The sequence below is a fragment of the Arachis hypogaea genome, chromosome 20 (assembly GCF_003086295.3).
Source record: "Arachis hypogaea cultivar Tifrunner chromosome 20, arahy.Tifrunner.gnm2.J5K5, whole genome shotgun sequence".
Taxonomy (NCBI): Eukaryota; Viridiplantae; Streptophyta; class Magnoliopsida; order Fabales; family Fabaceae; genus Arachis; species Arachis hypogaea.
The window spans coordinates 99,678,347-99,749,001 of NC_092055.1; the positions used below are offsets into that span (position 1 = coordinate 99,678,347).

The window sequence follows — 70,655 nt, forward strand, 5'->3', positions numbered from 1 at the left end:
AAAGCATGGTTAGAGGAGAATTGAGTGAATCAACCCTATACACTTGAGCAACTAGAGCGGATACACATCTGGTGAAGGTTCGATTGCTCAATTACATATTTTCACCGGTTATCATCCCTTTTCTTGCAAGTTTTAGAATCTTTTCAATAACTCAATTCAATTGTGGATTTGATTGATATGATTGCTTTAGCCCTTGTATTCATATATGTATTCTTGGGAAATGATTTATTTTGACTAAGTAATTGCATTCATGTAGATAGGTTGCATTTAGATAGAATGCATTTAGATAGTTTATTAGCATTGAATAAATGTTGATACCCTTTGTCTCTCTCTTGGTTTAGAAAGAGGACATGCTTAGTTTAAGTATGGGGAGGTTTGATAAACCTCAATTTTGTGGTTTATCTTGTGTTGAATTTAGGAGATTTTATCAATTTATCTCACATTTATTCAATGAAATAGCATGGTTTCATGAATTTCTCCTAATTGTGCTTAATTGTTAAAAACATGTATTTTGGGCCTTTAAATTGCTAAATTTAATTCACTTTAATTCCATTCGATGCCTTGATATATTTGTTCAGTGATTTCAGGTTCATAAGACAAGGATTAGGTGAAAGAAGTTAAGAGAAAAGCATACAAAGTGAAGAATTCATGAAGAAATGAGCATTTGGAGGACTCATGGCCACATGCATGCGTCACCCACGCGTACGCGTGAGGAGGGAATTTGCAAGGTGACGCGCACGTGTCGACCACGCGCACGCGTGACGTTGGTCACGTGACCTCATTAAAGGCAATATGCTGGGGGCGATTTCTGAGGCTATTTGATGCAGAATTCAAGAGAAAACAAGGGGGAGCAATTAGATTAGCTTAGGATCATGCTTTAGGTAGTTTTCTAGAGAGAGAAACTCCCTCTTCTCTCTAGAATTATGGTAGAATTAGGTTAATTTCTGTTAGATCTAGGGTTTAATTCTTGTTTTCTTTGCAATTTCTTGTCCCTACACCTTTATTTTCTTCGTTTACATTGTTAATTTCTCTTTTGAGCTACTCTTCTATGTTGATGAATTCTTGTTAATTTCTATTTTATTTAATGTAATTTGATGTTTCTTTGTTTATTGTTGCTTGACTGAGTTGTTAGTGTTATTTTCTTGCATTGGGTAGTTATAGAATTTACTATTTCTTGCAATTTACCATGTTTTTATTTTATGCCTTCCAAGTATTTGACGAAATGCTTGATTGAATTTTAGAGTAGTTTTTGAGCATTCTTACCTTGGAAAGAGAAATTGGGCAACCTTGAGTCATTAATACCCAATTTAGATTGGTAATCTAGAGTGATTAGTTAGTCTTGTATCCATTAACATTACCTATGGATTGGGATTAACTAGTCCAATTTGACTTTCTCTCAATGTGAAGATAACATTATACCTTCTTCCGATGTTGGAGATGACGAAATAGGATTAGCTCTTGTTAACTATTGTGTTACGATTAATGACTAGGATAGAAAGCATTGATTCTCAATCCTTGCCATGAATGCCTCTTTTTGGCATTTGTTATCTTTAGTTGTTTGCTTTAATTTCTTTCCATTTAATTTCTAGTCTCTTTATCCGCAAACCCCCTTGAACCTCATAACCAATAACATGCATACCTCACTGCAATTCCTTTGAAAGACGACCCGAGATCTAATACTCTCAGTTATTATTATTAGTTTGCACTCGTGACAAATAAAATTAAACTTTTATTGAGTGTTATTTGTCAGTTTGGAACTATACTTGCAACGAAGTTTTTTTTTCTTACCGAAAAGAAATTCCTAACTGATGATTTTCCTCTTTCAAGTTTAACATGTTTGGCTTGAAATTCTAAATTAGTTGCAATTTTAGCTCTTAATGAATAAATTGGAACAAGACATAGACAACTCTCTTTTTCCTATTTTTAAAATGCTAACTAATATAAGTATAGCTATAGGTAGCTATAAATACGTTTCAAGAGCTAGCAAGTTGACAACTAATTTCTAATATATGTGTTTTAGTTGATATGCATTCTTTGATTTTGAATGGGTACTAGGAAGGTATTTTGGAGGCTCTGATCATTGCTAAAATAAATTATTCAATGTACATGTTGTGTTGGTTCCAACAGTATACAACTAGTAGGAGGATATGAATTAACTTTAGTTTTAATTTGTTGAATGCTTGGTGTATGTGTTTTGATGCAACATTATCGAAGATTATTGATGGTTCAGTTCTGATGCTTAGCTTCTTTCATGCTTTTAAAATTTTACTGTTGTAATATTTTTTATTGATTTATTACTTATTTAAATATTGTTATGTATTTGTGTTATTTAGGTTGAGTTGTTGATTTTGCTATAGATAACTTTGTCTCTATGGAAGTTGATGGTGGGAATGTAACACAAAATCCTGAAAATGAAGAAAGATTTGAAACTGCATAAGATATTAAAAAAAAGGACAAAGGAAACAACATCTTATGTGTGGAGATATTTCACAAAACTTGGAGTTGGTACTGATGGTATAGATCCTGCTCAATATGATGGATGCAAACAGAAGTTTAAGACTGGTGGTAAACAATATTGGACATCGTCACTTAAACGTCATTTGGACAGGTGCGTGAAAATAGACTTTGAGGATATTGGTCAATCTTTGATAGAAATGCAAAATAAAATGGGGGGCTCTCAAGATAGATAATTATGTATCGCGTGAGATGTTTGCTACCTTTGTGATTGATTGTGATGTTTCCTTTTCTATTGTTAATAATAAGAAATTTAGGAATTGGGTAAAATATATCAGTCTAACTCTAGGCCTGACTACTAGAAATACTCTTAAGGAGAATGTGCTGAAAATTTACTCAAGGAAAAAAGAAAAGCTTAAAAGTACTTTAGTAGCCATTCCTAATAGAGTTTGTTTGACTTCTGATTTATGGACATCCATCACTATAGAGGATTATTTATGATTAATTGCTCACTTTGTTGATTTAAACTAGAAATTGCAAAGTAAAATTTTGAGTTTTTGTCATATGCCCCCTCTTCATACTGGATTTGAATTGTCTTCCAAGATTTTTGAGCTTTTAAATGAGTAGAGAATTGAAAAGAAGATTATGACTCTTACATTAGATAACGCATCTGCTAATGATACATGCCAAGATCATTTGAAAAGTACTTTAAATATGCATAATTGGTTGTTGTGTGATGGGGAGTTCTTTCATATTTGTTGTTCTGCTCATATCTTGAATCTCATTGTGCAAGATGGATTAAAAATTGCTCATGATGCATTTGATAAGATTAGGGAAAGTGTGAAATATGTAAGGGGATTGGAAAGTAGAATGATAAGGTTTAAAGAATGTGTTTCAGCGATTCAGTGTTTGCTTTTTACAAGTGGATTGCATCTAGATGTTACTACTCGATGGAGTTCTACATACATTATGCTCGAAAGTGATATCAAGTATCGGAAGGCCTTTGAGTATTTGAAGGCAACCGATCATGCTTATAGGCATTGTCCTTCGGTTGATGAATGGGGGAGAGCTAAAAGGATATGTGAATTTTTATACCTCTTTTATGAAACTACTAATTTGATTTCTAGCACATCTTACCCTACTTCGAATTTGTATTTTCTACAAGTCTATCATATTCAATGTATTTTGATGAGAATTTTGAGAAGTGAAGATAAGCTTCTAACGAGCATGGGAGAAAAGATGATGAACAAATTTAAGAAGTATTGGAAAAAGTATAGTATCATTCTTGCATTTGGTGCTATTCTTGATCATAGGCTTAAGATTGTTACTTTAGAGCTTATGTATGAAGAGATTGATGTTGAGACTGTGAAGGGAAGGTGGAACATGTGAAAAAAAAATTATACAAGATTTTTAAAAAATATGACAAGAATTTTCTTTCAACTGTTGAAGCACAAGGACCAAGTATTCAATCTTCATCCATGGCCCATACCCGTGAAAGTGCAAGCAAGAAGCGACTTGCAATTGTTGGTGTAAGTAACGTTTAACATATTTTAATTCTTTTATATTATTAATTGTCATTTTTTATCCTAACAATATGTGATTATTTCTATTTTTCTAGAAATTGATGAAATGTAACCATCAAACTGAGGTCTCTAGTGGAAAGAATCCACTTGATACGTACTTGGAGGAGCCACTTTTGTCAAAGGATTATTTGGAAGATTTAGATCTTTTGGAATGGCAGAAATTATATGAGAATCGTTATCCAAAGTTATCAATCATGGCATGTGACTTATTGAGTATTCCAATTACTACGGTTGCATTGGAATCTACCTTTAGTATTGGAGCTCATGTCATTAACAAATATAGAAGTCGTATGTTGCCAGAAAATGTTAAGGCTATGATTTGTACTCGTAATTGGAATAAAGGCTTTGTTGATGGTAATTACTAATTAGATTGTTAGTTACTAATTTAATATTTATATAATATTTAAGTATTTATATCTTGTTCTAAATTTGAATATTTTTCTAATTGCAGGTAAAGGTGAAGATGAAGATGTGATTCCTTAAAGTGCTAGGCGAGGCGGTGTTTCAACTTCCAAATCATACTCAAATTTTATTAATTTGGAAGTTGATGATTGATTTATGGATTTTTTTTGGGTGTCTTGTTGATTTATGGATTATGTTGTGTGTTTTGTTTTAAGTATAGTAGGATTATTTGAAATGGATTTATATGTGGATTATGTATTTGTTTTATTATTGTTATGCACTTATATTTGAGACTTGAAACTTATTAATTGTTAAGTTATTGTTATTTGTTAATTTCACATAAAAAAATTAATATGGTAAATTATAAATTTTTTATGGATTAATAATTAATTTAAGATATTACTTTATATATTAAAAAACTAATTCGATAAAATACTTTTATTATAAAATAAAATAACTGTTATTATGTTAAATTGAATTTCATCATAAAAGAAAAAATTTTGTTAAAAAATATTAAAAAAAAGAGGCAGCCCGGCCCGCCAACCTGCCAGTTTGCCCTTTATTAGTTTGGCGGGGCGGGGCAGGCCAGCCCGCTTTGCCACTCATAGATTCAGCTTCACCAATTGGTCAAATTGGCAACCGCCATGTCAGCTTAGCCTTCGTCTTGCTCGCTTACTGCCATCTTCAGCTCCGCCCGCTTTACCAGTGTGTCGCCCCTCTCTTTAGAAATTTTCTTGCCATCGGCGACAGCGCCGCATCGATTGCATCAAGCGCCGAGGTCCGGGACCCTTGCAGATTGAGGATCATTACTTTGAGTAGGCACGAAGCTGCAACCCTTGGATTGAGCACGATTGCTGATCTGCTTCAGCTAGGGCTTCGTTTGCGAGAGAATTAAAGCTGGAAGATTGGTTCTTCTTGGTGATTCGGGCTTTAGCGAGGAGCTGAGCGCTGCGGATGAAGTAGCGCTTGGTTTGGACAGAGCATTCCCTTGGGAGGCAAAGCCAGGTGAGGAGCCTCTTTGTCAAAGTCACGCAGCGAGAAGAAGAGTCAAGTTTAGTTTGTTTGGTCATCATTGTGTAGACTGTAACACCCTACCACACAGAACTTTACGCTTAAGTCATAAAATAGAGGTGGTATGGTACTATGACCTCTAGAATAAAATATACATATGTATAATAATTGAAAGAATATAATATACAAGGAGTCTTGAAGGATAGGTAAAGCAAAATCGTAAAATAAGAGAGTAGAAGGTTAAGGATACAAAATAATCAAGCTCCAAACTCAGCCTGCGAAGCTAAGGCTGGCCGGAGAATATTTACATACATACATATAAAGGTCCGAGTCCCAAAATACACAAAAGAAATCCTAGTTCTCCATAAAACCTCTATGAGGTGCAAAAGTAGAATATACACATAAGGAGAGTTCTATACATATAGACATGTCTAAGCAGAACAAAACATAATATCCCAAAAGACTCACTTTGCTGCAAGAACTTCAGACGCCTAGTGAGGTGCCTCTCGACCTGCATCTGAAAAACACAAATATTCGTATGAAATGAGAATCGGAGGTTCTTAGCATGGTAATGGTGCCGCATACATAAGATATAAGGTCCCGGGAAAGCCAGAGGCAATCCTAGAACTCTGACACTTAGATTATAAAACTTAAAGATTTAAAACGGAAAACCATAAACAGGGTGGTTCTCTAAGGTTTTTAACTTAACCAAAACCTAACTAAAACCCTCAATCCTCTGCCTTTCCTCCAATCCTCCAACTCCGGTAGAACCACACAGACAAACAAACAGACAATAGCAAAACACAATTAGAGTATAAGTAATGCAAGTAGCAAATGTATCTATTAGATATACTAATTCACAAAGGCAATCCCAATTAATGCACAAACAAGCAAAGAAAACATATGCATATGATGTATGCCTGTCCTATGGCTGATGAGTCTCATCCGGTTATCAAGCCAACCTGACATGTCCGGCTGTTAAACCCTGGACAGTCCCTCATACGCGCAGCTTCAAGAGTCTATGCATAGCTTTTTCTCATTCATAAAATAAATTCTGCTTATTGGGGGAACCTTCCAGGGGATTTATAAGTGCCCGGTCACCCTTGCGACGTACGGTCAACAGAGTATCGAGTCTCAACTTGGAGCACGTGGTGGCAAGCCACTACTCTTTACTCAGGGAAACTCGTATCTCAGATAAAAGAAGTGCATAAGCCTCATTCTCATTCATATTCATTCATAATCATTTCATAATCATTCATTATAGCCATAAATATCACATATACGTCATATCTTTGCACTTCTCATATATAAGTCATCACATTTCAAGCTTACTTCACCTCTAAGTTACTTCACCTCCCTAGTTCAAGCCCCTTCGTTACTACTATAACTCAATTCTATGGTCCTAGGGGGTAACAATAGAGGCTCAGAGGTTCCAAACCATATTTTAAATCATAAAATATAAGTTGCTAAAAACAGGGTGTGTGCATACGCACACTTGTACAAATTTGTGCACACTTGTACAAATTTTTAAAGGTGTGCGTACGCTCCAGGGTGTGCGGACACACTCAACAGCAAGCATGTCCATGTATGTGCGTACGCACCATAGTGTGCGTACGCACGTTTTTTGAAAACCACAAGGTGTTCATGCGCACACCGCTCATGCATACGCACGAGCCAAAACACAGCTCCTGTTCGGTGCATGCGCACATAAGTGTGCGTACGTACAAAAACCAAAAGTTCTAGTTTTTGCTGTAACTTAAGAAAATTCAATTTTTGCACAAAATTTATACTGTTTTAAATCTTGTAAAACTATCTTTGATTTGAAATAAATTTCATTCCTATCCAAAATTTGAGGCTCTAGTTATGGACCGCCGAAGTTCATTAAAAATCAAGTTTTTCATCTAAAACACCAAACCTCTATTTTTACCACATTTTCAACTCAAATAAAAAATCTCAAATTTTCAAACCAACCTCAAACAAACTAAATTTAATCCCAATTCTTCTCAATCATTCCATTACTCATTAACATACATATGCCTCAATTTCAACTCCAAGAATTCAAAAATCAACATAGTCTCAAACTTACCCATTAACATAGCATCATTATTCATTCAACACATTACCTAATCAACCATCCACCACATTCATATCATCCAACATCACTCTCATTTATCCACATACAACTCGACACACATGACATTAACCAAAACTACCAAACATGCAACAAACATATAATTAAACTTATCTTAACCCGTCTAGCCTAAGTTTCACGACATATTATATTTTTTATACGAGAAACCAAAATCATCCCTTACCCAATTTCCTCGTATAACCCAAAGACAACTCAATTAGGCAAGGTCCAAGTCTCCACTATCAAAATTCAGCATCCAAAGCTCCTATTCAAGCTTCCAATCTTTTCAATTGTGTTCCAAATCCACTTATAAACTACCTAACACATTTTATCATATCCATACATATAAACTCAATTTTCAATCACAATTAATTATATGATTCACTAGGGTTTAAGGATTCTGACCTTGTATGTGCCTTAATCAAACAAAAGCCCGCTAATTCCTCAAGTTAAATTGACTCTAAAACATCAAAATTGACCAAAATCCCAACACCTAAAACATAAAATTTTTGAAATTGGGGGAGGAGGAATTGAAAATGAAAACATGACTTCCTTACCTAATCAAATACCGAGCTTTGTAAAGCTCGACGCTGCGAACGCGTTGCCACAAACGGTGCGGCGATCAGAGTTCGGAGTGAAAAGTGATGTGGAATCAAAGATTCGAGTGAGGGTTTGTAATTGGAGAGTGTTCTTTCCCCTTTTTAGCTGAGCTTCAGCATGTTTGCATGAGGAGGGAGAGAGAATGAGCTGAAGCTCATTAAGTTAAGTGGGTTGGTTGGACCTATGGGTCCGGCTTGGGTCTGCTTTGAACGGTTTGGTCTGTTCGATTTAATTTTGGATCAAATTTTTTAAAATTAGTGTCAAAATTTTTATTTTAATTAGTTCTATCTGATTAAATTATAAAATTTATATTTCTAATTTTTTTTATTAAAATTTAATTTAGTGACTAATTATTCGTTAATTTTACGAGGTTTACATAAACCAAACGTTTTTAACCCTCAAACGACATCGTATTACGTAAAAATTGGGCACAGATCTAAAACGACACCATTTTGATTATCTGACTTGGCAACTTAACATGCCACGTTAGCATTCCGTTAATGAAAATCACTCTAAGGACAAACATGAGTTACGATTTAATATTTAGGGTCTCAATTGGGTAAATTGAAATTTTTAGATCGAAATTGAGGCCAAATTAAAATTTTAGGGGCCAAAATAAGTATTTACTCAACAAAATTCCATTACACTCTCTTATAAATTTCTAGTGCATTTCTATATATTCATCTTAATTTCACAATAAAGACATTGAATTTTGATTTTTTTTTTTTTTTGCAAAGATGGTTTAAAAAAAGAGAAATGTTCATTCTTAAGTTTTGATAGTTTTAAAAACTAAGTAGATATTTTTTGTGTTTTTTTTTTTGTGAATGGTTGATATTTTTTTTGAAATAAAAAATGGTTTAATTACTCTATTGGTCCTTATAGTTTTGCGAAATTTTTAATTAGGTCTCTATACTTTTTTTTTTCTTTTGATTGAGTCCTTGCACTAATTTTTTTTAGTTGGGTCCCTACACTTTTTTTCTTTTATTTGGATTATTTTTTTTAGTTGGGTCCTATAAAATTAAGCCAATTATTATTAAGAGGGACCTAATTGAAAAAAATTTAGTGCAGGAACCCAATTAAAAAAATATATATAAAAACCTAATTAAAATTTTTATGAAACTATAAGAACCAACAGAATAATTAAATCTAAAAAAATCTATATATAAAATTTTGCTCCAAATTTTTTGCAGGTAACTTCTAAACAATTATCTAAATATAAAATAACAAATATTTATTTACAAAAATTTAATATATATTAAATATTATACAAATACTAAAATATTAAAAATTAAAAATTTTAAAATAATAATAAACTGGCAATTTATATTTCTTTATTAATTTTTAATTTTTGATACTTAAATTTAGATTTATATATTATATAATATCATATTATCAAAAATTTTATTTACTATAATAATATTATAAATTTCCTTGTACGTATATAATAATAATAGTTAGAATTCCGATTTAATTCTTAATATTTTGATATTATAATTTTAGATAAATTAATCAATTTTATAAAATTTATATATAAAAAAATCTATATATAAAATTTTGTGAACGGTTGAATTTTTTTTATGTTTTTATTTTGTGAACGGGTGAATTTTTTTTAAATAAAAAAATCTATATATAAAATTTTGCTCCAAGTTTTTGCATGTAACTTCTTAATAATTATCTAAACATAAAATAACAAATATTTATTTACAAGATATTTAATATATATTAAATATAACACAAATATTTAAATATTAAATAATTAAAAATTTTATTTATTATAATAATATTATAAATTTCCTTGTATATATATTATAATAATTAAAATTTTGATTTAACTCATAAAATATTTTGATATTATAATTTTAGATAAATTAATCAATTTTATAAAATTTATACTAAATTTAATAATTTTACAATTTAAATCTTATTACAATTTTAAAATTTTAAGTATTTAATTTATTTTTTTATTTTCCGTTAAAATTTGGATTTTGTTTAACTTCGTCTGCACGGCTAAAATACCCTGGTTGAAAACATAAAGGAGAGATTGAAGGGGTTTAACAAGGGCTTTATAAGTCCACCCAGATGAACACTACGAAGTGATTGCTGTTCCACAGAGAAATCGGAAGCTTGAAAATGGCGACGACCATTTGGAGAACCAATTCAGCAAGAAACGCAGTTCGCTATTTCACTCAGCTGAGCCGCCAGTCCCAACTCACTCATTGCACAGCTTCTTCCCCTTCTCTTCCCTCTCGATTCTCCTCCCTCCGCCACTTCCGATCTAGTCGCGATCCTATCTCTAGGTTATTTCATGTCTCTTCTCACCTCATTCATTCATTTCCACTGAATTTTTTTGTTTATAGATTTTATGAAAATTTAATTGATTGATTGTGCAGGAATTATGAGATCATTCCTCCGATGAACTGGGGGATTCGCGTTGTGCCGGAGAAGAAAGCCTTTGTGATAGAGAGATTTGGAAAGTACGTTAAGACACTTCCCTCTGGAATTCATTTCTTGATCCCCTTCGTTGACCGCATTGCTTATGTGCATTCCCTCAAAGAGGAGGCTATTAACATTCCTGACCAATCTGCTATCACTAAAGATAATGTCACTATCCTCATTGATGGTGTTCTCTACATCAAGGTCTTCATTGTTCTTTGTTTTCTTGCATCTCTATTTCATTTATTGGTCAATGGCAAATAACGGTGTTGATAATTATCTATTTAAATTTTGTGTTTATTTAGTATTTGAATTTCTGGGTGTAGATTGTGGATCCTAAGCTAGCTTCTTATGGAGTAGAGAATCCCATTTATGCTGTCATTCAGCTGGCACAAACGACGATGCGTAGTGAGCTTGGTAAGATTACCCTTGACAAGACATTCGAGGAAAGGGACACGCTGAATAAGAAGATTGTGGTAAGTAATTTGAGTATACTTTTCTGTTATATTTTTCCTTTTTTATTCTTACTTAAGGAAGCATCCTAGCTAATTGAATTTCAAGTTGTATGGTGTTGGTGTAAATCTTGGATAAGAGGAGCATGGTGCCTCTTTACATGGAAATGTTGGACTTCCTGGAACTGCAGCTGATGTTCTATTTATCATATAGTAATTTTAAAGTCTTATTTGAATTTAGTTATACATGAGGGACAAGTGCGGAAGCATAATGTTCACCAAGTTTGTGACTGTTTTGTTATTAGTCCCTATCCTGCAATGAAATAAACTTGTTTCAATATCCAATTCGGAACCACTATAAAGTTGAGCGTATCATTGGTTTGACTCAAGTACGTTTATTTTGAGAGGCTATTACTATTATAATGGTGACTGTAAATACATGCTAAGTATAAATAAGGCTTATGTTAGAAATATCTTGTCACTGTGTATCATGTATGCTCTTCTACTAAATACCTTATCAATGTGTCAGTGTGTCATGCTGCAAAATTAATTGATTGGAGCATTCTAGCATATTTAATAGCTGAATATCTCTCTCTCTTTGCCCCAATGATTGTTTCTTGAACTGTAGTGGATTTGGAAAGGCACAGTAATATGTTTCAAACATATCTGCAGTAGGGAAATTGAAAATATCCTTCCACAAACATAGATCCTAAGGCTTGCAGTTGCTGGAAATAAAATATCTCGTCATGCATTTACGCTGTATTCTGATTTCGGGCTAGGACTTAGGAAGTAATTTGATTATTTGATTATGGATTTATAAGCTAGGTTTATTTTCAAAGTGAAAGCAAGCTTATTTTGTTAATGGAATTTGAATATCTTCTTTCAAATCCTGAACATAGTTTCTAAATTTCCTTTGTCCCTTGGTTTCATTTAACAATGATGAGAGAGAATAGACATGAAATAATGGCTATAGGCTTTTCCATCCATAGTTGTTAGACTAGTGTTTTCTTTGTGATAAAGAAAGAAACAGGATTTTCAAATTCTTCTCGATGAATAGAAAGAACAACTCTTTTCACATCTGTATTCAAATAACGAAGATTGATTATATGGAAAAAATTGTTGCAGGAGGCCATTAGTGTGGCTGCTGAAAGCTGGGGGCTGGAATGCCTTCGATATGAAATACGTAAGTTTAACATATTTTTTAAACTGAAATATTTTCCTTTCCCCCTGATTTTGTACTTGAAAGTATGTGTAATTTTTCTTTCAGGGGATATCTCTCCTCCACGTGGAGTGAGAGCCGCTATGGAGATGCAAGCAGAGGCAGAGCGGAAAAAGAGAGCTCAAATTCTTGAGTCTGAAGGTAATCAAATTGATTTTCCATTTATTGAGAGGTTCTACTGTGATATTTTTACATTAATTCATTCTCATCCTGGAATTGACTTTGGCACCCATGTCATCCAGCTTTTTAAGATTGTGTGTGTACTGGAATTGATGATGTTTAATGTTAAACAGGAGTGAGACAGGCCAACATCAACATTGCTGATGGTAAGAAGAGTGCAGTGATCCTAGCATCAGAAGCTGGGAAGATGGATCAAGTCAATAGAGCTAAAGGTTAATTTCGTGTCTTGCTCTGTTTCCATATTTCAATTATGTATCCATATTAATTCTTAAGAAGGATTTGCCATCACCGCTGAGCATCACAGGCAAACTCTTCATACTTATAATGTGTAATATGTATGTTCTCTTTGTGATAAAATGTTGTTTCGTGTGAGAAGGGAGGGGGATGATGAAATGTAGGCTGATGGTCCAAAGTATTACTAGTATTCTTTTATATCAAGCCATCACTTACATAGTGTTCCAATTGGCATGCAATCACTTCTCTATTTCCTTTATGTTTCCTTTACTTTTTTGAAGAAACTAAATTGTTGCTTCCTCTTGATATCTTTAATCTCTAAATCTTTATAATTACAATTATACTTCTTCAGGTGAGGCTGAAGCTATCCTTCTTGTGTCAAAAGCCCTGAAAGAAATTGGAGGAGCAGAGGTGAGATTTGTCATTTTATTCATATTCCATCTGCTGCATCTTGTGCAAGTAATAAATTATATTTTGGTCAATAACTTCTTAGAATTTTGGCCAATTGTGTAACCATTTGAATATGTTTACCAAAATAGATGCAGCATCTAAATTTCTACTGTTTACTTGCATCTGAATTTCTACTGTTTACATGATGCATTTTTTTTGGTGTTGGGGGCTTGGGGCATGCCAGCATTTTTTTTTTGCATGTGTGAGAGAGAGTCATTATTACAGTTTTCATTGGAGCGTCTGGTTGACTATTTTATGTAGTTTTGATTTATTGTGAGCAATCCATAATCATTAGGCTAGAATGGTGTTTGAGTTGACATCATCTCTGAAACTGATAAAGGAAATCTGGTGTATAGATTTGCTCCTAATTGGCTCACTTATTTTAAATTTTCCATGTATCATGGAATAAAAGGGGGGATGGAATTGATGTTGTCATTTGCTTTGCAGGCAGCAAGTTTAAGGGTTGCAGAGCAATATATTCATGCTTTCAGTAACATAGCGAAGGAGGTTGTAGATTACAAGCTAACTTATATGCAAGGACCATTTAACCATTTTTTTCGCTTTGAAATTTGTCTTATATTCTCTTACTTTTTTCTCAGGGAACGACAATGTTGCTTCCTAGCTCTGCATCCAATCCTGCTAACATGATGGCTCAGGCCCTTACTATGTATAAAAGCCTGCTTGGTAATGTTTCCGGAAACAAATCTTCATCAACGTCAGGGCAGTTGGAAGGAAATAATTCCTCTGGCGAGGGTAAAGATGAAGGTACTGCAACTGCTACTTCAGCTCTGGAAATCCCAGATCATCATGAAAAAACGGGGTTTTCACTTCAGAGCCCCAAAAGAAGGGAATAGTCTTTGATTTTGCAAAACTTTGCCATTCTAGTGATTTGATTTGTTTTTAGAGAGGGAAGCTGAAGTTTGTTTGGACTTCTGTTGCTAGTTGCTTAGCATTGATCACAGGATACACACAGAATTTATGACCATGTATTCAAAATCTCTTTTCTTACTAACGGGCAAATATGGCAAGAGAAGAGGAGCAATTCTTCTGTCTATCATGTATATATTCGTTTACTGCTATTCCTTGTTTACTTCCTTAAATAATTCTTGCCTGCTTACATAGCTTCATTTGAAGTTATTTAATTTTTCAAAAGGAGGTGGTTGATTATATTATAACTAATACATAGGAGGTGCTGTAACACCCCGATTCTCCACAGAATTATTCTAAAAAATTCTGTGATGAGAAATTCGATAAATATTTGAGAATCACCTCATCATAAAATAATAAGGTAGATTTAGACTTGATAAGCGAAAAAAAAATAGATATATCATGTGAGATAAGAACGTATCCTAAACTAAAAACTGTATCAAACAAACTCCACCCTTTTATAATTAAACCGGTTTTTCTTTCTTCTATTACAAAGTCACGGTTTTCTTTTCTTTTTTCCGGTTTAACCAAACCATGCTTTCTTTATCTTTAAAGGTGAATTCTATGGTGTAGAAGGAAGATTCTTTCTATACATGTAGAAGACACGTGTAAGGAGATGAGAGTGTTATAGTGGCATGATCTTCTAATTATGAATTGCATAATGTGATGTGTGACTTTATTAAAAGGGACAAACTCTATGTCTATTGCAGGAGTGGGACAGATAAATAGTGGTAATTAATAAGATCATTATTCTATGTAAGTAAACATAATTAAATTATGATTATTATATTAATATAATGAGCCTGTAATTAGTGGTTCAGGTTTTTGTTTTGTAGGCCAAATTTTATATATGTTATTACCAATATGAGTTAGGCCCGAAGTGAAGGAGGTTGAAAATTTGGATTATGAGACGGACATATAGGAATATAGAATTGACATATATTTGCTGTTGTTGAATCCTTCTACCTGAACTTTAGTATCCTCCCAAGACGTATATACCCGAAACCGGACCTTTTCTCACGACATGCACCTTGCCAGGAGCCATTTCTCTGAAACGGAACTCACGAAGCTTGAAGACCGTTTCGGTTTCAAGTGGGTATATGAACTTAGTTTTATAATGCTTATTAATATCAAAGAGAATGTGTTAAGATTTCGAAAAGACACCTCATCTATTTTAAATTACTCCTATCAAAACAAATTAAATAAGAAAATAAATATCGGTAAATGTCTTGACTCATATAATTTGAAAAACAAGGTATACGGAAACAATTGAATTCCATTGGTTTTTCAAATTAGTGCATATCACGTGTTGTAATATGTAAAGGAAGAAAAGAATTAAAAATATACCATTACAATAACATGACAATATCTATTTTTATTAAATTGATTTAAATTGTTATTGTAAATAATAATATTGTAAAATAACACACAATTATTTTGTTATTTTAAAAATTAAATTTTTATTTATTTTACTTTCCACAAAAAATAAATAGACTTGCAAATTGCAATTGGAATATGGAAAATTCCTAATACAAAAAATCATGAATTAAAAATATAATAGGTTTTTATTTATTCTTATGTAGCATTTATACAAATCAAATTTATTGTCAATATGAAATCAAATTATTTAAAATAAGAATTGTGAGACAGTAACAAATTAAATAGTAAGTCCGATTATAGTTTACATTTTAAAATTTTTTGTTCACTAATAATGTTATATTGATTATTTAAAATAATAATAATAATAATAATAATAATAATAATAATAATAATAATAATAATTAAAAAATAAATTAATAATTTAAATCTAAAAATCAAAAGCATATGTCAATCCTAAGGTTCAGGTAGAAGGATTCAACAACAGCGAACATATGTCAATCCTATATTTCTGTATGTCTGCCCCATGACCCAAATTTTTAACCTCCTCCACTTCGAGCCTAACTCATATTGGTAATAACATATATAAAATTTGGCCCACAAAACAAAAATCTCAACCACTAATTACAGGCTCATTATATTAATATAATAATCATAATTTAATTATGTTTATTTACACATAATAATGACCCTATTAATTACCAATATTTACCTGTCCCACTCCTGCAACAAACACAGAGTTTGTCTCTTTTTAATAAAGTCACACATCACATTATGCAACTCATAATTAGAAAACTGTGCCACTATAACAGTCTCATCTCCTTACACATGTCTTCTACATGTATAGAAGGAATCTTCCTTCTACACCATAGAATTCACCTTCCTTAAATAAACCAAATCCAAAGAGACTCTGATTAAACTCATCTTCTCTTCTCTTACAACCAAACGTGTTTCGAAGGAAACTATGATCACCTCTTCATGTAATCAATACTGAGATGTGGTGTTGCAAGAGGAAGAAACCACGAAATTTTGCCGCACCAGCTCACCCCTTTCCACCTCTTATAGGTTATATGGATGAGCCAAGCCTTTCAATTTCCCTAGAAACCACACGAAGGGAAGAAAGGAAGCAAGAGTGGCGACTGATCAAGGAAGAGAAAGAGGAAACGTCAACAGGATCATCATCTGCGTTCATAACCACCAAGAAGAGGAGGACCATCAAAGGAGCTGCTACCGAAGCTAGAGAAGAAATCCTACCCTTTTTTCTTTCTGAATCCCTTAGTGTTCTTTTTGGTGGGTAGGGGTGGAAACAGGTCAGGCCAGGCTTTACTCTTAACAGGCCTGGCCTGTCATGTAGTGAATTGGCCTGAGTCTGGCCTGTTATAAGCTTTTTTTAAAGTACTAAGCCTGGCCTGAAGCCTATTAAAAGGCCTGATAATTTATTTTTTACAAAAATAAAAATATTCTTTAAAAAAATATTTTTAATATCATATTTAATATTTATAAAAAAATTTAAATTTTAAAGTATTTAAAAATACAAAACTATTTATAATTAAATATAATAAATTTAAAATATCTCATAATTTTGTTAATAATAAAAAAATTATTTATATATGTAATTATGTATTAACAGGTCCAGACAGGCCTGACAGGCTAATAAGGCTAATTAGTGAGCCTGGACCTGACCTATTAACATAATAAGACTTTTATAAAACCCTAAGCTTGTGCTTAGTTTATAACAGGCCAGGCTAGGCTACGGCCCCTAGCAGGCCGCCTGGCCTTTTTCCATCCCTATTGGTGGGTAAGAATCAGTAACTCTGTGTTCTGTTGCTTTTCCTAATTCAAAGAAACCCTTGTTAAATTTCAATTTCTTTAATTGGTCACCAAATCAATCGAATTCAGCCCATTACACGAGTAAGACTCCTCGTGCTCTATGTGAAGCTTGGGCAATTGGCCCTGTGAATTGACAAAATTCTTTAATTGCGTTTGTTAGGATTTTTTTATTTAAGGTAGTAAATGACAGACTTTGGTTTGTGAATTTTCGAAGAAAGGTAAGGGATAGTTCATAAACAGAATATTATGTTTGTTGCTATATCTGCTGGTGATGAATGATGGTTCATTATGGATTGATAATTTATTGTGTTTGAATGATGATTGATGATTTATTATGTGTATGATTGATGATGATCTCCTATGAAAAAAAAATTTATGTTTATGATGGTGCAGAAAAATACATGTTCAATTAAGTATATGTGCACTTGTGAAAAGGATGAATTGATGAGTTTGAACCAAGGTTGCGAGAACCGAACCGATCAATAAACTGATAAGGTGACTGGTTCATTGGTTTAATGGTTGACCGGAGTTCAACCTGGGTTCAACCGGTTTAGTTAAATATTAAATAAAATTATTAAAAATTTAATATATAACTTCAAATATTAAATAACATTCAGTAAGCTCCATATTTTTGTCATATTGCTGCTTGAATCTCCCAAAGTAACAGCAAAGACAGCATCAAATTCTCCTGCTCCTAGAACTCTAGCCAACAACACTCCTTCCAAGTTCAGGGTAGCATCTAAAAGTTTTGTTTGTGAATCTGGTTCAATCTGCATGAATTGCAAAGAAAGAGTAGTTACTACCAGCAGATACAATTTATAATCAACATCATTCAGACAGAATAAGCATAATAATAAGCGTAAAATCAATGAAAGGAACTTACAGGAACACCTGCAGCCTCATCTAATCCCAAGCATAGCTTCTTTTGAACCTAATAATGCTTTATTAACTGCTTTCTTATTGGGTTTAGAAACTTACTCTATCCACTGTGAGAATTGCATTTTCAACATCAACACAAAAGAAAAGCAAGAACATGAGAGGATGAAGCGTAAAAATTATGACCAAAATTAACTCAGCAAAAAATATTCGACAGAATCATTCAACAATTTGAAACCAGTAAAGCCAGTACAAATTATAAAAATCAGTAAATCCAGTATTAACAAAAATCAGTGCAAATTAACAAAATCTGAAAACAGCAACTCAATATTATTAACAACAGTGCAAATTACAAAACAAGAAAAAATAATTCCACTCAACAGTGCTTCCTGGCAGCGAGGGAGGAAGGGAAGTGAGGGGGCGGAGGAGTGGGAACTGCCGGCAAAGACAGAAAGAGCTCGAACAGAGGAGACGACGAACGAGAACGATGAGAGGAGAAGAGAGTAGGAGACCTTCCTACGACGGCGGCGAAAGGAGGAACGATGAGAAGAGGGACAGTGGCTGCGAGCTGCGTTCGAACTTCCATCGAACAAAGGCTCCAGCCTTCCACACGCGACGCCGCACCCACCGTCTGTCCTCGGAGGAGAAGAGTGGCGATGACTTCGAAGAGAAATGGTGGCTGCGAGCTGCATTCGAAGTTCGAAGGAGAAGAGTTTGGCCGTTTTGGGGAGTATGGTTCTCCAATTTTCAGAGAGAAAAGAGAGGAGTGGGATCTGGGATGGCATATACGGTGGGTATTGGGGCATGGATGGTTTTCATTTTTTTTTATAAACTTAAACGGCGCGTTTTGAGGTAGCCACCGAACTGGAAACCTCAAAAAAACCCTGCCTGTTCCGACAGTTCACCGGTTAACTTCCGGTTCGGTCAGTTTTTAACCGGTTTTTTTCCAATAAGTTTTTAGAATCAACCGAACTGATTAGATGATCGGTTCTTAGTTATTTTGGTTGAACCGATCGGTTCGATTTGATTTTTAAAACCATGGTTTAAACTCCTGAGACTGTGCTAATCACTTTGGTAACTTTGATTAGTCAAAAGAAAGTTATAATTATGGTTTTAGAGGAATTTTAGACTTGAATATAAAATTTGGTATGAGAGGTTGTTAAATTACTTAATGTAGAATTTTCTGCATATTTGGCAGCAACTCAAAATAAAAACTGGGAGCATTCTAGACATAATTTTTCATCCAAATTATTTTTCTATCAAACTTCAAGAAGTCAAGATTTCTCCATAAAAATTTCAAGGAATTTGGCCTAGTGGTTTAGAAGATGTGAATTTTTAAAATTTAGTAGTTGTTGTAGAATTGTCTGATTTTCTGGTTCTGCAGTTGATATTTTGAGTTGCTACTAAAGGGATTCTGAAGGACTGTAAGTATACTTTAATTGAGTACAAATTTCATATCCATATGTATTTTGTAGACTTAATTAAGTCACTTGGAAGCTGGGTTGCTGTTGGAAATTCTAAACCGATTTATGAAAACAGTACATTATTTCCAATTGACAATTAATTAATCAAATGAAGTGATATGAATCTGAAACTTATTTGTTCTGAAACTCAGGGATGTTGTGTGTATCCTCACCAAAATCTAGAAGCAACGGATTGGAATTGAATTTATTATAGATTTTACAAAAATAGAGCTTCTTGTTATTTCCTGAATTTTTATGAGTGTAGCAGTAGATTTTCAAAGTTTGTTATCAAATTCAATTCTAATATAAATGCAATAAAATCTAATTCAAATTAAAGAATAGGATCTCTAGAATGACCTTGTCAAAAGAGATAGCTCATGCCTAAACCTTTCACGATGTGAAACCACGTAACAAGACAGCAAGGTGTTGTTCCAAAAGTCTAGAATAATAGTCTCGGTTTATCCTCAATAGCTAGAGTTAGATTGTCCAAAAAAATATGATTCTTAGTTCTATAGAAGCTTGAGTTCAATACGGATGTGTGGACATAAAGTTTGTAGAAGTCTGAGTTTGTTTATTATATTAATTGTTTAGTAGAAGACTGGTCGCCAATGAGGTATTAGGCTAAACAAGCCAGGATAATGAATAAGAATGTAAGTTGTCCCTAAAAAGGTTTAAAGTTAAAAGGTAATGCGGAGGTATGCTTAATAATATGGTGATGTGGAGGTATACTTAGTTATGTGGTGATTCGGAGGTATGCATATCTATAAGGTGATGCGGAAGTATGATGAAAAGAAAGGATATGAGAATGAATTAAAGAGATAATTGAAAATGGATCATTATTCATGAGAATTGTATGTTTGAATGGGCCTTTGTGCCAAATTGCTAATGCAAAAGTGCCCACCTAGCTGATAGCCTAAAGTTGCGAATGCGGGAATGTTCGCCTAACTGTTAGAACTGTTTCCTACTGTGATGCACATTGAAAAGTTATTATGATGAGGCCTAACTGAAACGGGTAACCGTGATGCCAAGGTATCCTAACTAACATGCATTTGCCCATGATGATACCGATGTGTCTGACTGACACAGTAAGAAAATCATATTCGGAGTTTGCTCCGAGTAACGTCGAGTTGCGGGTAGACAACCGACGCCTGAGCTCATGGCCTGCATTAGGAACAGGCATGCATCATAAATTTGCACATTTGATTGTGGTTGTTTCCTGTTCATTCTTTCTGCTATGTGTTATTTGATTATTGTTAATCTTCTATTTTCTGATTTTGTCTGTATTTTTAGAATTATATGACTTAACTTTCTCTAAAGCTTAGAATAAGCTAGTAAAGTTAGGAAAAATAGTCATGGAAAATAGTGTAGGAACGACATTGATCTCAAAGAAAGATGCCAAGAAAGAGTTATTTTAGAGCCCGCGATACGAAAGTAGTCGAGAGACTTAGCAAGCGAGTTGTTACGATAGAGCAAGAACTCTAGATTTCAAGAAATGCGTTTTCACGATGCCACCTTACTGGGAACCATATAGGTTCTCACCCCTTCTTTTTTCCTTTTCCCCACAGATGGAGGATTTCGTTTTGACTACCGCCACTGGAGATATACTCAGAGAGGTACCAGAGAAGTATGTGTTGTCAGACCATACAGAAGATGTTCGAGACTAGTCCTGAGAAGATTCCTGCAGTGTTGTGTCCCGATGGTGAAAAGAATGTAGGATAGATGATCTTTATTTCTTAGACTTTGATTTCCTTCACCTTTGTAGCATTTTTGAGGGATAGGACTTGATATTTTCTTTTCTTTTATTAGTCCGGGCACTAGTTTAGGGATTTTCTATATGAACCAGGTATTTGGAAAGTTGTCAGTTGTATATACGTCTATATACTAGTGTTAAACCCGTGCGATGCACGGACTTACATTTTAATTTGACATGTTAAATCAAAAATAATATTTGTAAATCATAAATTTCCCGAGTTTAGTATAACATTATTATCGTCATTATATAATAAAGTACTGAATATGCTGTTTTATCTTTACTCAAAGTAAAATGCAAATGGAACAGTTTAAAGCCTATAATATTCTTGAACCATAAAGAAAGAGACTTGAAAAAATAAGAACATATATAACTGTAATAGTACTATGTTAGTTTTACACTAAACTTTATATCAAAAGGCTAATGAAAATTTATCGAAAACATAGTATTTTACTAACCTCATTAGAAAAGCAATTGGCATATGATGTTGTGTTCCCTATTACATATTTCATTTCAAGTCTGAAAGTAGAGTTATAGATAAATTAGTTATATCTACAGTAAATATTTGTACAAAAGTGTAATCATAACATATTATTAAAATGAAAATACTATTTTTCTTAGCTAAATATTATTAAAAACTTCTTTGAACACAACATTTGTTGTTGATGACTTTGGATTGTCGTCTTCGTCCAAAATTAGAACCTTGAGGCTCCTGTGACTCTTAACTCTTGACAAAACAATGTAAAGTTGTCCATGGGTGAACACTGATTTTAGCAAGTAAAGTCCTATATGTGATAATGATTGACCCTGACTCTTATTGATGTCATTGCAAAGCACATTGTTAATGAAAATTGTCTCCGTTGGAACTTAAATGGCAATCCTGAATCTGAAGGGATCAAGTTCATTCTTAGAATGTACACTTTGTCGCCAATATTTCTACCGGTCACTACCGTCGCTCCAATTACGTTGTTGCCAAGTTTGTTAACTATTAACCTTGTCCCGTTATATAAAACTGAAGTCTGGTCTATGTCTCGCAGTAGCATTATAATGACTCCTGGCTTCAAAGTCAACTTGTGGTTGGGTAGTCCCAAACATTTGATGTCATTTAGGAACTCTGGTGTGAACCACTCTTGTTGTACATTTTCATTCTCATCAGCTTGATATGTTGTGTCAGAACTTAGATATTCCTTTTCCATCCTTAGAAAGATTGTCCAGACGAAGTCGTTTACCTTCTTGACACTCTCAAGCGTTGGTGTAAGAATTGCCTTACTCTAAAAATACCTGTAATCTAACATGTTTTGCAACAAATTTGGATATGCAAAGTATACCGAATGAGATAGAGGATCATCAGTAGTTGTAATCAGTAGATTATCTATAATGTTAACTTCTGACTCATCACCAACAACAGAACCAATATTTCTATTTCCAACATCAAGTATCTAATTAGCAAATCTGTTCATTTCACCATCTTGTTTATCCGAAGAAGACATTAGAAGCCTTATATTTGTATGCAGCTTCAGAACCTTACAGAATGACCACAGATGTGATGAGTTAATAGCTGATGATAATATATCGTGTCTACTCCCTTTTGAAATTACCGAAAATATTTGTCTCAAATCACCTCCGCTCCTAGAACCACAACCTTACCACTAAATAGTTGATGTGTCTTATGTTGATCAGTAACTAACATAAAATTTCTGAGCGTTTGATCAAGTGCTTCAAAGCACATTTTATTGAGCATTGGAGTTTCATCCTAAATTATTAAGCTACTTTGGATGAGCAAGTCATCCTTCAAATTTCCATGCTTGATGTTGCAAGTAGATTCATCAATAATTATAATGGGCATTGAAAATCTAGAATGAGCCGTTCTACCACCACGTAGGAAAAAAGACGCAATTTTCTGGTTGTGACATTTAAAACAATCTTTTCTCTAGACCGAATAGCAGAAGAAAGTCCATTCCAAATAAATGTCTTACCACACCCACCATACCCATAAACGAAGTAAAATCCACTAGAGTCTGCAATAACAACATTGACTATCTCACCGAATATTAACCTTTGCTCATGAGTCATCTTTTGTTTCGTATATAAGTTTGTATGAGTTAACTCATTTGTGTTATATGCTAACTCATCCTCTATTAGCTTATTCTGAAAAAGGCGAATATCACACAAATCAAGATATGTCATTAATAGATAGTCTCTTAAAGATCTCACATTGCTGTTGAGTATCTTCTCAATCTCAATAAGGCAGAGGTTTTTCAATTCATCATTAGTCATATTTAGTCCTAGCAAAAGCACATGATGGTTTTATGAATATTTAATAAGTAATTCTAAAATAAAGACTATTAATATTATTAAAGGTAAAGTATATTTTTTGTCCCTGAAGTTTGGCAAAAGTTTCAAAAATAACCTTAAGTTTTATTTTGTTTCAATTTTGTCCCAGAAGTTTTCGATTTGCATTAGATATATCCTCGACGGCTAAATTTTCAAAAAATTTAAGACCAATCTAACAATAGTGCATGAAAATTATGCATGATTTTCTTGTGTTGATGGTTGTTCTTATGAAATTGTTGTTGAATTGGTTTTAAATTTTTTGAAAAATTAGCCGTCAACGATATATTTGATGCAAATCGAAAATTTTTGGGATAAAATTGAAACAAAATAAAACTTAGGAGTATTTTTGAAATTTTTGTCAAACCTTAGGAATAAAAAGTATACTTTACCCTATTATTAATAAAAATAAAAGTAATAAGAGAGTACAATCTTGATATAGAAAAAAAAGACCTAGTGAAATACCTTGATTTTTCAATGCTTTTCTCCTCTCATATAGTATTCCATCAGCTAATAATGTTCAAGTTACATTCCAAACACGATATGGTTTGCTAACGCTATTAGATATTAGTAGCATCACAAATCGTAACAACTTAAAATTAAAAATTAACAACTTAAACAAATAATAATAATTTATAATTTAAAAGGGTAATATGCAAATAACTTAAAATTTAAAAAGTAACAACTTAAACAAATAGTAAATTAACTTGTGGTAGATGATAAATGAGAAAAGGGGGATGAATGTATGAAGGGAAACATATGTGACTAAGATTAAATTTTGGAGGATAATTATCAAAAGTGTAATTATTTGATAATTGGTTTTTATTGTACTAGATAAAGCAGATAATTAGTATAAGAAATATCGGTGTCATATATTATTTCAGTTTTAAAATATCTCTAAAATATTTTGGTGAAGTTAAATTGATCCAGAAATACTAGTAAAAATTTTTTAGCGAATAAATTTGGACCAGTAATTAAATATTATCATTAAGGAGTACCATTTTGTCCTATATGAACAAATATTTTATTGGAAAATTATTTTTATATTTTATATGAGCCCGCCTCGTTAAGTCAGGTGAACCGTAATTCTTAGATTTTGTAAATTTTAATAGTAAAAAATCTAAAATATTATACTACGAAAAATTGGATTCTTACCCATAACATTATCCTTTTGACAAATAAGGCTAATCTTATTGCAAAAATCAATTTCATTTTTGTATGGATAATTTTGTGGTAAAAACTCATGCAGTTATTTTCATCTGAAACTGTTAATTAAAAATTGTTAGATAATTTGACATATTTAATTAAATTATTATCTAACGAATTTTCAACTATCTTTACATGAAGAGAAATTTTTGGGACCAACAATTTTTAGTATTTTTAGCTATCATTTGCCCAGCACAAACACTAAATTATTATTTTACTAATTTATGTGTGCAAATTCTAAAAAATATGAGTATAAATTGTATTGATTCATGTATACAAACTGTATTAATTTATATGTGTAAATTTCTAGTAAATATAAGTGTAAATTATATATTTTTTATGTGTAAAACGTATGTAAATATAAGTACAAATTATTGTTAATTAAATACGGACAAAAAATAATAATATTTACTTATTATATAGGATTGCTCCTACATAAAAACACTGCATGTGAGTATTCACATAGTTTAGCAAGCATTTGTAATTTATGTGGATAAAAATAGTTATTTTTTTTTTAAAATAATGTTAAAAAAAAGCTTATTATTGTTTCAATTTTCAACAATATATTAGAATAATTATAAATTTAAGAAGAGAATATTATTTATTAGATCCTTGTCATTGCTGCTAGGGTTCGCATTCATCTTAGTATTCCGACTTCTGAGATTTGAGATTTGAGATTTGAGGATTGAGGGAAATGGCCGGTTTACCTGCTAAGCTTCGTATTCAACCCACGGACGTCAAAGCCGCCGCCATGTGGGGTGTCGCCGCTGCCACCGGTGGTCTCTACCTAATTCAGGTCAACATCCCTTCTCTCTATTTCTATCGCCATCTCGTTCATATTTTCATTTATTAGATCATGTCTTTTTTCAAGAATTTCTGCAAATGTAATTTAATTACCTGGTTTTGCTTAGATTCAATTATAGATTTTCTCATTCTGATATGAAATTCCGTTCTCGATCCACTGTTTCCAACATCAATTTCGAAACAACTCTGCCCTTATATTCCTTTTTATTCATTCTGTTTTCAATTGCTTCTTCGAGTAGTCTCACTTGTGGATTCCACATGAAATAGTGAATCGCATCTGAATCTCTGTGCACAACGCTGTTGTATACCGTTCTTGTAATTTAGATTTGTGAGTGAATACAGATTTCAGTTTGTAATCTCATTCAATTTTTCATAAACAATGAAGCCATTGTTTTGCATGTCTGTTCCTCGCTGTGTTTGCAAGCTGGGATATAGATAGGTAGGTGGGTTTAGCTTCTTTAGCATTTGCTCGTTGAAGCTAGTATGAAGAATTGAAGATACACTTTTGTCTTAATCTGATTTTAATTCATTCTATGGTCTCTTCTTCTCTTCTTTTGGTTCTGACGTTTCAATAAGATATGTAGGTATCAGTACAATAGTTTACCCACGGTGTTTCTTTGAATTTTCGGTTAGTGCCTTGGATTATATATATATTTGAATTTGACAAGTTTCTGTATGGTTTTATGGTGTACCAAACAAGATTGACAGGTAGTTTAATCTGTAGTTTTATTTGTATGGCAGTGGAAATCTTCTGTGTTACAAGTTTCCAACAAAAACTGTCTCATATGATCTGCTTTCGATTGCATTGTTGTTGGATTCAACATTCTCTCTTCAATCTTCATTGAAGCGAGCATACATAATGAGCTTTTAGGGAATGTGGAAGTGTCTCCGAAATCCATATAATATGCTCTTTAATAGACCTGTTTGTCAAGGCCAGTTGCTCGAGTCTTAATTAGTGTTTGTTTAGTTTTTCCAAACTTCTTTTTAGATATCCTTCTTCTCTTATTGTTATGGATGGCTCTACATTTTTGTAGTTTTGTGTCAAAATTGTGGCATTTTGCTTCTCCAAGCATGGTTGTGCAACTTCTAATGTATCTTTGTTTGAATGATTTACAGCCCTGGGGCTGGTTGAAGAAGACCTTCTTGGAGAAGCCAGAGCCTGAGCAGAAATGAGTTAGGCTATTAGAATATGGATTTGAAATCTTGATCATGCTGAGGATGGATAACTCAATAACAGTTGAATAATGTTATTTTTTGCTGAGATCTTCTCTCACTTGTTCCTGGCATTATGAGATTGATTTGGATATAAATTTTTATTGTGTCCTCGTTGTTTTTACGGGAGAGTTTGTTATAAATTGTCGTCCTTTTTTCTTCACGGTTTCACTTTCATGTTGAACTAGTCAAGATTGCATTCTTTTCTGAGCATAACAAAGACTTCAGAAACGTATATAAAAAGTTGAAAGATTAAGCTCAAGAGACGGGTAAAAGTGTTGGAAACACTAGGCAAGTGGTATTGTGTGATTGATTGTGGATTGCTGGCCTCCTCTGTAAAATGAATTATCTGTTCTTGGAGTTTCATATTCTGGCCCAGTTGAATTCTTTTCTTTTCTCTCTCTCTCTCTTTTTTTTTAATTGTTGGTACCATGTGGGAATTGAACTGGGTACATGGGAGAGGGGAACACCTAACCACCTAAGGTGATGCCAATTGGGTTACTCCAAGTTGGCCCCAGTCGAATTATAAACTGGCTCATTTTTTTTCTTATGGAAAAAAATATGGAAAAAATTTTGGTGTAGTGCAATGAAATGGACATATGTAACAAATTTTTACTGCTATGGTGTCAGTTCAAAAGGCAGCATGCGTTTTACCCATTTCATTTGTTTTTTATTTATTTTTTTGCATGAAATTAAATAAACACAGCCTGCCTTTTGCTTTTTTTTTGCTGTTTTTCAATTTTTTATTTGTTATTTATTTATTTTTTTGTATGAAACTAAATAAACGCAGCCTTTTTGCTGTTTTTCAATTTTTTATTTGTTTTTTATTTATTTTTTTGCATGAAATTAAATAAACGCAGCCTGCGTTTTGCTTTTTTGCTGTTTTTCAATTTTTTTTTGTTGCGTTTTGGTCCAAACGCGCCCGCGTTTGTTGAGGGCACTATATTCAATTTTTTTTGGAATTATCAAAATGCAGCTTGCGTTTTACTTTTATGTGTCAACTTTTTATTTTTCAGCCCATAAAACATAGGTTGTGATTTTGAAGCTTAGAACTTTTTTCTCGAAAGCTTAAAATGTAGGTTGCGTTTTGCTTGGAAAAAATATTTTAATTAAGAGTGTCAGAAATTAATTTGGTTATGGATAAAAGAATAGTGATAAACTTATATATGGATGCATGGTGTGTTGTCCACAAATGTAGACCTGCGTCGATCAGAAACCTGCAAAATGCAGGTAATGTTTTAGGGTTTAGGGTTTAGGATTTAGGGTAATCAACAATCTGCAGCTGTTGTAAAATGCAGGTTGCGATTGGGGGGGACAGGAACTAGCTTGCGAAACGTGTCTTGCATGCCGACCGGAACAGCTGTTGACCAACATGGGACGGCGCAAAACGCAGGCTGCGTTTGTCAACGTAGCAGAGCCAAACGGAAGTTGCGTTTTGCAGGCTTGCTAGCTGCATGCGCGCCACGTGTTCTCAAAGGGTGTTCAGCTTGGTCCATAAAAACGAAAACGCAGATAGGAAGGAGAGCAAAGTAAAAAACGAGTTACTGAAAAGCAAGGTGAGGAAGAGTTGAAGGAGAGGGAGGAAGCAAGAGTTAACAGTGAAAAAACAGTGTTGTTGAAGAAGTGTATAGTACATACAAAAAAAATGGTGCGTGATTTTACCAAATTGAAAGAATATATTATTGAGTATTTGGATCATCCTCAATTGGTAAGTAATTTTTTTTAATATTTAACAATAAATATATATATATATATTTAGTCGAATTTTGTTTATTTGTGTTGTAATTAGTAGTATTGTGGTTATTAATATTATTATTACTAATAGTACATTGTTATTTATTTCTCATTACAGTTTAAATTTTTTAATACTGTTATTATGTTATTATTATTATTATTAGGCAAATTATTCTCTGTATTGTTAGTGTTAGTTACGTTGTTGTGATTATTATTATTATTATTATTATTATTATTATTATTATTATTATTATTATTAATAATGATAATAATAATAATAATAATACTGTTTAGTAAATAGTTTTTTTTAACAATGTTTAATTAAAAAGAAATTTATTATGTTTAATACTGTATTAATATTTTCTAATAATAAGTGATACTGTTTGTTAATAAAATATCGTTTAGGATATAGATAATATAATAAATGGTTATTATTATTGTTATCATTGTTATATTTGAGTAATTATTATTATAATTAGTATATTATTATTATTTGTTTAAAATACTGGTTATGATAGTGAAAATAAGTTATTATTAATTTTTAATAATTAATAATACTGTTTAATAAATAATAGATAAATATTTATAATTTTTTAATAATTTATTATTATGTTTGAAGATAATAATAATAATAATACCGTTTAAATATTGTTGCTAATTTTTTTTGAACAAATTATTAACTGATATTATTTAGAATTTAATAATTTTTTTTTTTGTAGGTTATCAGAAATTTTTGCCCAGAAAATTGGATCTGTTAGATACTTTTAACGAGGTAGCTGCAACGGCACTGGAATTGATTGGGTTTCAATACGTTTCGCGAGTAGGCGAAATGAGAGGTCACTCTGCATTACTGAGTGCTTTGGTGGAACGCTGGAGGCCGCAGACTCACACATTTTATCTTCCGGTCGGTGAAGTGACGTTGACGCTGGAAGATGTGAGCTATATTCTTGGTCTCCTGATTAATGGGGAGGCCGTTACGGGTAGATCAGATAGCAGTCACCAGTTTTTGTTGGAGAACTGCATTGCGTGTTTTGGTCAGGAGCCCGGTCCTGAAGATCACGTGTTGGGGAAGGTTAATATTACTTGGGTCCGGCGGTGCAGAGACACTGAGTCGTGTGATACTCAGGAGTCTCTTGAGTGGTACGTCCGGGCGCATATTTTCTGCGTGCTTGATGAACGGATTTTTGCTAGTAAAGAATTCACAATAAATTCTCGTTGCTAGTATAGTTTCTAAACCAACAAAGAATCCTTTCATACAAAAATTTGGTTGTTACAAATAACAAACCCAATAAAAATAAACCGAAGTATTTAAACCTCGGGTCGTCTCTCAAGTAATTGCAGGGAAGTGTAGTTTATTATTGGTTGTGGAAAAGTATCTTTTTGGGTTTTTGAAATAAGGAACAAGGAAATAAAATGGCAAGAAATTAAATTAATAACTAAGAAAACTCTTGGCAAGGTATGAAAATTAGAAGTCCTATCCTAATTATCCTTATCAATTGCGATGAGAATTGTCCATTGCACCCACTTAGTTAACCTCTAACTATGAAGGAAAGTCAAGTGAATAAATCAATTTGATTCCTCAAGTCCTAGTCAACTCTTAAGGAAAGACTAGCTTTAGAGGGATCCAAATTAACTAGCAAATTTCAATCATCAATCAACAAAGGAGTTTGATAACTCAAGAGTCTCCAATTACTCAACCGAAGCCAAAAGGAGAGAAATCTACACTAAAATCTAACTAAGCATTTTCTCAAACACTTGGGAGGCATAACATAAAAACATAGAAATTAATAAAAGATGATAAAATCCAAAACAACCATTTGCAAGCATCAATAACATAAATTGAAGAAAGCAATCATAAATATGAAATACCTCAAATTGCATTAAATAGAAAATCAATTCTAACATGGAGTTCATAAACCAAATTGGGAAAATAAATAAATCAACAAGAGATAAATAAACTAGAATGCTAGAGCAAATAAGAGTAGAAGAGAAACTAAATTGAAATAGAGTAAAAATATAAAATTGAAAATAGCTAAACTTAAGAATCCTAAAACCTAGAGAGAGGAGAGAGCCTCTCTCTCTAGAAACTACATCTCAAACCTAAAATTATGTGAATGAATGTTGAGTTGTCAATGGATGAATGATTCCCCCACTCTGCAGCCTCTAATATGTGTTTTTCAGGCTTGGAACTGGGCCAAAAGGAGCCCAGAAATCGCTCTCAGCGCTTTCTGCAATTTCTGAACGTGACGCATGTCACACGTACGCGTACGTCACGCGTACACGTCGCTTGGCAAAAATCCTTGTCACGCATACGCGTCAGTCACGTGTACGCGTCAGTCACGCGTACACGTTGCTTGTCTTCTGCGCTAGTCACGCGTACGCGTCGCCCACGCATACGCGTCGCTGCCAGCTTCTCAAAACTTCATTTTCTTGCGTTCCTTCCACTTTTGCATGTTTCCTTTCCATCCTCTAAGCAATTCATGCCTTATAAAGCCTGAAAACACTTAACACACAGATCATGGCATCGAATGGTAATAAAGGGTAATTAAAATTGACAGTTTAAAGGCCTAGGAAATATGTTTTCAACTATATCACATAATTAGGAAGGAAAATGTAAAATCATGCAAAATGTATAAATAAGTGTTCAAAGACTTGATAAAAACCACTCAATTTAGCACAAGATAAACCATAAAATAGTGGTTTATCAGTGCTCAGAACAGTTGTGTTTCCGGATAAGTCGACCACTTCACTGAACTCGAAGTTTCTACCACTACTTCGGGATTTCCATCGGATTTCAGGGTACAGTTGGGGGGCAGCCAGTCTGGCACACCTATACAGATCGTTGTGTCGTGCATCACGATACAGCTTCAAGGAAATGGATGGCCCACTGATACTGCTTTTTGTTTGGGCATGGGAGCGTATGCCGTTCTTGGCAACTATACCCGTGATCAACTCGGCGATGTTGGTATTCCACTAGCGTGACGGTATTGGCTTTTATCGTTATTGTTATCGTTATCGTTATTATTATTATTATTATTATTATTATTATTATTATTATTATTATTATTATTATTATTATTATTATTATTATTATTATTATTATTATTATTATTTTGTTTTTCGTTAGGGGGAGTCATTGGCGCCGACATACAAGATATATACGGGGGCCTACTGACGAATGGATTTTTGCTAGTAAAGAATTCACAATAAATTCTCGTTGCAAGTATAGTTTCTAAACCAACAAGAATCCCTTCATACAAAAATATGTTTGTCACTAAAGCAAACCCAATAAAAATTAATAACCGAAGTATTCGAATCTCGGGTCGTCTCTCAAGGAATTGCAGGGAGGTGTGTTTATTATTGGTTATGGAAAAATTATATTTTTGGGGTTTTTGAATAAGGAACAAGAAAAGTAAATTGCAAGAATTAAATTAATAACTAATAAAGCTCTTGGCAAGGTATGAGAACTGGAAGTCCTATCCTAGTTATTCTTATTAATTGTGATGAGAATTGGCTATTGCTCCCACTTAGTTAACCCTTACTGGATAAAGGAAAGTCAAGTGGACTCAACTCAAGCTAAGAATGTAAAAAGCTAAATTAAAATCATAAATATGAAGTATTTCAAATTGTATTAAATAGAAAACCAAATTAAAACATGAGAATTCATAAACCTAAACTAGAATGCTAAGACAAATAAAAGTAGAAGAGAAACTAAATTGAAGGAACATTGAACCTGGAATTGAGAAGAAATAAACCTAAAACTAAGAGAAATCCTAAATCCTAAAACCTAAGAGAGAGAGGAGAGAGCCTCTCTCTCTCTCTAAAAACTACATCTAAAACCTAAAAATTATGAAAAGTGAATAATGAGAAGTTGTCTTGAGTCTCTGCTTGTCCCCTGGCTTTAGTCTGCGTTTCTGGGTCGAAAACTGGGTCCAAACTCAGCCCAAAATTGCCCTCAGTATTTTCTGCGATTTTTGCAGGTCGCGCATGTCACGCGTATGTGTCATTCACGCATACGCGTCGCTGGTCATCTTTGCGTGTCATGCATACACGTCAAGCACGCGCACACGTCGCCGTGCAAACTCCAATCCACACGTACGCGTCAGGTACGCGCACTGATGACATGTTACCATGTCATGTTTTTCTATGCTTTTTCCTTTGTTTTCAATAGGTTTTATGCACTTTCTTGAGCCATAAGCAAGCCAAGTGGGTAGATTTTCATGCTTCCTTTGATTTAATCAACCATGTATGAATTCATGCTATTTCATGAGGTTTTATGCTAAAATTGACACATATTATGAAAGAATGAATATCTCATGATTTTGAGCATAGCTTTGATGTGTTTGGTTGATTAATGATAGGTGAAGAAGGCTTGGAGAAAGGGTGAAGCAAGAAGGAATGGCTAGGAGTAAAGAGAGGACAATGGAATAAGTTGAACCAGGAAGCAAAAACTTTTGGGTGAAAAGTTAGCCTCAAAGTTAGACCCCTAACTTGGAGGCTAACGTTGGAACTTGAAAATTCTCCCCTGGGCTCCAAAAGTTTGCGCCAACGTTAGCCCCCTAACTTTGAGGCTAACGTTGGCACATGAATTTCTCCCCTGGGCACCAAAAGTTTGCGCCAACGTTAGCCCCCTAACTTGGTGGCTAACGTTGGCACATGAAATTCACAAAGGGAGGAGCAAAAGTTTGCGCCAACGTTAGCCCCCTAACTTTGAGGCTAACGTTGGCGCCACACACCACAACAGCTTGAAGGGGTATACTTCCAACAAGAATAACTTGAGCTACAGAGCTCCAAATGAGGTGATTCAAGAAGCATTGGAAAGTAGGAATCAAGAGCTTTCCAAGCATATATGGCACTGCATGGTGGACACTAAAATTGAGGGAGAAAACTGCCCCGCAATGTGCATAAATGAACATGGTGGCAACCTGCAGTGAGGCCACTTGACCTCTGCACCTTCGATGGAGTATAATTCGAGCTGTAGAGCTCCAATTGATGTGCTCCCAACGGCATTGGAAAGTAGACATCCAGGGCTTTCCAACAATGTATAATAGTATGGGGTGGACAATACGTTTGAGCCTCCAGAACTGGCGTTTTCGCCAACGTTTGAGGCAAACGTTACCTCAAACGCTGCACACCAAAGCCAGCGACCATGCCCTCTTCAAATGATCATAACTTGAGTTGTAGATGTTCAATTGAAGTGATTACAAGTGGGTTAGAAAGCTGACATTCAGAGCTTTCCAACCATATATGATATTCTATATTGGGCATAAAATTGGCAACATGACAAGAGGACAAAGTTGGCGCCATAAATGTGCATAAGGGAGGCCAACGTTAGGGTCAAAGTTAGACCCCTAACGTTGGCACCAACGTTCATACCAGCAAGTTTTGTGGGCTGCTATGAAAAGTTGGAGCCAAAGTTAGACCCCTAACTTTAGCTCCAACTTTTGGTCCAACTTTTGCAAACTCAACCCGGTTCAATTCGGTTCCTCTTCAAACTCCAAGAGCAATCAACCAAGGCCTTTATCAACCCAATTCCATCAAGAGCAAGGGCCCAAATGATCATCACTCAAAGACACAAGAAATAGATAAAATAGGAATTTTATTTAATTGTAATTTGTTTTTAATTTCATTTTCATTTCCATTTTGTAAAGCCTATATAAGGCATCATTTTCATATTTGTGGGAAGGCTGGCTCCACTAGGGAGCACTAGAATTTGAGAGCTCTCTCTTTAATTTTCTTTGTTTTGAATCTTGGGTGGAGAATTGAAGGTGTTCTGTTTCATTCTCCCTCTGAGATTTCTCTTTGTTTTTCTTGCTGCTTTTAATTCACTGCACTTCAAAATTTCAATTCTGTTTTGATTCCCAGCATCCAATTTCCTTTATTCTTCCTGCAATTTAAATTTCCAGTTGCGTGATCTATTGCTCTTTTTAATTTCCAACACCCCAGCCCCTTTACTTTTCATGCAATTTACTTTTCTTGCAATTTAAGTTTCAGCTATTTTACTTTCTTGTTCTTTAACTTACTTGCAATTTTACTTTCTGCATCTTTAAGATTTATTGCAATTTACTTTCTGTTGGCTACATTTCACACAATTCACTAAATGTCAGCTTGACTAAACTAATCACCCACTAAAATTGCTTGATCCATCAATCCCTGTGGGATCGACCTCACTCCCGTGAGTTTTATTACTTGATGTGACCCGGTGCACTTGCCGGTTAGATTTGTGTGTTTTGGGAGAAATCTATTTTTCCTCCAAAATATCTCATCAAGTTTTTGGCGCCGTTGCCGGGGATTGATTAGATCAACAATGATTAAGTGGGTGAGAAGTCTAGATCAAGCATTTTCTTTATTTTTGTTTTCTGTTTCAAAGTGAAACCAAGGTGTTTGAGTTTTTGCCTCACTAAGAAATTCTCATCTCTGATATGAGTAATTTCAATTTTTCTTGGTTGTGTGTTTTACAAAACTCAAATGGAGTTCAACTCATCTTATGATCAAACAAATTCTATGGGATATCACCCACCATCACCAATCTCTAATGATGGATGGGAATATCACCAAGAAACTTCAAATTCTGGGCTCTCCAATTCATGGAGCCATGCTTCAGAACCACAAGATGAGAAAGAAAATCATATGGGATACCAACCACCACCACAAAATGATTCATATCATTATCCTCATGGAAGATGGAAGTATCGCCAAAGAATGGAAAAGCATCCACCCTCACGTCCCAGTTTCTCATTTGAAAGTTCTTCATCACTTGATTATGCCTCAACACAAAGTTTCCTCCAAAATCCATACCAGTCATCCCATCGATCACACAACTCATTCCACACCCCTCAACACAACTTCACCACAACACATTCACTTCACCAAAATTACTCTTGACCTTCATCTCTTGAATTAACAGATGAGGAATACCATGAAGGCATTGAAATACAGAGAAAACTAGTGGAATTTTACACAAAATCCCCATCTTGGGAAGAAACCATCCTCGAGCAGATAAATGGGTCCTTAGAGCAAACAAGGGGAAACTTAGAACCATCAACCAGTGAGGATGAAGACAAATGTGTGGGTGAGGAAGTGGAAAAGCAAGATAAGGAGGCCACTGCATCAAGTGAACTTTCAATGAAGGATGAGGTGGTTGAACCTGAAACTGCACCTGAGATGACAAGAGAACATGAAGACTCACAACTCTCACAAACTTCCCTGGACCAAAACGCCTCAACATTTGAATCCATGATTGAAAGGTATGACGAGGAGATGAAGAAATGTTGGGAAGATCGACAAACCTCCCCCATGATAGAGCGATTGAAACAAATGTTGGGTGTAAAAGAGGAAGTAGAGGAGCAAGAAAGTGAAGAAGTCATTCCACACTCAAGTGAAGCAGAAAATCACATGAAGGAAGGGCTCGTGGAACCACCAATACAAGAGGCCCTTAATGAAGAAATCACTCCAACAATCACACAGCAACCATGTCTTGACATCCAAGAAGTGAAGGCAATTGACAAAAGCACCAAGAAGAGGATTGTGACCAAGATACCAAGGACAACATTCATGAGAAGGTCAACTGCAAACAATCCTCCCCCTGATCCAGCAAGCAAGATCAATCAAGCCAATTTCACAAGGGAGCTTGTTGAAAGAAGACCAAGACAGGGGACAATAACTGAAACTTCTCCCCTCTTGGAGTCATTCCTCTTAACAAACTGGAAGAAGAGGAAGAAAGTAAACAACATGTCAACAGTAGGTACAAATTCTCTTCTCTGCTTTGCTTTCGTTCTTTGTTTTGTTTCAAATTCAATAAATTGGCATATGGTTACATTCTAAGTTTGGTGTTGCCTTGCAACAAATTGTTTTCAATCTTTTTGGATGATTGCATCAAATCAAAAATGAAAAGCGACACACCAAGATTCTAAGTTTGGTGTGCCACCTATTTTTCTATGCAAATCGTTCAGCAACACCACTTGTCTGCATAACCATAATGTCTTTGCAGTGTTAATTTTCTTTTGGTTTGATATTTTGTTATTCTGTTTACTTTAGTTAATTCTTTGTTTTTAATGCTTCCATTTTAGTTTGCTTATTTGCTGTGTTTATTAATACATCACCAAGAGAGCTTTATTAATGACAGATTCTTGGCTCAGTGATTGTATTTAATAAAGAACAGTTTCATTTGCTTGGTTTTAATTCAAATAAATGGACATAGGATTGCATTCTAAGTTTGGTGTTGCTATGCAACACAATTTGCTTCAAATCTTTACTGGATACTTGCATTGATTCCAAGCGAAAGTGTCACATTAAGTTTGGTGTGCCACTTATTCTTTATGCAAAGTATTATGCTCACCTTCTTAAGCTTGCAATCACAATGTCTCTGTCTCTTGTGCCTTGATTATTATCTTTAATTTTGCTTGCTTAAAACACATGTGCTACTAACATTTCATTATGTAAGACATTCATGATACATCTTAGCCCCATAGCCATTGTTCTAATTATTGCTTGAGGATGAGCAAGTATTTTGAGTTTGGCAAGGGAAGGGGGAAGAATAGAGGAAAAAGGACAACAATAATGAAGATGAACTGCAAGGTTGTAAAGTTCCTTTTCCTCTCATTTGTTTCAAGCACCATAAACTACATGATTGTCTGTACCTTCTCTGTATGCATGTGTGTATGAAAAGGCATAGTTTGATTTCTAAATTGCAACATGGTGCTATGTCATTATGATTACCAACTTGAGTTTTGTGAATTCAAAAGCAACAAAGTATCATGATCATAAACAAACAAGGCATTAAAGAAGATTTTAGCATGTGCATAAAAGTATTGGGAAGCTAGTATGTTTGATTGTTGCTTAATTGCATTGGATTTTATTTAATTGAAGTTTTCATCTAGGACATTTTGTGAAATCTTTTGAAAATCATGAAAACCTTGAAGAAGCAAATACAATTAAAGCAAGAAAAGAAAAAGGGAAAGAATGAGAAAGCTGAAGGCTCTGAGTACCAATGGCAATTTATTTGCTAAATACTTGTGGTGTTTATGTATCAAGCCAAATGCTTGGAAACAAAACACTTAGAAGTCAAGGCTAGGCTCAAAGTGCAAAAGCACTCCCTCAAAGCTCAAGGCTCTGAGCATCAATGATTAGAGAGTCAAGAAAAATGAGCTTAATGAAGTCCTCTAATCAAATGCTTGTGGTGCTTATGTATCAAGTGGTAATACTTGAAAACAAAGCATTTAGAAGTCGTAGCTTTGTTATCAACTCATGGGGCAAAGCACCCAAAAAGGAGAAGCTAAATAAGAAAATCAAAAGTTTGTTTCAAGGAAGAAATATAAGAGAAAGATTTCATAAATTGAGCTAGATGGAAGCATCAATCATTTACATTTCTTTTGTGATTGTAGCATGCTTAGAAAACTAGCTTACCATGAACATTGAGTTGCTATTCTTCTTGCCTTAGATTGTCAATCTTTATTGCATGATTCTTTTCTTGCTTGGGGACAAGCAAGGTTTAAGTTTGGTGTTGTGATGACATGTTACCATGTCATGTTTTTCTATGCTTTTTCCTTTGTTTTCAATAGGTTTTATGCACTTTCTTGAGCCATAAGCAAGCCAAGTGGGTAGATTTTCATGCTTCCTTTGATTTAATCAACCATGTATGAATTCATGCTATTTCATGAGGTTTTATGCTAAAATTGACACATATTATGAAAGAATGAATATCTCATGATTTTGAGCATAGCTTTGATGTGTTTGGTTGATTAATGATAGGTGAAGAAGGCTTGGAGAAAGGGTGAAGCAAGAAGGAATGGCTAGGAGTAAAGAGAGGACAATGGAATAAGTTGAACCAGGAAGCAAAAACTTTTGGGTGAAAAGTTAGCCTCAAAGTTAGACCCCTAACTTGGAGGCTAACGTTGGAACTTGAAAATTCTCCCCTGGGCTCCAAAAGTTTGCGCCAACGTTAGCCCCCTAACTTTGAGGCTAACGTTGGCACATGAATTTCTCCCCTGGGCACCAAAAGTTTGTGCCAACGTTAGCCCCCTAACTTGGTGGCTAACGTTGGCACATGAAATTCACAAAGGGAGGAGCAAAAGTTTGCGCCAACGTTAGCCCCCTAACTTTGAGGCTAACGTTGGCGCCACACACCACAACAGCTTGAAGGGGTATACTTCCAACAAGAATAACTTGAGCTACAGAGCTCCAAATGAGGTGATTCAAGAAGCATTGGAAAGTAGGAATCAAGAGCTTTCCAAGCATATATGGCACTGCATGGTGGACACTAAAATTGAGGGAGAAAACTGCCCCGCAATGTGCATAAATGAACATGGTGGCAACCTGCAGTGAGGCCACTTGACCTCTGCACCTTCGATGGAGTATAATTCGAGCTGTAGAGCTCCAATTGATGTGCTCCCAACGGCATTGGAAAGTAGACATCCAGGGCTTTCCAACAATGTATAATAGTATGGGGTGGACAATACGTTTGAGCCTCCAGAACTGGCGTTTTCGCCAACATTTGAGGCAAACGTTACCTCAAACGCTGCACACCAAAGCCAGCGACCATGCCCTCTTCAAATGATCATAACTTGAGTTGTAGATGTTCAATTGAAGTGATTACAAGTGGGTTAGAAAGCTGACATTCAGAGCTTTCCAACCATATATGATATTCTATATTGGGCATAAAATTGGCAACATGACAAGAGGACAAAGTTGGCCCCATAAATGTGCATAAGGGAGGCCAACGTTAGGGTCAAAGTTAGACCCCTAACATTGGCACCAACGTTCATACCAGCAAGTTTTGTGGGCTGCTATGAAAAGTTGGAGCCAAAGTTAGACCCCTAACTTTAGCTCCAACTTTTGGTCCAACTTTTGCAAACTCAACCCGGTTCAATTCGGTTCCTCTTCAAACTCCAAGAGCAATCAACCAAGGCCTTTATCAACCCAATTCCATCAAGAGCAAGGGCCCAAATGATCATCACTCAAAGACACAAGAAATAGATAAAATAGGAATTTCATTTAATTGTAATTTGTTTTTAATTTCATTTTCATTTCCATTTTGTAAAGCCTATATAAGGCATCATTTTCATATTTGTGGGAAGGCTGGCTCCACTAGGGAGCACTAGAATTTGAGAGCTCTCTCTTTAATTTTCTTTGTTTTGAATCTTGGGTGGAGAATTGAAGGTGTTCTGTTTCATTCTCCCTCTGAGATTTCTCTTTGTTTTTCTTGCTGCTTTTAATTCACTGCACTTCAAAATTTCAATTCTGTTTTGATTCCCAGCATCCAATTTCCTTTATTCTTCCTGCAATTTAAATTTCCAGTTGCGTGATCTATTGCTCTTTTTAATTTCCAACACCCCAGCCCCTTTACTTTTCATGCAATTTACTTTTCTTGCAATTTAAGTTTCAGCTATTTTACTTTCTTGTTCTTTAACTTACTTGCAATTTTACTTTCTGCATCTTTAAGATTTATTGCAATTTACTTTCTGTTAGCTACATTTCACACAATTCACTAAATGTCAGCTTGACTAAACTAATCACCCACTAAAATTGCTTGATCCATCAATCCCTGTGGGATCGACCTCACTCCCGTGAGTTTTATTACTTGATGTGACCCGGTGCACTTGCCGGTTAGATTTGTGTGTTTTGGGAGAAATCTATTTTTCCTCCAAAATATCTCATCACGCACGCGTCGCTGTAAATTAAAATACATCATCGAATGGTATAAAGGGGAATTAAAATACACAAATTCAAGGTTTAGAAAGCAAGTTTTCAATCTCAGAACAAAACCTGGGAAGGAATTATAAAATCATGCAAATCCTATGAATAAGTGAGTAAAGAGTTGATAAAAACCACTCAAATTAGCATAGGATAAACCACAAAATAGCAGTTTATCAAACTCCCCACACTTAAACATTAGCATGTCCTCATGCTAAGCTCAAGGAGACAAACAGAATGAATAGGGGAAAGTAAGACTTATGCAATGCAACCTATGTATGAATGCAACTATATGCTAAGATGCATCTGTCCACTTGGTTAAAAGTAAACAAGTTCTTCAAGGAAAATATAAATCAAATTTCACCAATTCAAATCATACAATAAAAACAAGTAAACTTGCAAGAAGATAGCTTATGAGAGCAGGTAACATAGAATCAAGCATTGAACCCTCACTGGTAGTGTATATCACTCTAACTCTCAAGTGTATAGGATAGTCCACTCTAGTCTTCTCTAGTCATGCTTTCTAAAACTTTGTTCTTCATCTAACCAATCAACAATTATTTAATGCACCAATGCAAACATCATGAGGTCTTTTCAAAGTTGTAATGGGGCTAAGGTAAGGGTGAGGATATATGTATCGCCAAGTGAGCTATAAATTGAATCCTTGATTAGTCTAAGTTCACACCTAACCTATACATACTCTATATAACTCTAAAATTATGCCTAGCTACCCAAATTTCCCACTTTTGTATCACATACTCATGTACCAAATTTTCTTTAATTTTATCACATATGCATTGATCTTAAATTTAACATTGGGGTAATTTTGTCCCCTTATTCACCTACTTACTTAATTATCTGGATATTTTTGGGTTTTTTTTTTATATATGAAAGCAGACATAACATATCAATGCACAAGAGTTTTTTTAATTTTTCTAGTCTCATATGAGTATGCACCCAAATTCCCAATATTTTGTCAATGAAACACAGTACCATTTCATCAACCCAAGTTTTCACAGTTCCCCACACTTAATTGATACACAATCTCTAACTTAAGCTAACCAAAGATTCATTTGGGGTAATTAATTATTTTTCCGCTTAAGGCTAGTGATGTGGTAAAATATAGAACAAATGGGGATTAAAAGGCTCAAAGTGGCTAACAAAGGTGATTGAAAGGGTAGGCTATTTGGGATAAGTGAGCTAATAATAAACGATGGCCTCAATCATATGTATGCATGCAAATACACTAAACAATGGACATATAGAATGGAACAAAGCAAAGATTGCAATCATAGAGAGGAAAACACACAAGAATAAAATATTATGGTTAAATAGTGTAACCATATAATCAAGCTCAAATCTCACAGGTTGTGTGTTCTTTGCTATAATTCATGTTCCAAATACAATCTTCAAACAAATTTAACACAATTTTAATTCGAATTAGTGAAAATTTTCAAAAATAGGGTCTTAAAAAGAAACTTATTATTTTTCAACCAAATCGAACATACATGCAAACACTTATTATTATGCAGTCTATCCTATCTAACAAAAGAAAGAAAAAATATAACTTATTGGGGTTAAGAAAAAGCAATTACCTCCAGAAGTCAGGTAACCGACCCCACACTTAAGGCTTGGCACCGTCCTTGGTGCCATCAGTCAGGAACAAAGGAGGGCTGGTAACAGCGTCTCCACAGCTGGGGTCGTCATGGCTCCCAGTGCTGGTAGGTGAGGTGGAGTCCGGAGTTTCTGGATCTTCCTCAGGTGGGTGGTTGCCAACAATCAGCTCCTTGTGGTATGTAAATCGGTGCTTGTTACAGCGCTCCATTCGCTTTGCCTACCGGTCTAGCTGGTCCAACCTCTGAAGTATCTGAAGGAGCAGCTGATTTGTTGAAGGTGCTTGTACTTTTCGTTCCTCTCCTCACTGGTGGCTTGTTAGAGGCTCTGTCTGTACCCTTCCTGGTGGCCATCATGAAAAGGGAGAAGAGAAAGGGACATGAAATCAAATATCTAGAACCGGAAGGAGGAAAATACAAGTGATAATTGATAAACCCCAATTTTGTGGATTATCTTGTGCTTATTTTGGGAGATTTTATCACCTTTTTCCACATTTATTCAATGAAATAGCATGGTTTTGCAATTCTCCCTTGATTTGTGCTTAAAAGTGAAAACATGCTTTTTAGGCCCTAAAATTGGTGATTTTAACTCACTTTAATTCTATTCGATGCCTTGATGTGTTTGTTGAGTGATTTTAGTTCATAAGGCAAGTACTGGATGGAAGAAGTGAAGAGAAAAGGATGCAAAGTGGGAGAACTCATGAAGAAATGAAGGAACCGTAAAACTGTCAAGCCTGACCTCTTCACACTCAATCGACCATAACTTGAGCTACAGAGGTCCAAATGAGGCGGTTCTAGTTGCGTTGGAAAGCTAACATTCGGGGCTTCGAAATGATATAAATTTTATCATATATTGCTTTGAGATCAGGGGCGCGCATGCGCCATGTACGCATGTGCGCCGATTCTGCCCGTGGGTCCACTTTAATGAAATCGCCCCCAGTGATTTTGCAGCTCATTTTGGGCCCAATCCAACCCATTCTGATGCTATTGAACCCAAGGATTAAAGTGGGAATGAACCAAGTAGTCTTAGTTTAGTTTTTCATGATGTTTTAGGTAGAATTCTAGAGAGAGAAGCTCTCCCTTCTCTCTAGAATTTAGGGTAGTTTAGGTTTAATTTTCTTAAATCCCACTTTTAATCCTTGGTTTGATTTAGCTTTCTCTCTTAATTTCTTGTTATTATATCTTAATCTTCTTAGTTCCTCTTTTTCATTTCCTTTATTTTGTTGCTTTTATGTTCATGAACCTTGTTGGATCTTAATTTTCTTTTAATACAATTTTATGTTTCCATGCTCTTTTATGTTGATCTTGATTGTTAGTGTTGATTTCTTGCTTATGTTAGTTACGGGTTTCATTAATTCTTGCAATTTGTGATGTTTACTTTTCTTGCACTCTAGGTGTTTGATATAATGTTTCCTTTAGTTCTTGAGTAGTTATCTTGACTCTTGGCCTAGGCTAAGGGAATTGAGTGACCTTGAGTCATTGGGTCTCATTGAATTGATGAATTGAGAACCCTTGGTGATCAATTTGATACTCATTGACGCCAACCCACTACTAATCTAATTAGTAGGTAGGTTGGGACTTATGGGTTGATGTGATCAAAGCCATTTGACGTACTTCAAGTCTAGGAGTAGATATTACGTACTTAAGACTTTTGGAAGTAGACTTAATGAGTTTGGCCTCTCATAATTATCAATATTTGGTATGTAGACAAGGATGGTGATCTCAATTACCTATGTCTAGCCAAGAATTCTTTTCCATTTATCTTGTTAGTTCATTATTCACTTACTTTTCTTGCCATTTATTTTCTTGCCAAAACACAAAATCAAAACCCCTTACCCCATTTATAGCCAATAATCATGCACTTCATTGCAATTCCTTGTGAGACAACCCGGAGTTTAAATACTTCGGTTAATTCTTATTTGGAGTTTGTTATTCGTGACAAAACCATATTTTAATTTGATGTGAGAGTTGTTTGTTGGTTTGGAGTTGTGCTTACAACGAAGTAATTCCTTTCTTTAGGAAGAAAATCTAGACCAACAATAATTTTTACCATCAAATTAATGGCGCCGTTGTCGGGGAGTTGCAATGGTGTTATATTGTTGGCTATTGTATATATTGTGAATAGCTTGATTTTTGGTTTTGTTTGTTAGTCTTCATTAGTTTTAGGATTTGATTTTCTTTGTTTCTTATTAGAAATTGTTTTTGTTTTCTCTTATCACCATGAATTCTTATCACTTTGGCCATGAGTTTGGTTCAAACTATGTTGTAGAAAATGGAAGCTTCAATGAGGATGTGCATCAAGGATTTGGAGATCAAAGGTGGGAGGAGCCCCAAGCTTATGGACAACCTTCTTGGCAATAACCTCCTCCGGATTCTTGTGGGTATAATCCTAATCCTAATGCATACCAATCTAATGTATGTGATGACCCTTATTGTGATTGTCAACCACAACCACCATATACATATGACCCTTTCCTTCAACATAGCCCTCAACAACCATACTCACAAGCCTCATATCACCAAACACCTCCATATGATCCCAACCCATATCCACCATACCAACCACCTTGTGAACTATATGAACCATATGAATAACCACCCCAATTCCACCACCAATACCCTCAAGAACCACCACCTCCATACTATTACCAAGATGAATCACCTCCCATGTATGATAACTTTCAACCACAAATGAATTTCCCTTACCACCACAACCCTCCATGGAAGAACACCCATATCCATCCATCCAAGAGCAAACGGATCGTCTCAAAGAAAAAATGGATCGGCTTCAAGCAATAATCCGTCAAAAGGAGCAAGAGGAAGCCCAAAGGAAGAATTATGAAGCTATTGAGGCTAACCTTGCCAAAATTAAAGCCAACTTAGACTCATGGGACTCGTGCAACAAGCAAAGCATCTCCACAGATGAATGTGAGAATTCAACCGATGAAAGGAGCATGAAGGAGATTTTAGAATCTCAACATGAGGACAAGGAGATGGGGTATGTCTTGCAACAAGTGGAGGAGGAAGAGATTGTTGAAGAAGAAGAAGTGGTTGAAGAGTTAGAAGAAGTTGAACAAGAGGTGGATTCCAAACTTGAGAGCACTTCCACACCAAGTGACATTGTTGATGATTTTGTGAAAGTTGTTAAACCTTCTTCCAATGAGCTTGAATTTGGTGTTGAGGAGGATAATGCGCAACCTCCTAAGCATATAATAAATGATGAAGAATTGGAAGAAGGTGAGCAAATAACAAATCCTCCTCTTGGAGATGAGCCCACACCAACACATGATCCTTTGGTATTTGAGGAATCTTCTCCTCTTGAATTTGAGGTGGATGTTGAGACAAGTTCCACATTACCTCCAAGTTGTGATATGAAGAATGGAGAAGAGCTAGAAGAGGTTGGTGAGGAAGTAATTGGACATGAAGAGCCTTGTCAAGAGGTGAAGGTGGAAGAAGCTTGCCAAGAGGTGGAGGTATTCAAAGAAGAGCACAAGGGAATGGAACTTACAAGACCATTGGAGATGTCCCTTCCTAAGTCGCCATCCAACATAACATTCAAGTGGGTAAAATTCTTATCTCTAATCTTTACTTTCCCACTTGAATATGGTTTGATTGAAAATGATGGGCAACTTAGAGCTCTTTGTGGGGTTAACAACAAAAGGAAATTGAGTAGTGGGTGGAAATACCAATCAAGGTTTCTTATGGTTGGAAACTTAAAGTCTAAGTGCAATGGTTGGTATAGTTCTCAACTAAAGGGGTCTAGGAAGATGCTTTGGTGTTTACTTGAGAATTCGGATCACTTCTCACCCAATTGGAATTGTGATGATCAACTTAAAGATGGGTGTAGAAACAAGATTTGGGATCCGGGTATATATGAGGATCAATTTTGGGAACCCTTAGCTTGTGAAGGACTCCATCAAGACTTGTTGCAACTCATTAGAAATTTTGGAGCACAATGGAAAACCAAGCATTGGTGGAGGTTCCAAGATGAATTCAAGCACAAGCCACCATAACAAGGAGCTTCCCAAATGTCCAACTTAAGGACTTAAACTAAAAGTGCTAGGTGAGAGACACCCCACCATGGTAAACTCTTTCCACTCTCTTTTAGATTTGGTTAATAAGTGATTGTAGTTGCCATTGTAGGTAGTTCTTCTTATTTTCTATACTCTTATGCATTTTGCTTTTATTGATAGGTTATTTGTTGCATTCATGCTTTGATTAGTCTAGTTATTGTTGAATTGCATTTTACTTGTAGTATAAGTTTTGTTTTTAGTGTATTTGAAAATTTTTCAAAAAAAAACCAAAAAGATTTGTTGTTGAATTTAATTTTGATTGTTTTAGAATGCTTATTGATTAGGAGAGTGCCTTATTTTTGAAAAAAAAAAAAAGAACGGGCATCCGCGCGCAAGCGCGCCGGTGGTGCATATCACACTTCTGGTACAAAAACCAGAGAGTTGTGCCCAAGTTGTGCCTATTCTGTGCCCGCACTGACGCGCAGGCATACTTGGCGCACCCGTGCCGGTTGCCATGCACGCATACGCGTGCTATGCGCGTACGCGTCGTCCTCCGCGCCCTGCTTCCCCTGTTTTCCGCTCTATTTTCTTTATCTTTCTTTCTTCCTTTCTTACTTTCTCTTCAAAATTTTCACTCTTTATTTTTCTTATTTTCATCTTCTTTTATATGTTGCATTTGTATATTATCATTCATTGCATTTTAATTTTATTTTTATAGCTTGTTCTTATTTTATTTTCTAAGTTTCTTATTTTAATAATGGTGTTGGATTCTTATATTCAATTGTTGAGAATTTCTTGGTTAATCTTGGTGCTTTGTGACTTGTTTGGCATTAATTGTAATATTTTCTCTACACACAAGATTGGTGCTTTAGTCCTTCCTGACTCATGATTCCTTGTTTTTATATTTCATCATCATTGAGTTAGGATGGGACCAAATGCTCTCATGCTTATCACTAATCTTGTTTGTGTCAATTGTTGATTAAGCTTGATGCAACATTCTCTTCATGTCATGTACCCATGCTTTAACTTGTTCTTGCATTAAGTATTAGTTAATATGCCTTTTTTTGAATTGCTTTCTCACTCACATGTTGTAGCTACCATGTATTTGAGAACCTTACTCTTATTTGGCATTAGCCCCGCCTATGTTTTATTTGCTTTAATATCTTTGTTGTGGGCTTAATTCCTTTCTTTCTCTTTCCTTTTAGGTTGGCCACCAAGAAGGAAAAGGAGGGAAAATTTCTGATGGGACAACAAACAAGTCATCCGCACAACCTTTTGAAGAAGCTCAACAAGTTGTAGCAACCCGTCCACCTTGTTCTTCTTTGCATGCACCGAGGACAGTGCAAATTTCTAAGTGTGGGGAGGTCGTCCGACCAACCTCCATGGGTAACAATTTCCTTTTTCAACATCAATTCTTAATTTCCTTTGCTAGTTAGTTGTTGCATTGCATGATAGGTTGCATGTTAGTTAGAATTTGTACATATTTTACCACTTCTTTTTATGTTAGGACTACTTGGTTAGGGTGATGATGTCTTTTCCAAGAAAAATTGTTTTTAGGGTACCCTACCAATTTGAAAAAAAAAAATTTTGTTGTACTTGCTTGAAGAATTTATTTTGGAACATGATTTTTGAGCTAAGAACACAAGCATGTGAATTTTGAGCCTAATTGTGTGGTTACATCATATAACCACTTATTTTCCATTCTTGTGTGCATTATTCTCTTTCTATGATTGTAATATTTGATTTGTTTGATTCTTTATGTCCATTATTCCATGTATACATGCATTTATAGGATTGAGGCCATCATTTTATTTAGCTCACTTACCCAAATAGCCTACCTTTCATCAACCATTGTTAGCCAATTTTGAACCTATTGAATCCCTTTTGTTCTTAATTATAGCACATCACTACCCCTAAGTGAAAAACAATAAATGTTCTTAATTTGGATCTTTGATTAGCTTAGGCTAGTGAGGGTGTGTATCATTTGAGTATGGGAAACTTGGGACATTGGTTGAGGTAAAAGTGTATTTTGTATTTTGTTGAAGATTTTTTGGGAATTGGGTACATGCTTATGCATTAATTATGTAAAATCATATGCATTGATATATTTGTATATACTTTTGAAAAAAAATGTATGAAAAAAAAAAAGAAAAAAATTATAATAATAAAAAAAATAAAAGAAACAAAAATATAGAAAAAGAAAGCAATAAAAAGGGGACAAAAATGCCCCAAAGTAAAGTTCAATAAAAAATCAATGCATATGGAATGTTAATTAAAGAGAATGCATGAGTATGTGAAAAAGTGAGAATCATGGGTAGCTAGGTTGTGTATTAGAATTGCATAGGTTGTTATATGTGTTTAGTGAGAGCTTAGGCTAATCAAAGATACAAATTTCAAGCTCACTTGACCATATGCATCCCTACCTTGACCCTAGCCCCATTACAACCTATGAATAAGTCCTCATGATGAATGTATGCATGCATTGAATAATTGTTGATTGTTAGATGAAAAACAAATCTTGGAAAGCATGAGTAGAAGAGAATTGAGTGAATCGACCCTATACACTTGAGCGACTAGAGCGGATACACTTCCGGTGAGGGTTCGATGCTCAATTCCTTGTTCCCGGCTTTCATGAGCTTTCTTCTTGCAAGTCTATTTGAACTTCATTTTGATATTTGAATTGGTAGGATTCATGAATCGTCATATGATCTTTGCCCTACTTGCTTATATATGTTCTTGTAGATTGATTTTCTTTTAACCAAGTAGGTAGAATCATTTTGCATTTAGTTGCATTCATGTAGATAGATGCATATAGTTTATTTGCATTGAATAAATGTTCATACCCCTTTCTTGTCCTTCTTTATTCTTAGCATGAGGACATGCTTAGTTTAAGTGTGGGAAGATTTGATAAACCCCAATTTTGTGGTTTATCTTGTGCTTATTTTGGGGGATTTTATCACTTTTTCCCACATTTATTCAATGAAATAGCATGGTTTTGCAATTCTCCCTTGATTTGTGCTTAAAAGTGAAAACATGCTTTTTAGGCCCTAAAATTGGTGATTTTAACTCACTTTAATTCCATTCGATGCCTTGATATATTTATTGAGTGATTTCAATTCATAAGGCAAGTACTGGATGGAAGAAGTGAAGAGAAAAGGATGCAAAGTGGGAGAACTCATGAAGAAATGAAGGAACCGTAAAGCTGTCAAGCCTGACCTCTTCGCACTCAATCGACCATAACTTGAGCTAAAGAGGTCCAAATGAGGCGGTTCAAGTTGCGTTGGAAAGCTAACATCCGGGGCTTCAAAATGATATAAATTTTGCCATATGTTGCTTTGATCTCAGGGGCGCGCATGCGCCATGTACGCGTGCACGCCAATTCTGCCCGTGGGTCCACTTTAATGAAATCGCCCCCAGCGATTTTGCAGCTCATTTTGGGCCCAATCCAACCCATTCTGATGCTATTGAACCCAAGGATTGAAGGGGGAATGAACCAAGTAGTCTTAGTTTAGTTTTTCATGATGTTTTAGGTAGAATTCTAGAGAGAGAAGCTCTCCCTTCTCTCTAGAATTTAGGGTAGTTTAGGTTTAATTTTCTTAAATCCCACTTTTAATCCTTGTTTTGATTTAGCTTTCTCGCTTAATTTCTTGTTATTATATCTTAATCTTCTTAGTTCCTCTTTTTCATTTCCTTTATTTTGTTGCTTTTATGTTCATGAACCTTGTTGGATCTTAATTTTCTTTTAATACAATTTTATGTTTCCATGCTCTTTTATGTTGATCTTGATTGTTAGTGTTGATTTCTTGCTTATGTTAGTTATGGGTTTCATTAATTCTTGCAATTTGTGATGTTTACTTTTCTTGCACTCTAGGTGTTTGATATAATATTTCCTTTAGTTCTTGAGTAGTTATCTTGACTCTTGGCCTAGGCTAAGGGAATTGAGTGACCTTGAGTCATTGGGTCTCATTGAATTGATGAATTGAGAACCCTTGGTGATCAATTTGATACTCATTGACGCCAACCCACTACTAATCTAATTAGTAGGTAGGTTGGGACTTATGGGTTGATGTGATCAAAGCCATTTGACGTACTTCAAGTCTAGGAGTAGATATTACGTACTTAAGACTTTTGGAAGTAGACTTAATGAGCTTGGCCTCTCATAATTATCAATATTTGGTATGTAGACAAGGATGGTGATCTCAATTACCTATGTCTAGCCAAGAGTTCTTTTCCATTTATTTTGTTAGTTCATTATTCACTTACTTTTCTTGCCATTTATTTTCTTGCCAAAACACAAAATCAAAACCCCTTACCCCATTTATAGCCAATAATCATACACTTCATTGCAATTCCTTGTGAGACGACCCGGAGTTCAAATACTTCGGTTAATTCTTATTTGGGGTTTGTTATTCGTGACAAAACCATATTTTAATTTGATGTGAGAGTTGTTTGTTGATTTGGAGCTATGCTTACAACGAAGTAATTCCTTTCTTTAGGAAGAAAACCTAGACCAACAACAATTTTTACCATCAATAATCAATGCCAAGGTAAAGAAGAATGTCGTAAACACATGGTCGCGACTCCATGTAATTAGGACATCAATGGAAATATAGCATGATGAATTGAGGCAATTAAATGCAAGATGTTTATTGGCATGCCGGCAGAGGCATGAGTAGCATAGATCAAGCATTAATAGCTCAATTTGATTATCAAATGTAACAAACTAACAATCACGTTTGTGTTGACAATTTTTTTCAATCAATAAAAGATTGCAAGAGTTTTGTGAAAAACGGGCAGTAGAGTTGATGAATAGAATAATGAAGAATTCGCAATGCCATACGGGCTTTTCACAAACACTTGGTATGCATGTAAAGTATGTTAAGGAAAGTATGAAATCAAAACATGCATACAACCCAAAAATTAATATTAATTGTCAAATCACTCTTGATGACATCCACAAGCTCAAGTATAATAATATAAGATCCAAATAACGCTCCAACACCAATAAAAAAAATTAATGCATGAAGAAAAAGAAAAGAATGGAAAAGAAGCCATAAATAACTAAGCATGAAAGAGAAATTGAAAAGGAAGAAGAATAAATAAATGCAGTAAATTAAAAGAGGAGAAGAATAGAGGCGGAGAAGAAAAGAAGTAGGAATGAAAAAGAATTAGGATTAGGGGAGGAGATGTGAAATCAGGCGGTGTGCTGAGTGAATTGTGCGTCGCATGCGACGCGTACACGTACATCACGCGTACGCGTGGGTCGCGTAAAGTTCTAGTGACGCGTACGCGTCAGGGACACGCACGCGTGGATCGCCACATATTCAAAATGACGCGCACGCATCAGGGATGCGTACACATGGATAAATTTATGCCTGTAGCACCATTCCAGCGTGGGGGCAGCACAACTCTCTGTTCAGCACGCTATTGACGCCGATTTCCATGCCCACGCGTACGCGTCGCTGACGCTTACGCGTGGGTTGAACTTTTTGCAGGGGACGCGTACGCTTGAGGTACGTGTACGCATGGGGTGGCTTGTGCGCCACGTACCCCTCCCGCGCATCTCTCGCGCAACTCTCTGTTCAGGTGCGTATACGCAAACGACGCGCGTGCGTCATGGACGCTTGCACGTCGATCTCCCTTTTTTTTAGAATGCGGAATGCAAAATGCAAAATGCAGATGCAGATGAATATGCAAAAATCATGAATGGACACTAATAAAAATAAAATAAAATAAGACTAAGAATAAAAAGGAACGATTATACCATGGTGGGTTGTCTCCCACCTAGCACTTTTAGTTAAAGTCGTTAAGTTGGACATTTGGCGAGCTCCTTGTCATGGAGGCTTGTGCTTGAACTCATCCTGAAACTGCCACCAATGCTTGGACTTCCAATAATCTTCATTATTCTCAAGTCAATTTGCCAAGCCTTGAGGGAGTTCTTCACAAGCTTTGAGCTCCCAAAGTTGATCCCCGTGTATGCCCGGATCCCAAATCTTGTATCTACACCCGTCTTGAAGTGGATCACCATTGTCCTAACCGGGTGGTAAGCAGTCTGAATTCTCTACGGAGTATCAAACTCTTCTTTTATATCTAACCAAATTATCACCAGTTGAGCCCTTACATCTAGCTCTTGAAATATCAACCTTGATGAGCCTTGATTTGTAACTCCAAACACTAAACAGTCTTCTCTTATGCTTTATTCCACAAAGCCTTCTAAGTTGACCATCCGTTTCAGGAATACCATACTCAAGTGGGACAGTAAAGCGAATAGAGATAAGTCTTACCCACTCAAATGAAGGGGTAGATGGCAACCTAAGTAGAGAAGTCTCCAATGATCTTGACAATGCATGTTCAAATCCCGTCCATCCTTTTCGAAGGGCTTCTACTTCCACACCATTCACAGACTCAATCAGAGAATAGTCTTCATATTCATGGAGTTTATTTGCGGATGTAGATTCATCACTAGAAGGGCTTGATACATGATCCTCATCACCAAGGGAACTTGCTTCTTGATCTATCCCACCCAAGTCTTCATAGGGAATATGCCATGGAGGTTGTGCATTGGCCTTCTCGACATCAATTTCAATCTTCTTGGAGGAATACTCTACAACTCTAGATTTCCATGGAGGTTCAGCATCTCCTAAATCTTCAACCACTTCTTCCTCTGCAACTATTATGGCTTCCTCTACTTGTTCCAATATAAAGCCACATTTCTCATTTTCTACCAGAGTTTCTAGTGTTTCCTTCATGCTACGCTCTTCTTTAGATTCTCCATATGTAGCCATGAGAGTACTTTGAGTGTTCAAATGTTGGGAAGCTAATCGGTTTACTATCTCGGTCAAGGCAACCGTAAATTCTAGTACCTTCTTTTCCATCTCTTCTTGCCCTTGGTTTCATTCATTGGAGATTGGGGTGGATATGAGGGTTCATTACTTGGGGGGAAGGGTTCATGATACAGAGGTGGTTCTTCTTGATAAGGATGTGGCGGTTCAACACTCTCCATCTTTTTCACTTGTTGCTTAACACACTCATCCGTGGGAATGCTTTGTTCATTGCATGAGTCTCTTGGGCCAAACTTTTGATGAATGGTTGCTTGAAGTTGATCTATTGCTTCCTTGAGACGATTCCTTGACTCTTGTCCAGCTTGAATAACATGATTAGGATCATATGGCTCTTGGGTTGATGGATATAGACATGGTATATATAGAGGTGATGGTTCTTGAAAGTAATTAGGTTGGAATTGGGGTGGATCTATGTATGGCTCATAAGGCTCATAGGGTGGTTGGTATGGTAGATAAGGGTTAGGATCATGTGAGGGTGTTTGGTAGTAGGGGGCTTGTGAGTGTGGTGGTTCAAAGCTATGTTGAGGAGGGGGTTCATAAGCATAGGGTGGGGCTTGTTGGTAACTACAAGGGGGTCCACCATATCTATCATCTTGGTACACACCTCGGAATGGCTCTTGACCATACTAATTTGGTAGAGGTTGGTTGTCACGTAAAGGTCCACCATAACTATTGTCTTGGTATGCATCATAGAATGATTGTTGGTTATAGCGCATTGGAGGGGGTTGTTGCCAAGAGGGTTGATCAAATCCTTGTGGCTCCTCCCATCTTTGATTGTTTCAACCTTGATGCATGTTATCATTATAGCTTCCATTCCCTACAACAACATTGGAACCAAACTCATAGTGACAGGGGTGAGAATTCATAGTAGCTAATAAATGCAAAAACTAGTAAAAATAAGCAACGAAGTCCTAAAACTAACAAAAACTAACAAATAAGCAAAAAGCAAATATTTAAAATAACCAACAATAAAGCACACGTTTGCAACTCCCCGGCAACGGTGCCATTTTGACGAACGGATTTTTGCTAGAAAAGAATTCAAAATAAATTCTCGTTGCAAGTATAGTTTCTAAACCAACAAGAATCCCTTCATACAAAAATATGTTTGTAACTAAAGCAAACCCAATAAAAATTATTAACTGAAGTATTCAAACCTCGGGTCGTCTCTCAAGGAATTGTAGGGAGGTGTGTTTATTATTGGTTATGAAAAAAGTATATTTTTGGGGTTTTTGAATAAGGAACAAGAAAAGTAAATTGCAAGAATTAAATAAATAACTAATAAAGCTCTTGGCAAGGTATGAGAACTGGAAGTCATATCCTAGTTATTCTTATCAATTGTGATGAGAATTGGCTATTGCTCCAACTTAGTTAACCCTTACCGAAGAAAGGAAAGTCAAGTGGACTAATCAATTTGATTCCTCAAGTCCTAGTCAACTCCTAAGGAAAGACTAGCTTTAGAGGGATCCAAATCAACCAGTAAATTCCAATTATCAATCAACAAGGAGTTTGATAACTCAAGTGTCTCCAGTTAATCAATTCAAGCTAAGAATGTAAAAAGCTAAACTAAAATCATAAATATGAAGTACCTCAAATTGCATTAAATAGAAAACCAAATTAAAACATGAGAATTCATAAACCAAAACTAGAATTCTAAGACAAATAAAAGTAGAAGAGAAACTAAATTAAAGAAACATTGAACCTGGAATTGAGAAGAAATAAACCTAAAACTAAGAGAGATCCTAAATCCTAAAACCTAAGAGAGAGGAGAGAGCCTCTCTCTCTAGAAACTACATCTAAAACCTAAAAATTATAAAAAGTGAATAATGAGAAGTTGTCTTGAGTCTCTTCTTGTCCCCTGGCTTTAGTCTACATTTCTGGGCCGAAAACTGGGTCCAAACCCAGCCCGAAATCGCCCCTAGCGTTTTCTACAATTTCTACAGGTCGCGCATGTCACGCGTACGCGTCGCTGGTCATCTTTGCATGTCACGCGTATGCGTCTAGCACACGCACGCGTCGCTGTAAATTTCTCCAAATCGCGCACACGCGTGAGCCATGCGTGCGCGTCGATGCTCACTGGTTATCTCCTCAGTTTCTTGTGTTCCTTCTATTTTTGCAAGCTTCCTCTCCCTCCTCTGAGCCATTCCTACCCTATAAAGCCTGAAACACTTAACACACGGATCACGTCATCGAATGGTATAAAGGGGAATTAAAATACACAAATTCAAGGTTTAGGAAGCAAGTTTTCAATCTCAGAACAAAATCTAGGAAGGAATTGTAAAATCATGCAAATTCTATGAATAAGTGAGTAAAGAGTTGATAAAAACCACTCAAATTAGCACAGGATAAACCACAAAATAGTGGTTTATCAAACTCCCCACACTTAAAAATTAGCATGTCCTCATGCTAAGCTCAAGGAGACAAAAAGAATGAATAGGGGAAAGTAAGACTCATGCAATGCAATGCAATGCAACCTATGTATGAATGCAACTATATGCTAAGATGCTTCTGTCCACTTGGTTAAAAGTAAACAAGTTCTTCAAGGCAAATATAAATCAAATTTCACCAATTCAAATCATACAATAAAAACAAGTAAACTTGCAAAAAGATAGCTTATGAGAGCAGGGAACATAGAATCAAGCATTGAACCCTCACTGGTAGTGTATATCACTCTAACTCTCAAGTGTATAGGGTAGTTGATGAGCGGATAATTTATACACTTTTTGGCATTGTTTTTACATAGTTTTCAGTATGATTTAGTTAGTTTTTAGTATATTTTTATTAGTTTTTAAATAAAAATCATATTTCTGGACTTTACTATGAGTTTGTGTGTTTTTCTATGATTTCAGGTAATTTCTGCCTGAAATTGAGGGACCTGAGCAAAATCTGATTCAGAGGCTGAAAGAGGACTGCAGATGCTGTTGGATTCTGACCTCCTTGCACTCGAAATGGATTTTTTGGAGCTACAGAAGTTCAAATGGCACGCTCTTAATTGAATTGGAAAGTAGACATCCAGGGCTTTCCAGCAATATATAATAGTTCATACTTTGCCCGAGTTTAGATGACGCAAATTGGCGTTAAACGCCAAAAATAGGTTACAAGTTGGAGTTAAACGTCCAAAATAGGTTAAAACCTGGCGTTTAACTCCAGAAATAGCCTAAGCACGTGTAAAGCTCAAGTCTCAGCCCCAGCACACACCAAGTGGGCCCCGGAAGTGGATTTCCGCACTATCTATCATAGTTTACTCATTTTCTGTAAACCTAGGTTACTAGTTTAGTATTTAAACAACTTGTAGAGATTTATTTTGTATCTCATGACATTTTAGATATGAACTTTTTACTCTTTGACGGCATGAGTCTCTAAACTCTATTGTTGGGGGGTGAGGAGCTCTGCTGTGTCTTGATGAATTAATACAATTATTTTTGTTTTCTATTCAAACACGCTTGTTTCTATCTAAGATGTTCATTCGCACTTCAATATGATGGATGTGATGATCCGTGACATTCATCACCATTCTCAACCTATGAACGCGTGACTGACAACCACCTCCGTTCTACCTTCGATTGAATAAGTATCTCTTAGATTCCTTAATCAGAATCTTCGTGGTATAAGCTAGAATCTATTGGCCGCATTCTTGAGAATTCGGAAAGTCTAAACTTTGTCTGTGGTATTCCGAGTAGGATCAGGGATTGAATGACTGTGACGAGCTTCAAACTCACAAGGGTTGGGCGTAGTGACAGACGCAAAAGGATCAATGGATCCTATTCCAGCATGAGTGAGAATCGACAGATGATTAGCCATGCGGTGACAGTGCACCTGGACTATTTTCACTGAGAGGACAGATGGTAGCCATTGACAACGGTGATCCACCAACACACAGCTTGCCATAGGAGGAACCTTGCGTGCGTGAAGAAGAAGATAAGGGGAAAGCAGAGATTCAGAAGACAAAGCATCTCCAAAACTCCAACACATTCTCTATTACTGCATACAAGTACTATTTAATTTATACTTTTTACTCTTCATAAATATAATCACTCTTATTATTGATCTCCTGACTAAGAATTACAAAATAACCTTAGCTTGCTTCAGGCCGACAATCTCCGTGGGATCGACCCTTACTCACGTAAGGTATTACTTGGACGACCCAGTGCACTTGCTGGTTAGTTGTGCGGAATTGCAAGAGTGTGATTGTGATTTCGTGCACCAAGTTTTTGGTGCCGTTGTCAGGGATTGTTTGAGTTTGGACAACTGACGGTTTATTTTGTTGCTTAGATTAGGAAAAATTTTTCTCTTTGGTTTAGAGTCTTCTATTATTGTTTTTGGTTGAAATTTCTTTTTTTTAAATTCTTATTTTCTCTTTTTAAATTTTTCAAAAATTTTATAAACTGATAATTGAGTTTTTCTATTTGAGTTTAGTTTCATATTTTATGTTTGGTGTCAATTGCATGTTTTTATTTTCTTTTAAATTTTCGAATTTGTGTTCATTGTTCTTTCTTAATCTTCAAGTTGTTATTGTTTATTTTCCTTGTTTGATCTTTAGTTTTCCTTGTTTTGTGATTTTTCTTATTTTTCTTGTGCATTTTCGAATTATTAGTATCCAAAAAAAAAATTAAAATATTTTATACATTAAATACCTTTATTAAAACACTTTCAATTTATAGCTCAATTGGCTAGAGCGGTGTTCTTATGTTCTTGGTAATTGGGAATCTTCCTTTTAAAACTTTTTCAAAAATAATTTTTTTTTGACTAAATCTCATGTCAAAATTTTAAGTTTGGTGTTATCTTGTTATTTTTTATTTTATTTTTGAAAAATTATTTTTAGTGTTCTAAAAGTTTTAAGTTTGGTGTTCTTTTTATGTTCTTGTGAGTCTTCAAAGTGTTCTTGAGGCTTCTTTGTGTTTCGATCTTAAAATCTTTAAGTTTGGTGTTCCTTGGTATTTTCCCTCCAAAACTTTCAAAAAACAAGGAGCATTAGATCTAAAAATTTTAAGTCTTGTGTCATTTTATTATTTTTCTCTTTCCTCATTAAATTCAAAAATATCTTTTCTCTTTATTTTAAATTGAATTTCGAAAATCACTTTTAAAAATTATGATTTTTTTATTTTAAAAATCAAATCTTTTCAAAATTCAAAATCTTTTTCAAAAATCATATCCAAAGTTTTTTAAATCTTCTCAATTAAGCAATTATTCTCACTTTCAAATTTATCTTTTCTCTAAGTTTTCAAAATTTACATTCCAATTTCTAATTATTCTATTTTTATTTTATCTTATTGTTTTTAATTATCTTAATAATTTAGTTTATTCTACTTAAATAAAATAAAAAAAATAAAAATATATTTTCTTTGCAATTCATATCAATTCCATTTTATCCATCATGGATCTAAGTGGAAATGAACAGTCCAGAAGGACTCTGGGGTCATATGGTAATCCCACTGCTGCTGCATATGGGAGTAGTATCTGTATACCTCCCATCAAAGCATGCAGTTTTGAGCTAAATCCTCAGCTCATTGTCATGGTGCAGCAAAACTGCCAGTATTTCGGTCTTCCACAGGAAGAACCTACTGAGTTTCTGGCACAATTCTTGCAAATTGCTGACACAGTACGTGACAATGAGGTAGATCAGGATGTATACAGATTGTTACTGTTTCTGTTTGCTGTAAAAGATCAAGCTAAAAGGTGGTTAAATAACAAACCCACAGCAAGCATAAGGACATGGAAACAGTTATCAGACAAATTCCTGAATCAATATTTCCCTCAAAAAAGGATGACACAGCTAAGACTGGACATCCAAGGCTTTAAACAAGAGGATGATGAATCCCTTTATGATGCCTATGAGAGGTACAGAGGATGCTAAGGAAATGCCCCTCTGAAATGTTTTCAGAGTAGGTGCAGTTAGACATCTTCTACTATAGGCTTACAGAGGAAGCTCAGATGTCCCTAGACCACTCAACTGGTGGATCTATACACATGAGGAAAACTATTGAAGAGGCTCAAGAGCTTATTGATATAGTTGCTAGAAACCAGCATCTGTACATAAATAATGGGTCCTCCATAAAAGAAGAAGCTAAAGCAGTGTCTACTGAACTTGGTCCTCCAGAACAAGTTGCTGAACTCAATCAACAATTATGCTTTCTAACAAAATAGCTAGCAGAATTCAAGGAGATGCTACAAGACACTAAAAATGCTAATAAAAATATGGAGGCACAATTGAATCAGACAAAACAGCAGTTATCAAAGCAGATAACAGAAGAGTGCCAGGCAGTTCAATTAAGAAGTGGAAAAACATTAAATACCTCACTTCAGAGCAGCAGAAAGCCAAGGAAAGAATAACTGACAGAGGATGAGCAAAATATTATCCAAAATCCCTCTGAGCACAATAAGAGCCCAGAGAGGAATAATTCTGGCGTTCAAACGCCAGAAACAGGCAAGGAGATGGCGTCAAATGCCCAATAGAAGCTCAGTTCTGGCGTTCAAATGCCAGAAACAAGTAAGAAGCTGGCGTCCAACGCCAATCAAGCTTCTAACCCTGGCATCCAAACACCAGTGAGGGATCAGACACACCCAAGTGCTGATAGCAACCCCTCTAAAAGGGCTTCTCCAACCACCTCTGTAGGAAATAAACCTGCAGCAACTAAGGTTGAGGAATACAAAGCCAAGATGCCTTATCCTCAAAAACTCCGCCAAGAGGAGCAGGATAAGCAATTTGCTCGCTTTGCAGACTATCTCAGGACTCTTGAAATATAGATTCCGTTTGCAGAGGCACTTGAGCAAATACCCTCTTATGCCAAGTTCATGAAAGAGATCTTGAGTCATAAGAACGATTGGAGAGAAACTGAAAGAGTTCTCCTCACTAAAGAATGCAGTGCAGTCATTCTGAAAAGCTTCCCAGAAAAGCTTAAAGATCCCGGGAGCTTTATGATACCATGCATATTAGAGGATAATTGCACCAAGACAGCTTTATGTGATCTTGGGGCAAGCATCAACCTAATACCTGCATTCACTATCAGAAAGCTTGGTTTAACTGAAGAAGTCAAACCAACCCGGATATGTCTCCAACTTGCTGATGGCTCCATTAAATACCCATCAGGCGTGATTGAAGACATGATTGTCAGGGTTGGGCCATTTGCCTTCCCCACTGACTTTGTAGTGCTGGAAATGGAGGAGCACAAGAGTGCTACTCTCATTCTAGGAAGACCTTTCCTAGCAACTGGACGAACTCTCATTGATGTCCAAAAGGGGGAAGTAACCCTGAGAGTCAATGAGGATGAGTTTAAGTTGAATGCTGTCAAAGCCATGTAGCATCCAGACACACCAAAAGACTGCATGAAAGTTGATCTTATTGACTCTTTGGTAGAGGAGATCAACATGGCTGAGAGTCTCGAATCAGAGCTGGAAGACATCTTTAAAGATGTTCAGCCTGATCTGGAAGATTCAGAGGAATTGAAAGAGCCTATGAAACTTCCTCAGGAAGAGGAAAAACCTCCTAAACCCGAGCTTAAACCATTACCACCATCCCTGAAATATGCATTTCTAGGAGAAGGTGACACTTTTTCGGTGATCATAAGCTCTGCTTTAAATCCCCTGGAAGAGGAAGCGCTGCTTCAAGTGCTAAGGACACACAAGACAGCTCTTGGGTGGTCCATAAGTGATCTTAAGGGCATCAGCCCAGCAAGATGCATGCACAAGATCCTATTAGAGGACGATGCTAAGCCAGTGGTTCAACCACAGAGGCGGCTAAATCCAGCTATGAAGGAAGTGGTGCAGAAAGAAGTCACCAAGTTACTGGAGGCTGGGGTTATTTATCCTATTTCTGATAGCTCTTGGGTGAGCCCTGTCCAAGTTGTCCCAAAAAAGGGAGGCATGACAGTGGTTCATAATGAAAAAAATGAACTGGTTCCTACAAGAACAGTTACATGGTGGCGCATGTGTATTGACTACAGAAGGCTCAATACAGCCACCAGAAAGGATCATTTTCCTTTACCATTCATAGACCAGATGCTAGAAAGACTAGCAGGTCATGATTATTACTACTTTTTAGATGGCTATTCAGGCTACAACCAAATTGTATAGATCCCCAGGATCAAGAGAAAACAGCATTCACATGTCCATCTGGAGTATTTGCCTACAGAAGGATGCCATTTGGGCTATGTAATACACCTGCAACCTTTCAGAGATGCATGCTCTCTATTTTCTCTGATATGGCGTTTGAAACTCTGAAAGCTAGGCTGGTCACAGCACCAGTTATTTCTGCACCAGACTGGACATTACCATTCGAACTAATGTGTGATGCCAGTGACCATGCCATTGGTACAGTATTGGGGCAGAGGCATGACAAGCTTCTGCATGTCATTTATTATGCTAGCCGTGTTTTAAATGATGCCTAGAAAAATTACACAACCACAGAAAAAGAATTTCTTGCAGTGGTTTATGCTATTGACAAGTTTAGATCATACTTAGTAGGATCAAAAGTGATTGTGTACACTGACCATGTTGCTCTTAAATATCTACTTACAAAGCAGGATTCAAAACCCAGGCTCATAAGATGGGTGTTGCTTCTGCAAGAGTTTGATATAGAAATAAGAGACAGAAAAGGGACAGAAAACCAAGTGGCTGATCATCTGTCCCAGATAGATCCAGTAGAAGGGGCGTCCTTTCCTTCTATTGAGATCTCTGAAACCTTTCCGGATGAGCATTTGTTCGCCATTCAGGAAACACCATGGTTTACAGACATTGCAAACTATAAAGCTGCAAGGTTCATACCCAGGGAGTACAGCAAGCAACAAAAGAAAAAATTAATTACTGATGCAAAGTACTACTTGTGGGATGAACCCTATCTCTTTAAGAGATGTGCAGACGGAATAATCCGTAGGTGTGTGCCTAGAGAAGAAGCACAGAAGATCTTATGGTATTGCCATGGATCACAATATGGAGGCCACTTCAAAGGTGAGCGAACAGCCACCAAGGTCCTCCAATGTGGCTTCTACTGGCCTACCCTCTATAGAGATTCTCGAGAGTTTGTACGTAACTGTGACAGTTGCCAGAGAGCTGGTAATCTGCCTCATGGTTACGCTATGCCTCAACAAGGAATCTTGGAGATTGAGTTGTTTGATGTATGGGGTATTGACTTCATGGGGCTTTTCCCACCATCATACTCAAACACTTATATTCTGGTGGCAGTCGACTATGTATCCAAATGGGTAGAGGCCATTGCCACACCCACTAATGATACTAGGACAGTGCTGAAGTTCCTCTAGAAACATATCTTCAGCAGGTTTGGTGTCCCTAGAGCATTAATCAGTGATGGGGGCACTCACTTCTACAATAAACAGCTTTACTCTGCTATAGTCCGGTACGGAATTAGCCACAAGGTGGCAACTCCATATCATCCACAGACAAACGGACAAGCTGAAGTCTCTAATAGAGAACTAAAAAGAATCTTGGAATGGACTGTAAGTACCCGTAGACAGGATTGGGCGAGAAGCTTGGATGATGCTCTGTGGGCTTACAGAACAGCATTCAAGACTCATATAGGGACCTCTCCATACCAGCTTGTGTATGGTAAGGCCTGTCATCTACCCGTGGAACTAGAACATAAGGCCTACTGGGCAACCAGATTCCTAAACTTGGATGCCAGATTAGCTGGAGAAAAAAGATTGCTCCAGCTAAATGAGCTAGAGGAATTCAGACTCACTGCTTTCGAAAATGCCAAGCTTTACAAAGAGAAAGCAAAAAGGTGGCATGACAGAAAGCTGTCATCTAGAGTCTTTGAACCAGGACAGAAGGTTTTGCTATTTAACTCTAGGCTCTGGCTATTCCCCGGAAAACTGAAATCCCGGTGGAGGGGACCATATATGATTACAAGTGTGTCACCATATGGCTATGTGGAGCTTCAAGACATTGATTCTAATAAGAAGTTCATTGTTAATGGACAGCGAATCAAGCATTATCTTGAAGGCAATGTTGAGCAAGAGTGCTCAAGGCTGAAGCTAGATTAAAAGCTCAGCAAGGTCCAGCTAAAGACAATAAAGAAGCGCTTGCTGGGAGACAACCCAGCCATTAGCAAAACTTTTTCTGTTATTTTATTTTATTCTATTCTTCATTTTATTTATTTTTAAATTATATAAGTTCAATATTAATAATCTTCAAGGTAAAGAATCAATTGCATAAGTTCATAGGGTTACAGAAGGATTCAGAGCACAAAACAGGAAAAAGGAGCTCACTGGCAAGAAAACGCCAGTAAAAGGTACAATTGGGCGTTAAACGCCCAAAAGAAGCATCTACTGGGCGTTTAACGCCAGTAATGATACCTTTCTGGGCGTTTAACGCCATACTTGCAGCGTCCTGGGCGTTCAGGAAAAACGCCCAGTGACAAAGGAATTCTGGCATTTAACGCCAGCCAGAAGCAACAGTTGGGCGTTAAACGCCCAAAAGAGGCTACAGATGGGCGTTAAATGCCCAAAACAAGCAGTAGTTGGGCGTTTAACGCCAAGATTGTGGAGGGGAGGAAGTTTTTGATCCCAACTTGATTTTTTTTAAAATTTTCATATTTCAAACCATTTTTCTTGCATAAACATGTTCCATACTTTCCTTTTTTCAAACTTTTTTTTTCCAAAATTTTTAAAAAAATCTTAATCCTAAAATTAAATCTTTCTCAATTCTTCTCCAGCCTCTTCTCAAATCTTTTTCAAAACAAATCTATCTTTTTCAAAATTATTTTTTTTTCAAACTCATCAATATCTTTTTCAAATCTTCACAAAATTTTTAGAACAAATCTATCTTTTTCAAATATCTTTCATATCTTTTCAATTTCAAATGACATCTTTTCCTATCTTACTTATCTTTTCCAAATCACATTTTCTATCATATCTTTTTAAAAGATTTTTGAAAACCCACCCCTTCCCTTTAAATCCTCGTTCGTCCTCCCCCTCTCTTCCACAATTCGACCTTGGCTCTCCCTCTATCCCTCTCCTTTCTTTTCTTTTGCTTGAGGACAAGCAAACCTCTAAGTTCGGTGTGTTTATCCGTGATCACTAAGCCAATACCCACCAAGATCATGGCTCCTAAGGGAAAACAAATCAACTCAAGAGGCAAGAAAGAGAATATTCCAAAACCACTTTGGAATCAAGGGAAGTTCTTAACCAATGAACATTCAGACCATTACTACAAAATAATGGGTCTAAGGTCAGTGATCCCGGAAGTTAAATTCGATCTGAAAGAAGACGAATATCCGGAGATCCAAGAGCAAATTTGAAACAGGAGCTGGGAAGTCCTAGCTAATCCTGAAACAAAGGTGGGAAGAAACATGGTTCAGGAATTCTACTCTAATTTGTGGCAAACAGACAGGCAGAGAATAGCTAGAACCGCATTCTATGACTATCGAACTCTGGTCAGAGGGAAGATTGTTCACACCCATCCTGACAAAATAAGAGAAATCTTCAAGCTGCCTCAACTGCAAGATGACCCAGACTCCTTTAATAGGAGAATGATGAGACCAAATCAGAGCTTGGACAAAATCCTAGAGGACATATGCCTCCCTGGAGTCAAATGGACAACCAACACAAAGGGTGTCCCAAACCAACTCAAAAGAGGAGATCTCAAACCAGTTGCCAGAGGCTGGCTGGACTTTATTGGGCGCTCTATACTGCCCACTAGCAACCGCTCTGAAGTCACCATCAAAAGAGCAGTGATGATCCATTGCATTATGCTGAAAAAAGAAGTGGAAGTTCATCAGCTGATTTCTTGTGAGCTTTACAAAATTACAAACAAGAACTCCAAAGATGCCAAATTGGCTTATCCAAGCTTGATCTCCCTGTTATGTAAAGATGCTGGAGTAAAGATGGTAGTAGATGAGTATATTTCAGTTGAGCAACCAATCACCAAAAAGTCAATGGAAGGACAAGTGCAGGACGATCCCATCAAGAGGAGAGCACAGGAGTTCCTCCCGAAAATTCCTCAATTTGAATACTGGGGGTGCCTAGAAGCATCTATCACCAAGTTGCAAGAAGCTATGGATCAACTGAAGGAAGAACAGCAAAATCAAAACAGCATGCTCTGCAAGCTGCTTAGGGAACAAGAAGAGCAAGGGCGTGAACTGACAGAACTGAAGCGCCATAAGCTATCTCTTGAAGGGCCAAGCACTCCACAGACTAAAGACGCATCTACCTCCCAAAGCAAAGGTTGTTGAGTCCTAACTCTGTGATAACCTTTTATCTATTTTAAGAGTATATGAGTATTAGAATTAGAGTCATTTGTCTTTATGTCTTTAGTTTCTTTTCTTTTATTGCTAAGTGTCTGATTTTATGCCTAATTTATATTATCTCCATTAAATAATAAATAAAGATTAGAGTTTATGCCTTAAAGTTATGAACATCCTATGAATCCATCACCTTTCTTAAATGAAAAATGTTTTAATTACAAAAGGACAAGAAGTACAGGGTTTCGAATTTATCCTTGAAACTAGTTTAATTATTTTGATGTGGTGACAATACTTTTTGTTTTCTAAATGAATGCTTGAACAGTGCATATGTCTTTTGATATTGTGGTTTATGAATGTTAAATATGTTGGCTCTTGAAAGAATGATGAAAAGAAGAAATGTTATTGATAATATGAAAAATTATAAAATTGATTCTTGAAGCAAGAAAAAGCAGTGAATACAAAAGCTTGCAAAAAAAATGGCGAAAAAACAAAAGGAAAGAAAAAGAAAAAGCAAGAAGAAAAAGCCAAAAGCTCTTTAAACCAAAAGGCAAGAGCAAAAAGCCAATAGCCCTTAAAACCAAAAGGCAAGGGTAATAAAAAGGATCCAAGGCTTTGAGCATCAGTGGATAGGAGAGCCTAAAGGAATAAAATCCTAGCCTAAGCGGCTAAACCAAGCTGTCCCTAACCATGTGCTTGTGGCGTGAAGGTGTCAAGTGAAAACTTGAGACTGAGCGGTTAAAGTCGAGGTCCAAAGCAAAAATAGAGTGTGCTTAAGAACCCTGGACACCTCTAATTGGGGACTCTAGCAAAGCTGAGTCACAATCTGAAAAGGTTCACCCAGTTATGTGTCTGTGGCATTTATGTATCCGGTGGTAATACTGGAAAAGAAAGTGCTTAGGGCCACGGCAAAGACTCATAAAGTAGCTGTGTTCAAGAATCAACATATGGAACTAGGAGAATCAATAACACTATCTGAATACTAAGTTCCTATAGATGCCAATCATTCTGAACTTCAAAGGATAAAGTGAGATGCCAAAACTATTCAAAAGGCAAAAAGCTACAAGTCCCGCTCATCTGATTGGAGCTAAGTTTCATTGATATTTTAGAATTCATAGTATATTCTCTTCTTTTTATCCTATTTTATTTTCAGTTGCTTGGGGACAAGACACAATTTAAGTTTGGTGTTGTGATGAGCGGATAATTTATACGCTTTTTGGCATTGTTTTTACATAGTTTTCAGTATGATTTAGTTAGTTTTTAGTATATTTTTATTATTTTTTAAATAAAAATCATATTTCTAGACTTTACTATGAGTTTGTGTGTTTTTCTATGATTTCAGGTAATTTCTGGCTGAAATTGAGGGACCTGAGCAAAATCTGATTCAGAGGCTGAAAGAGCACTGCAGATGCTGTTGGATTTTGACCTCCCTGCACTCGAGATGGATTTTCTGGAGCTACAGGAGTCCAAATGGCACGCTCTCAATTGAATTGGAAAGTAGACATCCAGGGCTGTCCAGCAATATAAAATAGTCCATACTTTGCTCGAGTTTAGACGATGCAAACTGGCGTTCAACGCCAGTTCTCTGCCCTATTCTAGTGTTAAACGCCAGAAACCGGTTACAAGTTGGAGTTAAACGCCCAAAACAGGTTACAACCTGAAGTTTAACTCCAGAAACAGCCTAAGCACGTGTAAAGCTCAAGTCTCAGCCCCAGCACACACCAAGTGGGCCCCGGAAGTGGATTTCTGCACTATCTATCATAGTTTACTCATTTTCTGTAAACCTAGGTTACTAGTTTAGTATTTAAACAACTTTTAGAGATTTATTTTCTATCTAATGATATTTTAGATCTGAACTTTGTACTCTTTGACGGCATGAGTCTCTAAACTCCATTGTTGGGGGTGAGGAGCTCTGCTGTGTCTCGATGAATTAATGCAATTATTTCTGTTTTCTATTCAAACACGCTTGTTTCTATCTAAGATGTTCATTCGCACTTCAATATGATGGATGTGATGATCCGTAACATTCATCACCATTCTCAACCTATGAACGCGTGACTGACAACCACCTCCGTTCTACCTTCGATTGAATGAGTATCTCTTAGATTCCTTAATCAGAATCTTCGTGGTATAAGCTAGAATCCATTGGCAGCATTCTTGAGAATCCGGAAAGTCTAAACCTTGTCTGTGGTATTCCAAGTAGGATTTAGGGATTGAATGACTGTGACGAGCTTCAAACTCACAAGGGTTGGGCGTAGTGACAGACGCAAAAGGATCAATGGATCCTATTCCAGCATGAGTGAGAACCGACAGATGATTAGCCGTGCGGTGACAGTGCACCTAGACCATTTTCACTGAGAGGACGGATGGTAGCCATTGACAACGGTGATCCACCAACACACAGCTTGCCATGGGAAGAACCTTGCGTGCGTGAAGAAGAAGATAGGGGAAAAGCAGAGATTCAGAAGACAAAGCATCTCCAAAACTCCAACACATTCTCCATTACTGCATACAAGTACTATTTAATTTATGCTTTTTACTCTTCATAAATATAATCACTCTTATTATTGATCTCCTGGCTAAGAATTACAAAATAACCATAGCTTGCTTCAAGCCGACAATCTCCGTGGGATCGACCCTTACTCACGTAAGGTATTACTTGGACGACGCAGTGCACTTGCTGGTTAGTTGTGCGGAATTGCAAGAATGTGATTGTGATTTCGTGCACCAGTAGTCCACTCTAGTCTTCTCTAGTCATACTTTCTAAAACTTTGTTCTTCATCTAACCAATCAACAATTATTTAATACACCAATGCAAACATCTTGAGGTCTTTTCAAGGTTGTAATGGGGCTAAGGTAAGGGTGAGGATATATGTATCGCCAAGTGAGCTATAAATTGAATCCTTGATTAGTCTATGTTCTCACCTAACATATACATACTCTATATAACTCTAAAATTATGCCTAGCTACCCAAATTTCCCATTTTTGTATCACATACTCATGTACCAAATTTTCTTTTAATTTTATCACATATGCATTGATCTTAAATTTAACATTGGGGTAATTTTGTCCCCTTATTCACTTACTTACTTAATTATATGGATATTTTTGGTTTTTTTTTTTTATATATGAAAGCAGACATAACATATCAATGCACATGAGTTTTTTTAATTTTTCTAGTCTCATATGAGTATGCACCCAAAATTCCAAAATTTTGTCAATGAAATACAGTACCATTTCATCAACCCAAGTTTTCACAGTTTCCCACACTTAATTGATACACAATCTCTAACTTAAGCTAACCAAAGATTCATTTGGGGTAATTAATTGTTTTTTCGCTTAAGGCTAGTGATGTGATAAAATATAGAACAAATGGGGATTAAAAGGCTCAAGGTGGCTAACAAAGGTAATTGAAAGGGTAGGCTATTTGGGATAAGTGAGCTCATAATAAACGATTGCCTCAATCATATATATGCATGCAAATACACTAAACAATGGACATATAGAATGGAATAAAGCAAAGATTGCAATCATAGAGAGGAAAACACATAAGAATAAAATATTATGGTTAAATAGTGTAACCATGTAATCAAGCTCAAATCTCACAGGTTGTGTTCTTTGCTATAATTCATGTTCCAAATACAATCTTCAAACAAATTTAACACAAAATTTTAATTCGAATTAGTGAAAATTTTCAAAAATAGGGTCTTAAAAAGAAACTTATTATTTTTCAACCAAATCGAACATACATGCAAACACTTATTATTATGCAATCTATCCTATCTAACAAAAGAAAGAAAAAATATAACCTATTGGTGTTAAGAAAAAGCAATTACCTCTGGAAGTCAGGTACTGACCGAATTAGAGTTATCGAATTGCATTAAATAGAAAACCAAATTAAAACATGAGAATTCATAAACCAAAACTAGAATGCTAAGACAAATAAAAGTAGAAGAGAAACTAAATTAAAGGAACATTGAACCTGGAATTGAGAAGAAATAAACCTAAAACTAAGAGAAATCCTAAATCCTAAAACCTAAGAGGGAGGAGAGAGTCACTCTCTCTAGAAACTACATCTAAAACCTAAAAATTATGAAAAGTGAATAATGAGAAGTTGTCTTGAGTCTCTGCTTGTCCCCTGAATTTAGTCTGCGTTTCTGGGCCGAAAACTGGGTCCAAACTCAACCCAAAATCGCCCCCAGCATTTTCTGCAATTTTTGTAGGTCGCGCATGTCACGCGTACGCGTCAGTCACGCGTAGGCATCGCTGGTCATCTTTGCGTGTCACGCGTACAAGTCAGGCACGCACACGCATCGCCGTGCAAACTCCAATTCACGCGTACGCGTCAGGTACGCGCACACATCACTGTAAATTTTTCTAAATCGCGCGCACGCGTGAGCCATGCGTGCGCATCGATGCTTGCTGGTTATCTCCTCAGTTTCTTGTGTTCCTTCCATTTTTGCAAGCTTCCTCTCCATCCTCTAAACCATTTCTGCCCTATAAAGCCTGAAACAATTAACACACGGATCACGACATTGAATGGTATAAAGGAGAATTAAAATACACAAATTCAAGGCTTAGGAAGCAAGTTTTTAATCTCAGAACAAAATCTGGGAAGGAATTGTAAAATCATGCAAATCCTATGAATAAGTGAGTAAAGAGTTGATAAAAACCACTCAAATTAGCACAGGATAAACCACAAAATAGTGATTTATCACCTACTGTGCATTTTAGGCGAGGACTCAACGATATGGGAGTTGACGATATAAGTTGTAACCATTAATGTCCAATATTTTTATTCAGAAGGATAATTTTTCTGATCGGCCTCTTGGTAACTAATCTGCAGTTTATATGGCGGCCGTATATGGGAGTGGGGGTTCTAGATGTCCTCGATGCCCATATGGTTATCTGCTCCATGCAGTCACCACTAGTGTCATTCGAGTGCATAGAATGACACCCGACAGACCGAGTGCGACGACAGTTTGGGTTGCAACAACTTCCACTAGGCCCGGCTTTCGACATTGGTCATGATCATTGCAAGCGATTGATAGGAGCACAAAACCATGACTGGGCACAGATTTATAGTCAATGGGTTAATAGGTGGAGATTTGACCGCTATAACACATTGCAGTTAGGCGAGGAGATTATTGACTTTCATCTTCTCCGAGTGTACTACGAGTGGTACACGCAGCAGTATGGGATTCACCTGCGACCGTCAGATAGAGTTGCAGGCGAAGAGGGTGGCGTCGATGAAGCACAGCAGCAACAGGAAGAACCAGCTGGTCCACAGCAGCAAGTCCCGCCTCATGAGCAGCAGTTCCAGGTATTATTATTAATTAATAGTATTTTTATTATTAATGTTTTAAAGTATAATTAATTATTATTGTTTAGTTTTATCTATTATCATTAATTACTAGTAATTATAATTAATTGTTAATTAGGATCTAGCATACGAGCACCACTATCAGGTCCCGGCATATGACCTCCAGTATCAGATGCCGGCATATGCGCAGCAGTTTCAGGATCCGGCATATGTCCAGCAGTTTCAGGATCCGGCATATGCCCAGTAGTTTCAGGATCCGACTCAGTAGTGGCCGGCATATCAGCAGCAGGCACCATATATACCGGTACCACAGCCACCTCATG

General features: G+C 35.9%; 2 protein-coding genes and 1 long non-coding RNA gene across 5 annotated transcripts; all 3 read left to right on the forward strand.

Annotated features, from left to right (window-relative positions):
- The first annotated feature begins 3,099 nt into the window (after positions 1-3,099).
- LOC112786050 (zinc finger BED domain-containing protein RICESLEEPER 2-like) lies at positions 3,100-3,843 on the forward strand. The gene has a single exon (XM_025829475.1). The coding sequence runs from the start codon at positions 3,100-3,102 to the stop codon at positions 3,841-3,843; it is 744 nt and encodes a 247-aa protein (XP_025685260.1).
- Positions 3,844-10,205: 6,362 nt separating this feature from the next.
- Positions 10,206-14,228, forward strand: LOC112784531 (uncharacterized). 2 transcript variants are annotated; one of them, XM_025827769.3, is made up of 9 exons: positions 10,206-10,478; positions 10,572-10,818; positions 10,941-11,090; positions 12,192-12,249; positions 12,334-12,426; positions 12,579-12,677; positions 13,052-13,110; positions 13,597-13,656; positions 13,749-14,228. In XM_025827769.3, the coding sequence occupies exons 1-9, from the start codon at positions 10,312-10,314 to the stop codon at positions 14,001-14,003; spliced, it is 1,188 nt and encodes a 395-aa protein (XP_025683554.1). In that variant the 5' UTR covers positions 10,206-10,311; the 3' UTR covers positions 14,004-14,228. The 2 variants fall into 2 exon arrangements, with proteins under 2 accessions (XP_025683554.1, XP_025683555.1); XM_025827770.3 differs by lacking the exon at positions 13,597-13,656.
- Positions 14,229-25,512: 11,284 nt separating this feature from the next.
- LOC140183324 (uncharacterized) lies at positions 25,513-29,902 on the forward strand. 2 transcript variants are annotated; one of them, XR_011879319.1, is made up of 3 exons: positions 25,513-25,705; positions 26,830-28,633; positions 29,379-29,902. It is a non-coding gene; the product is annotated as an uncharacterized lncRNA (long non-coding RNA). The 2 variants fall into 2 exon arrangements; XR_011879320.1 differs by having other exon boundaries at positions 26,830-28,573.
- The last annotated feature ends 40,753 nt before the right edge of the window (positions 29,903-70,655 follow it).

Bases quoted from the DNA above. Each gene is read 5' to 3' on its own strand.
- LOC112784531 (XM_025827769.3), top strand. From the start codon at position 10,312: ATGGCGACGACCATTTGGAGAACCAATTCAGCAAGAAACGCAGTTCGC. The intron at 10,819-10,940 runs GTCTTCATTGTT...TTCTGGGTGTAG, and splicing joins ATGGTGTTCTCTACATCAAG to ATTGTGGATCCTAAGCTAGC. The intron at 13,657-13,748 runs GTTGTAGATTAC...CTTTTTTCTCAG, and splicing joins TCAGTAACATAGCGAAGGAG to GGAACGACAATGTTGCTTCC.
- LOC112786050 (XM_025829475.1), top strand. From the start codon at position 3,100: ATGACTCTTACATTAGATAACGCATCTGCTAATGATACATGCCAAGAT.